Source organism: Salvia splendens, chromosome 4, assembly GCF_004379255.2.
Source record: "Salvia splendens isolate huo1 chromosome 4, SspV2, whole genome shotgun sequence".
NCBI lineage: Eukaryota > Viridiplantae > Streptophyta > Magnoliopsida > Lamiales > Lamiaceae > Salvia > Salvia splendens.
Window position 1 is genome coordinate 34049636 of NC_056035.1, and position 72089 is coordinate 34121724.

Here is a 72089-nt window from a genome sequence, read left to right on the forward strand (position 1 = left end):
GGCTTCATTATCGTCTTTGGCCCAATCCGTCAGTTGTACACCTTCATCTTCGACAATCATGTTGTGCATGATAATACAAGCGTACATTATATCAGCAATGCAGTCGACATGCCACAAACGCGTTGGACCCCTAACCGCCGCCCATCGAGACTGGAGCACACAAAATGCGCGCTCCACGTCCTTGCGCGCCGACTCCTGCCGTGCCGCAAAGTAGGTCTTCCTCTCATCTGATGCGCATCGGATCGTCTTCACAAACACGGCCACCTAGGGTATATCCCATCGGCCAAGTAGTAGCCCATATCATGCCGGTTGCCGTTGGCGACAAAACTGATGGCCGGCCCGACGCCCTGGCACTGCTCGCTGAAAAGGGGCGACGAGTTGAGGACGTTGAGGTCGTTGTTCGACCCGGCTATCCCAAAATATGCATGCCAAATCCACAGCCGGTAATCAGCTACGGCCTCGAGGATCATCGTGGGATTCTTTCCCTTATAGCCGGTCGTGTAGAACCCCTTCCAGGAAGTGGGACAGTTCTTCCACTCTCAATGCATATAATCTATGCTGCCTAACATTCCCGGGAACCCATGCTTCTCCCCGTGCATCTGCATCAGATCCTGACAGTCTTGGGGGGTAGGGCTTCGAAGGTACTGATCACTAAATATTTCAATCACGCCCTCACAGAAATACTTCATACATTCCAGGGAAGTCGTCTCTCCGATGTGGAGGTACTCGTCCCACATGTCTGCCGCGCCTCCATAGGCCAACTGCCGGATTGCCGCAGTGCACTTTTGAATAGGTGTGTGGCCGGGTCTGCCAGCCGCATCGTGCCTGAAGCGGAAATACATATATTGCTGCTCCAAGGCGTTAACAATACGCATAAACAGGGCTCTTTGCATCCTAAAACGTCGCCTGAAAAGGTTGGCGTTGAACCGCGGCTCCTCTGCGAAGTAGTCTTCGTATAGGCGCTGATGTGCAGCTACGTGATCACGATCAATCGCTTGTCGGCGATGGACAACTGGCCGAGGTCGAGGTACCGCCGGCTGCAAGGCTCTTTGCATCCATTGGTCTATCCCGCGGTTGGTATATGCCTCAAACGCTTCGGTCATTCGACGTTCGTACTCCTCAGCGTCCCCCCACTACCTCCACTACTACCACCCGCGTTACTCATTTCTCGGTGTTGATCTTGTACAGAAATTAAGATAGAGAGAGTACTCGTTAATACAAGTGGTGCGAATGAAAATGAAGTGCAAATCGCGTATATATAGTGTTTCGAAAAAAATAAAAACCTTTGGGCGATCCGGGCGCTGCAATGGCGCTGAGCGGATCGCCCAGCGCATAGCCCAGCGGATTTTGACCGCCTAGCGCTAGGCGAAATTCATTTCTGAAAAACCGCTCGGCGGTTTTCGGCTCCTGCAATGGTTCGCCTAGCGACCGCCTAGCGCCGGCGCTCGGCTAGGCGGTGCGCTAGGCGTCATTATGGATGCTCTTAGGGAGAGGCTTAGACCCTTCCCCAATTAATTTTTTTATATAATTTTAGTTATATAATATTATTATTTTGTTGGTATTTTGTGTAAAATGAAGCGCAAAAGCCCCTTTCAAAATAACAAAATATAGGAAAATTATTATGTCATACAAAATTTAGAATATATAGTTCCCAACTATAATAATTTTCTGCCTCCGCCCCTGCTCCCCTACTTATTGAAAATGAATGTACTTGTCTGAACTAACTGCACTTATCTATAATAAAAACATTAATTAATATTTAGATACAAGCTAGGTTACGTATCTCACAAACTAATAAATCTCACAATTAAGAGCATGCGCAAGGCTCGTTACATTCCGGGTGACGAGATAGAAACAGGATGCACCCCGGTTGGTTACTCGGTCAAGTGATGGAGAGGAGATTGTCCCTCCACGCGCGAGCCTTTCCTCGGCCAATCAGCTTTTGCCGTGAGAAGCTCACTAGTTTGCATGCGAGTGAGTTTCATTTTCGACCATTTTATATCTGTATGTTTCTCTTAAAATATCATGAAATATATTATTTTGATTTTTCACTATTCAAAATATATCTATTATACAATGAATTTCCACCTTTTCTTATTATTTCATTTTTTCTACTTTAGTAGTACCATCTATACTTATTTTCCAACGCCTCATTCACAGTAAAAAAAAAATCTCTCATACCCTCAATTTTCTCCCCATTCGGCCAAGTAACTCAGAAAGTAGTAGATGAGTTTTATTTGGCTACTTACAGAAAACCCTAAATATAGAAGTGAATTTGGAAATTTGGAATCACACAGAAAAATGGAATCAAAGTGAATTTCCTCGCGATATGCGTTTACAAGAATCGCTTCCTCACTTTATTATCTTAATAAAATGTAATTTTATGATTTCAGTTATTTTTAATAAAATGTCATTTTGAGATTTTAATGAATTCCATATTTTAAATAGATTACAAATAAAAGAAATGAAAAAAGATAAGATAAGTGGGATCCATGATTGCGGAAAGAAAGAGTGGATTGTGAGTATTGTTTCTTAAAGAAGGAATCAAGTAAAATGTGATGTGGAGCTATAAAGAATACAGTGAAAGAATGAAGAATTAAAAAAATAATCTGTGAATGCTGTAAATAATCTAGACTTGTAGGAGAAATGCCATGATTTTTCTAAAATGAATAGAGTTAATATACATACGATAATGAGTTAAGTTTGTTTGAAAAAATTGAACTGCAATTAGGTGGTCAACTTAAAAAAAAATTCTTTACACAAATCGAACTGAGTTAGTTAAGCTTAAAACCACATAATCATTATTGACTTTATTCTAGAAACGTGTGAGTGGTTCATGTATATCTACAAAATAGGATATGACACCAAGTTTGACCATCCAAAATTACCATAATACCACTGTACGAATCTGCTTGGATCACACTAATCCAGCAAAGCAAAACCATATCCTAATTTTAATTAATGCAGCCATCAATCAAGACACCGACTTTGAACACAGAATATTGCTACATTGCCATTCTTAAATACCTATAAATACTCACCATACAATCCTATTTTACCATCACCACCACCACCACCAAAAAGAACTCTTATGGCTACTTCTGTCAGCTACTCCATTTTGTTCATCCTCGTTCTCATCAGAACTAGCCATGCCCAGACCGGCCTAGTCCTCCCCCTCCGGAGGGATGCCAAGACGTCCCAATTCTACGCAACGTTCCAAATGGGCAGCGAACGCGCCACCATCAACGCGGTCATCCACCTCAGCGGCCAACACCTCTGGATCGCCTGCGACAACTACACTTCCACCACGTACGCCCCCATCCCCTGCGACTCGGCCGAGTGCGAGGCCGCAAAGGGGTCCGGCTGCAGCGGGTGCAACGGCCCGGCCCGGCCCGGCTGCAGCAACAACACGTGCGGCACGGCCTCCTCCAACCCCTTCCTCCCCTACATCACCTCCTACGGCCTGTACGAGGACACCCTCTCCTCCAAGAGCCACGTCCAGCTCCCGGAATTTATCTTCTCCTGCGTCCCCAACGACTTCGTGGAAGGCCTCGCCGCCCCCGCCTCCGGCATGGTCGGCCTCAGCCGCTTCGACATCGCCTTCCATAAAGTGGTCGCCGAGAAGATGAAAGTCCCCGACCGCTTCTCGATCTGCCCGCCGTCGTCCGGGATCGGGAAACTGACCGTCGGAGGCGGAGCGCCGGCGAAATCCGACATCTCCGGTTTTGTCAAAACGACGCCGTTGATCGTGAACAAGCCGGTGAGCAATCAGCCGTTTTTCTCTGACAACGACCTCTCGCGGGAGTATTTCATCGACGTGAGGTCGATCAGGGTGGCCGGAGAGGCGGTGGAGGTGAAGGAGTCGTATTTCCACATCAACGGGGATCGCGTGGGCGGGACGAAGATCAGCAGCTTGCAGAACTACACGGCATTGCACACGTCGATCTACAAGCCGCTGGCCAGGGCGTTCGAGAAGGCGGCGTCGGATATGAGGATCAAGAGCGCGGCGGCGGTGGCGCCGTTCAGGGCGTGCTTCAGATCGGAGACGCTGAAGAGGACGGGTGCGGGGCCGGAGGTGCCGGCGATCGATCTGGTTCTGCCCGGGGAGGATGTGTACTGGAGGATTGCGGGGGCGAATGCGGTGGTGGAGGTTGATCGGAAGACGGTGTGCCTGGCGTTCGTGGATGCGGGGTCGAGGCCGACGACGTCGGTGGTGATCGGAGCGCATCAGTTGGAGGAGAATTACTTGGAATTTGATGTGGCGGCTTCGCAGCTTCGGTTTACTTCTTCGCTTTTGGTTCATAACAAGAGCTGCTCCCGCATTTAGATAACTGCTTCATTTTACTATGTTTTATTTATGTTTGTTTTATGTGTGTATTACACAGTGCCTATGGTGTCAAATTTAATATAAGTATTTCTACATATATAGATATGGGATATGGGAATAAAAGTTTATATAGCCGATGAGTTTGGTTTCATTTTATTTTCAGATTTAAGTAGAGTTTAATTTTACATAATTGTCATTAAAATTGAGCTCTGAATCTGATGCATGACCTCTTTAGCTGCTTTGAAGATGAATGAATGGACACCACGTGCATATTCGACAATTAACTTCATTTCCAAAATAAATAACTAAATGTTAGTTTCAGCCGCATGACTGAGGTGAGAAAATAGGGTGAAATATATTAATTAATTTATTTATTTTGGTAAGTAGTATTTGTTTTTATCTTTGTTTTTGTTCTCAGATTTTCGCCAATGAGATTCCAATTAAATTCAAATGGTAATAAATATTTTAATACAGTATAACATTTAAAAAGACAACAGAAAACAAATGAAAATGCACCAACAAGAAAAAGTAAAAGATAAAACACAAAGATAAATGAAAAAGCATACGCATTATTATAAAAATCATCAAATTTGTAAAAAAATTAAGTCTCGCTAGTTTAACAAATGACACTACTAGAAAATTGGTTTTTTATGGCACTTCAAAATGCCACCAGAATTATGTTAACATTACACTTTATCTATAGTGGCACTTGAAGTAAGTGTCAGCCCCAACACATGTAATAATAGTTCATGTGTAAGTAAAGATCAATCATTGCTACACTCAAAAAATGTAATGAAGAATCACATCTAATGACACTAGAAATTGCCACAACATGTTCTATTAGACTACACCAATATACTTGACGAATATTTAAGGAATACCCCCCATAAATAAATATTATTTCAATTTCATCCTGCATTTTAAATAATTTACAATCTAGTCTACAAATTTCTATAATTTATATTTACATCCTTCAAATACTTCAAATTATATTTGACGTGTATATATATATATATAGTGTATACATAATATTCTAGTTTCACTTCCAACATATATAAAATTCATATTAAACTATAATATCCAACAAAATTTCATAAACAACAAATTCCAATAAAACGCCATATTCAAATAACATAAGGTCAAAGTATGTAATGCCAAAATGTAATATATTTACATACTAAACAATATTAAAAGTGTTCATCATCTACGTAAAATACACAAAAGATACCAGAACTAGTAAAATCCTATCTATCCAGAAGTGTATTGCTTGTTTCTTGAGATATGTTTGCCTCTTAAATCTGTCGAAAGAGCAAACGTTCTCTGCGACACCACCTGAAACATTTGATTTTATAAATCTGGAGTTATACATAAACAACAATTATATATATGTAATATGTACCAGAAGAATTAAAAAGCTGTAAGGAACAAACTGTTAAAGAATGAAATATAACCAAATGGGAAGAAAAACTAGGGGTGTCGAAACGGATACCCGCGGGTACCCGCACCCGATTTCAGCCATATGTGTGGTCCCGATACCCGCCCTACACCTTATCGGGTATCCCGCACCCGACGCCGCGGGTACCCGACCCGCACCTGCAATCCCGATGCACACATATACATATACAAGTACTGCCAGTAGTCAATACATATATGTGTCTGATAATACACGCGTGACAATGTATGCCCTGACAATACATATATAACACTCCTATATTTCACACTCCTTCCCTGACTGTTTATAGATCAATATAAAAAAATTGAAGATACATGATATAATTAATATCTCCATGAAGATTGGTGATGGGGTGCGTACTAAACAAGCCCAACAGCAATGACGGCCCATCAGCCCAAAGCCCAAGGAAGAGTATGAGTTCGGCATTACCAAAGAGTTCGGCCTCAGCCTACAGCTCGGTAAAGCCAACCAATCAAGCTCTACTCTCAGATCGGCAACCAAAGCAGTTCGGTCTCAGTATTCGACCGAACAAAGAGTTCGGCCTCAGCCTACAGCTCGGTAAAAGCCAACCAATCAAGCTCTGCTCTCAGGTCGGCATCAAGCTCTGCTCTCAGATCGGCAACCAAAGCAGTTCGGTCTCAGTATTCGACCGAACAAGGAGTTAGTGGACCCATACAGGATTTCCACAACTTCCAACACACCCACTACCACTCGGTGTCAACTCAGGCCACGATCGTAGGCCATGACCTACGCTACATCCACGATCTTAGGCCATGACCTACACGACATCCACGACTTAGGGTGGTGATGCAAGCCACGATCTTAGTTCAAGATATAAATAGAACTTAGATCAGAGAGAAAAAGGTTAAGCTCTCTAGAGATACGATATCATATAGCAAGTCTGTGTTGTAAGCTGTAAATCCCAGATCAAGCAATACAATCTTGCCCTCCCTTCTTCCCGTGGACGTAGATTTACTTCAGTAAATCGAACCACGTAAATTCTGTGTGTCGTAGTCTTCTTTCTCTACCAGCATTTACTAACATCAGAAATTCGCGGATCCATCACTGGCGCCGTCTGTGGGAAACAGAGAACAAAATTTGTGATAAAGCGAATTTTTGATCCATTTTTTCCACCCAAAAAATGCATACCAGATCGCAGAGTACCCGTATTCCTGCCCGTGAGAACCAGGAGGAAGCCAATCCATCCCATAGGTCTGGAAAACAGCCTAGGGATAAATCCACCACCAGTTCTCATGGCGAAGGAACAGGCCGCTCCAAAAATCGTCCCACTGAGTCTTCCCAGCAGCCTGATTTGAATGAGGCTGTCAAGCTGTTCTTGGCTGAGAAGCAGGATGAGTTCTTAGCCTTCCTGCAAAAGAGCCAAGAGCCGAAGACGAAAACGGAGGATTCTCCTTCCTCATCCAGACATGAAAGTCACTACCGCAGTAGTGCCGTGTCTTCCAGGAAGAAGAATCCTCAACCCCGACATATTCCTGTTCCTCCTCGGTACCGGAATCACAGGAGAACTCAATCTCCTCCATACCGACGAGATATCGGATTCGCCGTGTACGGAGCACTGAAGACTCCGTTCTCGGACGACATCACCCGAACTCCCCTACCACAGAACTACCGAACTCCGTCGATGACTTACGACGGGCTCGTGGACCCTCACGATTTCTTGGGGCGCTATCAATATAACATGGCGAACCAGGGTCTCAACGAGGTCCACATGTGCAAGCTGTTTCCCGAGCTGCTCATCGGGAACGCGAGAAGGTGGTTCGATAGCCTCCCCCAGGGCAGCATCAGATCTTACCGAGATCTAATGGATGCCTTCCACAGGAGGTTCTTTCAGAAAGCGGAAGCCCGAATCACTTCGGCTCAGCTGCTTTCCATTCGTCAAGGTCGCGACGAAAAAATCAGCGACTTTATGACAAGATTCCACAAGGAATGCCTGCAAGTAGACGATCTCAACGATCTGCTTGTCATCTCGGCATTCCAAAATGGAATCCTGCCCGGAGCTCTCTACAGGAAGCTCGTTGAGTGCGGTCCGCAGACAGCTCAGGAAATGTGGGACATTGCGGACCAGTACTCCCGGGCCGATGAGGCAGACCGTCGCAAACGGTCGTTAGACAGCTCATCGTCCCGAGGAGACAGGAGGAAGCCCGATCATAACGATCAGGGACATCCTCGCCGAACTCCTTTTGGCGATCAGGGACATCCTCGCCGAACTCCTTTTGAAAGGATTCAAAGGACTCCGGTGCAAGACAGATTGGGACCCCGTCTCAATCCCGAGAAGCCGCCCGCTCAGTTCGTACCGCTGAACAAGCCGAGAGCGGAAATTTTCGAACTGCACTCTGACCTGTTCGAAAAGCCAAAGCGGATGACGAAATCAGCCGCGCGCCGACCCCAGGATAACTACTGCTCCTACCATCAAGACCACGGTCACGATACCGAGGAGTGCAGAAACTTGGCTGCAGGTATCGATGTTCTTGTGAGGGCAGGGACATTGAAAAAATACCAAAGCAAGCAGTCAAAGAAGAATAAGAAGCAGAGAGGTGCGAACTGCGCTCCTCAGGATCCGAAAAGGCAGCCGGATCCCGAAGACGATGGCGAGCCGCAATATGATGGAGTAATCCTGACTATTGACGCTCTCCCTGCCGGGAAGACCAAGTCGTCCCTGAAGTCAGAGCGCAGGGGCTCCAATCGAGAGGAGCCAACGCATAAAAGGCTGAAGCAGGACGAAGTGATTACGTTCTCGGATGCTGATCCCGTCCCGGCCATCTCTCCTCACCAAGACGCCATTGTCATCCAAGCCGGAGTGGCAAACAAACTGATCCACAGGGTGTTTGTGGATACAGGAGCGTCAGTCAGCATTCTTTTTAAAGAGTGCTTCGACAAACTAGAAGTGGACCCAGCTCGGCTCAGCCCGGCTCCGCTTCCCCTGAAGAGCTTCGCCCAGGAGGACACCCGCCCTGAAGGTATTATCAGCCTTCCGATCACGGTGGGGAAAGCGCCTACTAGCTCCAGTACGATGATTGAGTTTTTCGTGGTGAAAGCTCGGTCCCCGTACAACGTCATCCTGGGAAGAGACTGGCTCAACACAGTTCGGGCCATCTGCTCCACTTATCACCTCACCATCAAGATCCCTACTAAAGGAGGGATAGCGGTCATCCGAGGTGACCAAAAGAGAGCGAAGGAATGTCTGCAAATTGCGCTTAGAAGTGCCGAGCATTCAGATCGGCACCACCAAGCATAGCAATCACAGCAGCCGGAGTCAGAGGCAATGACCGAAGTCATACCGGAGCCGAATTCGATGACAGTTCAGCTGTACGAAGACGATCCATCCAGAACGGTTAAGATCGGCTTCGCGGGAACGCCTCTACTTCGGGAAAAAAACCATCCAGCTCCTCAAGGAGTACAAAGACGTCTTTGCATGGTCTCCGTTGGACATGACCGGAGTGCCCCCCGAGGTAATCACTCATCGTTTAAATATTGATCCTTCGGTCCGGCCGATAAAACAGAAGCAAAGACTCTTTGCGGCAGAACGAAGTCAAGTCATCCATGATGAAGTCCGTCAATTATTGAAGGCGGATGTGTTATTCGAAGTGAAGTATCCTTCGTGGGTGGCCAATCCTGTCATGATCAAGAAAAAGGAAGGAGGATGGCGGATGTGCATAGATTTCACCGATCTAAATAAGCACTGTCCCAAAGATTGCTATCCCCTTCCGAACATAGATAAAAAAGTAGAAGCTCTGATAGGCTTTGAAATTTTTTGTTTTCTTGATCTATACAAAGGATACCATCAGGTTTTAATGGATGAGATTGACGCTTCAAAAACGGCCTTCATTACTGATTTCGGCATTTTCGCTTATAAAAAGATGCCATTCGGTTTAAAGAATGCCGAAGCCACTTATCAAAGGATGGTAGACAAGCTTTTTCGGCACCTGATTGGAAAGGAGGTCGAAGTGTATGTTGACGATATAGTCGTCAAGAGCAAAAGCACCTCGGAGTACGAGCACAACCTCAAGTCCACTCTCAACGTGCTCAAGAAAGCCAACCTCAAACTTAATCCCCAAAAGTGTACCTTTTTGGTAGATTCGGGAAAGTTTCTGGGTTGTTGGGTTTCAAAGGACGGACTCAAGGCAAACCCCTCAAAAGTTCAAGTCGTTCAGAACATGGCAATGCCGAAGTCCATACATGACGTGCAAAGGCTAACCGGATGTCTAGCCGCACTGAATCGATTCCTTTCCCAAGCAGCCGAAAAGCAACTGCCGTTCTTCAAGGTGTTGAAAAAGGCACCAAAGTTCGAGTGGGGAGCCGAGCAGAAAAAGGCCTTTGACGAGCTCAAAAGTTATCTAGCCGAGCTTCCTATTCTCTCTGCTCCAACCGAAGCCGAAGAAATATTCTTATACTTAGCGGCATCGAATCAAACCATCAGCGCGGTGCTTATACGAGAAGAAGGCCTAAAGCAGCTTCCCATCTATTTTACAAGCCGAGCATTAAGAGGTCCAGAAACCAGGTATCAACCTCTGGAAAAGATTGCTCTGGCATTAGTAAATGCAGCAAGGAGACTGCGGCCATACTTCTATGCTCACAAGGTATGCGTCTTAACTGATCTGCCACTTCGGCAAGTGTTGACCAAACCAGAAGCATCAGGCAGAATCGCCAAGTGGGCTATAGAGTTGGGAGAGCACACAATTGAATATCTACCTCGGAAAGCCATCAAGGGACAAGCCTTGGCAGATTTTCTTGCAGAAGCAAAGTTCGATCATGCAATTCCTGTTATTGCCGAACAGAAGAATTCTGCCAATGCCGAACTAGCACAGCCCTTGGAATCCGAAGTAGAACCGCCGGACTGCTGGAGCGGATTCGTAGATGGAGCTTCAAACAAGATGGGAAGTGGAGCTGGTATTCTACTTGTCGCTCCCGACGGACACGAGGTAACCTACTCACTTCGGTTCCTATTCCCCACTACTAATAATGAAGCTGAGTACGAAGCCCTCCTGGCCGGACTCCAGTTAGCGCAAAGTCTGCTCGTCAAATCTCTCAAAGTCCATTGTGATTCACAAGTCATAGTAAATCACATGTTGGGTACAAGTGAAGCTCGTGACGAGAGAATGAAGAAGTATTTGGACAAAGCGCAAAGCATCAGCCGAAGTTTCTCCTATTTTCGGATAATCCGCATTCCCAGAGCGGAAAATAGCCGAGCAGATACCTTAAGTAAGTTGGCCTCAGATCCGAGCTCAAAGGCGGAAGAATTAATGCATCGAAGCATTGATGAAGCCGAGGTACATTCAGTATCCAGCTCGCCGAACTGGATGACGCCGATCTTGCAGTATCTGGATCAAGGACAATTGCCCGAGGATAAGAGAGAAGCTCGGAAGATAACGTGCCGAGCACTTCGGTACGAACTTCATGAAGGAGTCCTCTTTAGAAAGTCTTACCTCCAGCCGTTATTGCGGTGCGTAGGACCAGAAGAGACGGACTACATCCTCAGAGAAGTTCATGAAGGATCGTGCGGTAGCCACATCGGAGCCAGAGCTTTAGCTAAAAAAGTTCTGAGATGGGGATATTATTGGCCAACCATGGTACAAGAGGCAGTGCAGCTCGTCAAGAAGTGTACGAAGTGCCAAATTCATGCAAATGTCCCAAGGATGCCGCAGACCGATCTATACACTATGCAAAGCCCTTGGCCTTTCATGCAATGGGGCATAGACATAGTGGGACCACTTCCTCAAGCTCCTCGGCAAATGAAATTCCTTATCGTTGCCGTGGACTACTTCACGAAGTGGGTGGAGGCTGAACCATTAGCTACGATAACGAGCTCAAAGGCATTGGACTTCGTCTGGAAGAACATAGTGTGCCGATTTGGCATACCCCACATCCTCATCTCGGATAATGGGACTCAGTTCACCGACAAGACGTTCAAGAATTGGTGCCAAGAGCTGAACATTCAACAGCGGTTCACTTCGGTCTCCCATCCCCAAGCAAACGGACAAACGGAAGTAACGAACCGGATTCTGGTGAAAGGGTTAAAAGCTCGGTTAGAACAAGCCAAAGGACAATGGGTAGAAAATCTCCCTCAAGTCCTATGGTCCTACCGAACTACACCCAAAACCTCCAACGGTGAAACTCCGTATAGTCTGGTGTACGGCACTGAAGCCGTAATTCCGGTGGAGATCGGCGTACCCAGTCCCCGAACTCTAAATTTCTCTTCAGAAATGAATGACGACGGACTGAGAGCAGAACTAGATCTCGCCGAAGAAAGAAGAGAATTGGCGTGCATAAAAGCAGCCAAGTATAAGGAGCAAGTAGCCCGGTATTATAACCAAAGGGTGAAAAAGCTTCAATTTCAAGTGGGAGATCTCGTCTTGAGAAACAACGAAGTAAGCCGAGCAGAAAAGCTGGGCAAACTCGAACCCACATGGGAGGGTCCATATCGGGTGTCAGAAGTCCTCGGCAAAGGGTCTTATAAATTGACTCACATGTCAGGAGAACAAGTACCCCGAACATGGCACGTCTCCAACCTCAAGAAGTTCCACTTGTAAGAGACAAAAGTCCGGTCTGTCCGTCTCGTGTCTAGTTCGGTCATAGGGGTATATGTTTTTATTTGTTTGTTTCTTACTTGTACCTTTTACTTGTCGTTTTTTAAAAAAATGTTTAAAGTTTTTTTCTTTCATCTTTTTCATTTTTTCTCTATGTGTTTTGTCTCTATGTGCTTGTCGTCTCTTACAAATGGTACCAAGGTATATCGTTCTTTAAAGACTGATCCCCTTTTTTAGATCGATTATTAAAGACTATTGTGAGTCCAAGCTTCTAAGGAGGATATAAGACCACAATTCAGCTTAACAAGCAGTCCGTCTGAAACGAACTGCAATAAGCCAACGATTGTGAGTCCAAGCTTCCAAGGAGGATACAAGACCGCAATTCAGCTTAACAAGCACTTCGTCTGAAACGAACTGCAATAAGGGAAAGTCCGATCCACGCGATAAACCTCGCCGAATTAGGACGACCAAGTTCGGTCAAAGAAGTTTACCTCATAAGACCGGGGACGACCATGTCTAGTCAAAGAGGTTTACTGCATAAGACCACTTCGGTTAACTGGGAAAGTCCGATCCACGCGATAAAACTCGCCGAATTAGGACAAGGGAAAGTTCGATCCCGGCGACAAAAATCGCCAAATTAGAACACAAACCAAGTCCGGTCAAAGATGTTTATTTCATCAGACCAAAGACGAGTCCGGTCAAAGATGTTTATTTCATCAGACCAAAGACGAGTCCGGTCAAAGATGTTTATTTCATCAGACCAAAGACGAGTCCGGTCAAAGATGTTTATTTCATCAGACCAAAGACGAGTCCGGTCAAAGAAGTTTACTTCATAAGACCAAGGACCAAGTCCGGTCAAAGAAGTTTACTTCATAAGACCGAGGACGAGTACGATGAAATTTTTTCGCTAAGCTGTAAATACAGTGTTAGAAGCGAAAACAAAATTTCATTTTTCAAATCTTGTTCGGCATACAACTCAGCTACCCTACAAAATGGCGTTACGCTATTACAAAGGACTATTCTACTGTCCAGGGTTGCTGAAGTTAAGCCACCTATCTGCAAAATCCTCTGGAAGCCGAGTTCGGTTGTTCCGAGCAGATGAAGAATAAGCAGATCGACGAGATGCTATCCTCGACCCAACACCTCTTCCGCGAGCCCCAGAAGCTCTAACCCCTCGGCGATGAAGAGTCTCTGCAATAAGCATCTGCTGATCTTGCTCGCTCATAGTCACAACTCCTCGGCGAATTTCAGTCCGTCCCTGTCTTGACGATTCCGGTTGCTCCTGAGCCCGTTCTCGTCTTGACGTTTCCGGCTGTTCCGGAGTTCGTTGTTGACTTGGAGTAGGATTTTGAACAAGGGAACCAGAGGCTTGTTCTGGAGTGCGAGCATCTGTTGGCGGGAAATGCCTAAGGAATCTCTCGATTGCGGGACGCCGGGAAAGAATGATGTCGTACCGAGAAGCCCAGCGCCGTAAGGATTTCACAACTTGTTGGCAAGCCGAGCTCTCCAGCGCATTGTTCCTCCGGAGTACATGATACTCCTCCCACAGTTCGTCAACTCGACTCTGAACATCTGATATGGTCACTCCCCCGCGCACACGGATGTAATCCTCGTACGCAGTCCTCTCAGCAATAGTCGTATTCAGCTCGGCCTCCAGATCCTTCTTATCGGACTCTAAGTCCTTATTATCGGCCTCCAGCTTCACTAAACGAGCCAGAAGCTCGTCATTCTTCGTCTGATCGGCTATAGCTCTTTTCTCAGCTTCGTCTAAAGCCGAAGAGTACAGCCGTTTCCAGTGAAGTATCTCCATCTCCTTGAGTACAAAGCAGCTATATTAGTTCGGCAGCTGTACCGAGCAGATAGTAAAATACAACAAGAATAAAGGCGAGTACGAAAAGCTATACGAAGACAAGTGTAGAAAATTTTTCATTCACAAGGAAAATTTTTACACTAGGAGGGCTTCAAGGCCATTTTACAAGGAAGAAACTAGACTAAGAGAAGGGAGACGAAATCATACTCCGCCAGCTTCGTCTCCGGCTCCTTGGTCTGGTTCAGCTTCTTTCTCCTGAGCTACCTCAGCCTCGGCCTCGCATCCTGCCGGCCTCACCTCCGCCTCCTGATCGGCTTCCTTCTCCGGATGCCCGGCCCGCTCGACTTCGGCCTCCAGCTCCAGCGACTCGGCCTCACCCTCTCCGTTGTAAGTCGAAGCGGGTGAAACGGGTTCCACGGAGGCAAAGATAGCCTCCAGGTTCTCGTCCCGATCAGCTCGACAACTCCGGACTCGGTCTGCAGAAAGCAGGACCGAGGATGAAGCGAGCTCCTCAAGGAGCGGCAGATTCTGAAGCCGAGCTGCTATCTCTCGGCTGTACAGAGGCAGCACGACGTCGGCCCCCTGCTCGCCCTTATCGGTAATTAGCCTTACCAGACTACCGACAAAGGCCGAGAACTGGCTGCTCAAAAAGAGTTTCTCCGTGTAAACACGGAGAGCCTCCCCCTGGGCAGCCACGGCGGCAGCCTCCTTCTGAGCTTCCCGGTGCTTCGTCTGCTCTTGCAGGATGATGAGCTGGTTTTTGGCTGACCGGGCTTCATCCTGAGCCGAGATCCTAGCAGCTCGGGCCCTCTCAAATTTGGCCTCAGCCTGTTCGGCCACACTACGAGCAAGATGCAACTCCTTCTGCATCTCCTCGTAGTCGTGGGATGCTTTGGAGAGCTCCACGGAGACGAGCTTAGCTCTCTGAAGATGAACAAGGAAAAAACTCAACAGAATGGCCATCAAAAAATGTGGAAAAGAGGCCAAGTCAGAAAGCTTACCTCCACAAAATTCGTCGGCCATTGAAAGGGCCCAGGGACGTGTTCCGGGATGTCTGCAACCACCTCGGAGATGACCAGGTCTTCCCCCGGCACTCTTGGGGACTCATGAAATTTCCCCTTCCCTTTAGCCGAACACGACTCCGGCACTTTCGGATCCGAAGAAGAGGTTTTTTGCCTCTTCGGATTCTTCTCGGCTTCAGACGCCGAGCGAGGGGCTCTCTGCCTCTCCGGCTCCACAAGCTCGGAGGACTTTCGGATAGCCTTATTCAGCATGTACACTGCCAAAAAGCAAGAAAGCAAGGTTAGTTTTCTTCGTTAAAGCAGTAGAGCATAAAGATAAAGAGAAATCCTCACCCTCGGCCTCTTCGTCCGAAGACGAGATGTCGAACACGACGTCGCCCTTGACGAGCTCAGACTCCGTGTATTGTTTCCTAACTATGGGAATCTTGTTGAGCTCGCCATCGAGCTCGTCCAACGGTTCAGGCCGAGGATGACGGATAACGGACTTCGGCCCTCTCCAGGGAAAACTAGGAGCCGCGGTCCTATCATAGTAGAAGAAGCGGTTTTGCCACTTCGGCCACTTCGTTTTACAAAAGGCCCTAAAGGGCTGTACAGGGATCAAGTAAAACCAAGACCCCTTCCTCTTAAATTGAAAGAATTTAAGGATCGCCTTCAAAGACAAATCCCTTCCTAACCTACGGAGTTCGGCAGCGAAGGCCGACAAGTGCCTCCAAGAGTTCGGAGTCACCTGGCCTAAAGGAAGCTGAAAAAAATCTAGTAAATCTATAAAGGCAGAAGGGAGGGGGAAACGAAGCCCGCATTCTAAGCAGGCCTCGTACACGGTGGCGTAACCCTCCGGCGGGGAGTCAGCCCTATGATCACCGTCAGGTACCACCGCCTTCCCCCCAGGAAAAAAGTATTTTTCGGGTAGGGATATCACAGTATCCTTACTCAAAATACTATGGAAATACTCTACGGTCTTCTCCCCGGACTCTTTCCGGCCAGAAGACCCCTTACCGCCTCTCCTAACGCTACCCGACTCCGAAGAAGAAGAAGAAGACATTTTTCTTACTTTTTGAAGGTGAAGAAAGTCTGAAGAAATTCTTGAAAGCGGAGAGAGAATTTTCGCAAAAAAGAGAGAGTGCAGAAGAAGCAGTCGCAAAAGTGCTTCAATGATGAAGAAAGGAGGTATTTATCAGATTTGGCGAAGATTTCAAAATCGTCGCACCGTTTCGAATCCCACCTTTTCAGGATTCAACGGCCGGATTTTACTGTCGCATTTAATGCAAGGCACGTCCCCTGACATCAGCCTCCCCCTTGCCTTTATCCAGAATGCCGAAGTGACTCACTTCGCCGAAGTGATTCACTTCGCCCTTCGGGGGGGGTAGTGATGGGGTGCGTACTAAACAAGCCCAACAGCAATGACGGCCCATCAGCCCAAAGCCCAAGGAAGAGTATGAGTTCGGCATTACCAAAGAGTTCGGCCTCAGCCTACAGCTCGGTAAAGCCAACCAATCAAGCTCTACTCTCAGATCGGCAACCAAAGCAGTTCGGTCTCAGTATTCGACCGAACAAAGAGTTCGGCCTCAGCCTACAGCTCGGTAAAAGCCAACCAATCAAGCTCTGCTCTCAGGTCGGCATCAAGCTCTGCTCTCAGATCGGCAACCAAAGCAGTTCGGTCTCAGTATTCGACCGAACAAGGAGTTAGTGGACCCATACAGGATTTCCACAACTTCCAACACACCCACTACCACTCGGTGTCAACTCAGGCCACGATCGTAGGCCATGACCTACGCTACATCCACGATCTTAGGCCATGACCTACACGACATCCACGACTTAGGGTGGTGATGCAAGCCACGATCTTAGTTCAAGATATAAATAGAACTTAGATCAGAGAGAAAAAGGTTAAGCTCTCTAGAGATACGATATCATATAGCAAGTCTGTGTTGTAAGCTGTAAATCCCAGATCAAGCAATACAATCTTGCCCTCCCTTCTTCCCGTGGACGTAGATTTACTTCAGTAAATCGAACCACGTAAATTCTGTGTGTCGTAGTCTTCTTTCTCTACCAGCATTTACTAACATCAGAAATTCGCGGATCCATCAATTGGATAGCGGTAAAAAGATATAGTATATGTGTACTGTGCAAACGCCGGCGGGTAGAAGAAGAAATTGGAAAGGAAGAAAAGAGATTAGAGACCTACATTCCTAAAATGCTAAAATTAAAATTCGAAATCCCTAACTTTCAAAATATCGGCTATTGGCGGGTTTATCGGGTATACCCACAACACTATAATTATACTACCAAAACCCGCCCCGTTTCCCGCTTTTGTCGGGTAGCGGGTACCCGATACCCGGCTGGTATCAAGTCGGGACGGGAATCCGTTACCCGCTAGGCCGCTACCCGTTTCGACACCCCTAAGAAAAACACACATATTAGAAAATAGACGACCAAAACTTTGTAACTGGTAACTGTGGTGCCAATTCTAGAATATCCTGTATTTTAGATAATGTCAAAGTATATAAGGCTATGAGCAAGATGCAACAATGTTATAGGAAGATAAAACTTAGCACAATCAACATCCCTCTAAACTATATGATGTATAAAAATGCGTATTAGAGATATATGATAAGAAACTATATCTACTGGGGAATCTAAAATGATTTACAGCCACAAAGCCATACGTATAACATGAGAAGAAAAGCAAAGGTCAAAATAATCCCTAATACAAGTAGCATAATAAAATGCATATACCAAATTAATCATACAAATACTATAATTTATTTAAATTTTCCAAGTATCTGTAGTCCAAGAAGAGAATGTATCAATATTCAATGGTTGTCACTTAATGGGTCCACCTGCATACATAGAGGTGGATATGCACGATGGATCAAACTAAAGTGCATTTGTAATTATATGTAAGTAAATAATTTATAAAATATACCAAAAAACATGGCCAAGCAATCATATGACCAACGGTCTGGGAAAGCTCGTGCAAGTTGTCGTAGGGTCTGATCAATTCCTCCTTAGGTTCAACCACAACTTTAACATTTATTTCACACCAATTCAATCCTAACATTTGTCCGCCAACTTTTGTACTTGGATCTATGCTATGAATACATCCTTTGGCAACAATTTTTTTTGTGAAAATGCTTCTTAGAGACACGTATGTACCAACCTCCAAAACATAAAAATTGATTAATCACCATTTTGAATATGTAATATATTTTAAAATGGTATGAAAATAAAAGCAAAGCTACCTGATCAATATGAGTTGTTGTAGCATTTACTGAGGAAGGCTTAGAGACTATCACATTTGGCCTAGTGTCTGCTTGTGAACCACAAACTCTTTCTTGTGTTGCAAGCCTTGCCTCTAGCCGTTCAATCTTTTCTCGATACTCCACTAGCAAACGGTTCGATGTGCTTTTAGAAGTTTCGTTCCATAAATCTGAAGGACGCACTCCCCTACCCATCATCCTTACATGGCCGGGTCTATCCTTCCCCATAATTTGGGCAAAGATATCATCTGGAGCAATTGCATCGTCCGAACCTTCAAGAGATTGATCATTACAATCTTCCATTGCTGACTGTTTACACAATTTAAAAAATTTAATGCATAAATTTTTAAAAACTAATGCACGAATTAGATTGCATAATACATTGCATATAATGGACAAATATACCGTCACATACAATTTTGCTAGAGACAGCATCACTTGTGCTTCCATTTGAAGAAACAAAACAAGTTTTGAAAAGTTGAACACGAGATGGGCATTGTCCAAGTTCTTTGGTCTAGGAATATGTACACTGTCAAATTACTACTCCCTCCGTTCCGCGGTAGTTGAGTCATTTCATTTTCTGCCCTCTTTTTAGAAAAATGATAATAAATAGTTGAAGTAGAAAAAAAGTAAAGTAAGAGAGAGAATAAGTTAGATATCTCTCTTGCTTTACTTTTCATCCACTTTAACTATTTATTATCATTTTTCTAAAACGATGGCAGAAAATGAAATGACTCAACTACCGCGGAACGGAGGGAGTAATATATTGTAAAAAGAATCAGTAAAACATAGGAAAAAGAAAAAAAGAAAACATTACCATTTTTGCTTTAACTTGGGCAAACGACTTCTTTCCTGTCCTTTGATTCATTAACTTTTTCTCTCGCGCTTTTTTGTTTCTTTTGCTTGCATTCTAATAGCAAGGGAAAAGGGGTAGTGAATGCATAGTTCAAATGAAATGAGCATTCAAATTGTAGATTAAACCTTTGCATGTTCTGTTCTCCAATAGGCAAGGAGATTGATCCATTGAACTTCCAAAACTCTTTCGTCCCTATCATCTATTAAATGCTCGATAGGTACGTCAGCCCAGTATCTCGTTTTCAAGTAATGCTTCCAGTTTCTCCATTTAAGCCCGATAGATTCCAGGATCCACTTCTCAGCAATGATAGGGACATGGAATCGTAACTACGTTAAACATAGTCAGATATTGTTATATATACGGTATATATATGTATATATAATCATCAATCATGTAGTAAATGAGAAAGTTAAAAGATAGTCAAAAAGCATAGAAGGGAACGAAAAGATCTGACAAAGTTAAATAACATTAACTACCTTTACAATGTCAAGCATCTCAGTTTTTCTCTCCTTTGGAATGGCATGCCAACTTTTAATATCTATAGGACAATAATTACCGCTTCTTGCTATCGAACCTAGGAAATGGCAGAGCGTGCTATCCTCACCACCTATAGCTTGACCGAACTCATTATATTCAACATGAATGGGGGGCAAGTTTAGAGGGCGACCCCAAATATTTTTCATATACGTAGGGCCTCTACTTTGCTTTTCAACAATTTCAGCACTAGATGCAATACCTTGAAGAACGACGAGTATAATATGATTAGTCTATTATTTAAAAGGTTACACAACTTGTCACAATGTTTGATTTCCCATTACCTTCATCTTCTTGTTGTTCGACGTCGACACTCAAGCGCTCATTCTCCAATGGTGGCACACTTTCATGGCTGTGGTGCGAAGGTGTGACCATGTCCAAAGTTTTTTGATGTAGATTTCTACTATAAACTCTTCTGCCTATTGCTGTCTTAGTAGTGAAACCTGTGTATCATTATAAAAGAATATATTGAAGTATAGTACACCATTTCGAACAACAAATCCGAGTCCAAGTTAGAATAATCAGTTCAATGTTTGTTACCTTCACTGGTTTTCAACCTTTGTTGTGAAACATTTGGTTCGTCTTGCAAACGAACACTTTTGCTACACTGCCCTCGACGTTTAGAAGTCATAACTGCTACATTAGAATAATAAAGTAAGCATAGACAACATTATTATTGATCATTATAAGAGGATAACATTCACCATTATTCATAACCGGAAAATGTTGTAGGACTTCAATATGCATTCTGTTATAAACCGGGACTCTTATTCACGGATGGATAAAAATGGAGAAACGAGACTTTTATTAGCGGACAGAGGGAGTACCATATTAGTTAATAAACTTGAAAAATTTATTTAGTTTTATGTTGGCAAAATGTTTTCACTCCATTACTACTTGGATGTCGAACCCACAAAAAAGGTAGTAGCTGTTAATTAAACAGAGTTGGCCATGCTGCCACACTTAAACTGGGTTTTGAGAAGAAAATACTTAAATTTCACTAATCAAAGATCAAATGGGAACATCACAAATGCAGAAAAGTTAACTCAACAATTTATCAAACTAGGTAGTCTTAAAACGAAAAAAGATGAAACACATGAGATGATCTTGTTGTAATTGAGGCACACATGACACATGTGAAACAGAATCACATAATATCTCCATATGTTGACACCAAAGATGATTGTAAATTGATGTGGTAGCACATAACTGAATTTAAGACAACATGCAGCAGTGACTGAATAATCTAAAATGAAGGTTCAAACTTAGTTAGGCATCAATATGCATTGTTATAAACTCTCAATATGCATTCTGTTATAAACTCTCAATTGTTAATAATCTGACAGCTTGGCTACTGACACTAGTTTTGCTCATAACGATTTCAATAACTTAATGATTTAGGACTATCCTCTAGAGAAAATAAACCTTAAGTTGTATGCTTTACTAAGGCAGTAGAAAGCTTTCGCATATCAGAGATTTTAACAATGTTGTTAGTAGATCCGATTGCAAAAAACCACTCATTAAATGGATTGAAGGCTAAACATTTAAAATTTTGGCCAATGAAGCTAAAAGAAATATCCATTCCTGTTGATCAAACTAAGTGCAAGTATAAGAGATAATACTATACTTATATTTCAAGGCCGCAGAGGACTGATTCAAGCATGAGAATTATTACAGTCTACAGCAAAGCCTCAAAATAGGAAGAAAAGATAAAAAAGAAAGACAAAAGATGATGTAAATAATAATGAAAGGGAATCCGATCAAGTCTACACACAAAAATAATTGAAGGAAGAAGAAGCAGAAAAATATAATTCAACAGGTAAGAAATAAATATTCTTCAAAAACGTTTTGCAGTGATTATTTTAATTTAATTAGTGATTAGAATCTAAACTATGAACAAAACTTTTAAAATTGTTTACTTTACTATATTATATTAAGTGGCGAATCTAGAATTGGTATACCGGGACGAAAAACAAGATTATCATTGTACGAAGTAATAGCTTACCCCATTTACTTTTTACTTTAAACAACTCCAGTAAAATTTACACGAGTATTGAAAGTTGACGATTAAATTCGACCACTAGAAATATAGAGATTGAAAATAGTTTAAGAACATTTATTAGAATCTACACTCTGAATAAAACTTTTAAAATTGTTTACTTTAATATGTATTATATTAAGTGGCGAATCTAGACCTGATATACATGGACGAAAAACAAGACTATCACAGTACGAACTAATAGTTGGCACCATTTACTTTATACTTTAAACAATTACAATGAAATTCAAGTCAATTTCAAACCCGCGTTTTGAAAGTTGATGATGAAATTCGATCACTAATAAAGATTTAGTAAAAGAGAAGATGGTGGGCTGAAAAGAATGTTTGCACTTGATTTAACCATGAGATATTAAATGGAAAACTTACACCATGACAATAAAAGGGAGAAGGCTCAAGTACTATGTAAGCACTTCTGAGAATGAATTTCAGCTGTGTCTCCACATTTAATAGCTTTCTTTTTCAGGACATCTATTAAATGAGCACGCTCTGATCTGCGCAAGTGCTTCTTTAAGAGCCTGATGGAGGAAAAAGATAACTAGACATGTAAGATTATGAATTTCAGGACATCAAAGTAGTGCACTTATAAGACATATTTATAAAAAATACATAAGCACACACACAAACCACACTAGTAGAAATTAAAAATAGTTTTAAGACATTTAGGAGAAACTACACTCCGAGTAAAACTTCGTAATACGTTAACTAGAGTATTATATTAAGTGGCAAATCTAGAATTGGTATACATAGATGAAAAACAAGATTATCACTGTGCGAGGAGGCAGCCTGACAGACTGGTCAAAGAGTTCGTTGGCGCACCGGGCAGCAGCGGCTGCGGAGACAACGAAGCAGCAGCTCTCGACAGTAGGCTGGAAGTTGGCAGCAGATGACAACCCATGCAGTTCGTGTGGCAACAAAGCTATATATCAGAATCTCATACAAATGCTAAGCTAAACACGTGCATTCCAGCTCCATTTCATGTACCATATCAGAAAATCAATCTTATGAATCATATTGTGATCAAACTAACTAGACAGTGTAGCTCAACAGAATCGTGTAAGACCTCAAGTTAACAATGAAACCCATTCATAGAAAATAGCTACAGACGGAGGGACCTGGACCAAAATCCTGATAGAAAAATTCTGAGTAATAGGATGCAATCTATTAGTCTATCTCTAATCAATAACCAACACTACACCTCTTCACTCTGATTTATAAGATGCCAAAATTTAGATGCTGCAAAACAGAATAAAAACTTGAAAATTAGTTCGATTTTAATAAATGTGCTTATGTGTATACACAATGTATAGACATTCAAGAATCACAAAATCAATGCATATCAATTAATCATGTATCTATTGTCAAAATAAGAAGATATTTCTTTACTCACCATCGTAGTTTCCATACTGAATGTTGTTCAATAACCACCATCTGATAACATATAAGTCATCAAAATCATTCATTTAAGTCAACCTCTATTCCATCGATGTCTTCACGAACCCAACCAAAGTCATCCAACTCTATACTATCAGCAGGAACACAAATATTACTTTGTAAGTAAGTCTCCACATCGATAATAGGTTCCATGCCATAATGAGCTCGTGCTGCAGCAGAGACAACTACGCTCCATTGTGATTCAGTTGGATCCTCTACATAGAAGACTTGCTCAGCTTGAGATGCAAGAATAAATGGTTCATAATGGCGTATCACATTTGAAAAATTAGCTAATGTAAATCCATCAGCATCTGTCTTCAATCGTTTTCCTTTTGACACCCATTCACAATCAAATAACACAACTCTATGTCCACAATTGTAATCCAGCTCAACGACATCGGTTAGAATTCCATAATAGTCCAACTCGCTTAAGATTGGATTTTGATCCCTAGTACTTGAAAAACTTGACGTTGTAGCTTTAACACGCACCCCACTATTTTGTGTTTTCTTTGTACACTCCAAATCTTTCGTGTGGAACCGAAAACCATTTACAATATACTTTTTATATTTCACTCCAATTATATTAGGCCCGCGAGCAAGTAACTTCAGAGCTCTTAATGTTGGATTTTCCTCATAGACAGTTAACCCTTCAACCTATTGAAAGAAATTAAATCACAATAATATATAGCAACAACACTGCATATTAACCATTACAATCATTGTGAAGCATATAACTTACATATTGAGCAAACCAACCAGCAAACCTTTCACTGTGGATACGTTCCAACTGATGACGTGCAACGTGAGGATGAGATTGTTCAACTACTTCCCAATATTGCCTGAAATAGAACAATTCTTAGTTTTAAAAAAAAGTTCAAAAGCTATAATAAATAGGAATTCACAAAATAACTTACTCGATGTATGGTCTGACAGCCTCACAGTTGAACAATACATATTGATGAGCTTTCTTCAATGTTACGTCATCTAATCTCATTGCAGTTCCTTTTCCAAGAGAACGACCGTTAATCGTAAATACATCTAATCCTATTTTTGTATTATCTGTAACAGTTTCATTCCTAGATGCTCGATTAAACTTTGACTCCACATAGTCAGCTAAATACAAAGAGCAAAATCTCAAACATTCTTCTACTAGATATCCTTCAGCAATCGAACCTTCAGGTTTACTTCGATTACGAACATATGATTTCAATGTGCCCAAATATCTTGTTGCAAAAAAATCAAGTATTAGATTTTCAAATATTTTAAATGGTTCATCATTGAAAAAACATCCTTCATTATATACACTATTAAATTTCATAAATATTACTTGCAAATATATATTACCTCTCTATTGGATACATCCAACGGTAGTGAACCGGCCCACATAGCTTCACTTCTGTAGCCAAATGTACACTCAAATGCACCATTACATCGAAGAATGATGGTGGAAATATCTTCTCCAATTGGCAAAGTACCACAACAATATCTTTCTCTAAACGAATGATATCAGCAGGACAAATTACTTTACAACATAGTTCTCGAAAGTACTTACTAAGCTGTATCAAAGGTGAACGTACTGTCCTAGAGAGTGTTTTTCGCAATGCTATAGGTAATAATTGTTGCATCATAATATGATAGTCATGACTTTTCAAGCCTAGCAATTTTGGTGGTTTTAACTGAACACACCTTGAGATGTTTGAGGCATAACCATCAGGAACTTTGAGATTTTTCAAGACCTGACAAAATATTGTTCTCTCCTTCTTGCTCATTGTATAAGCTGCTGCCGGTAAATAAACTTTTCCCCATTCATTAGTAATTGGATGAAGTTCAGGTCTTATTCCCATCTGTTCCAAGTCTTGGCGTGATTTATAATTATCTTTTGATTTACCATCCAAATCCAACAATGTGGCACAGATGCTCTCGCAGGCATTTTTTTCAGTATGCATGACATCGAGATTATGACGAACCATATTATCTTTCCAGTATGGCAACTCAAAAAATATACTCTTTTTTTTCCAACTAAAAAGCTTTGGATTATCTTTAACTAGCTTACCATATTTCATAGTAAAGTCTCTCAAGTCATCCATCACCATATCGCCAGATAGTTGTTGCGGTGCTTCTCCAAACTCAACTGTGCCATCGAAGAGTCGTCTATTCTTCCGAAACTCGTGTTCTTTATGTAGGAATCTTCGATGACCCATGTAACAATACTTTCCACCATGTTTCAGTCTACTAGAATGTGTTTCTTTGTTACATACCGGACATGCATATTCACCTTGGGTACTCCACCCGGATAAATAAGCATATCCAGGAAAATCACTAATTGTCCATAACAATGAAGCACGTAGCTGAAAATTTTGCATTTTAGATGTGTCATACGTTTCAACTCCTACTTCCCACAAATCCTTTAGATCAGCAATAAGTGGTTGCAAATAAATATCAATATTTTTTCCAGGAGCTGATGGACCGGGTATCAATAGAGATAACATAAAAGAAGACTCTTTCATGCACATCCATGGAGGAAGGTTATATGGAAATAATATGACAGGCCACGTGCTGTGTGATACACTCATATTTTTGAAGGGATTAATTCCATCTGACGCTAATCCCAATCGAACATTGCGAGATTCCTCAGCAAAATCAGGATGCAAACTATCAAATGTGCTCCATGCTGGGGAATCGGCGGGATGCCTCATATACCCATCCTTCGTACGACTTTCAGCATGTCATCTCATATGGGATGCCGTTTTTGAAGACATGAACAACCTTTGCAACCTTGGTTTGAGTGGAAAATACCACAACACCTTTTGGGCAACCTTTCTTTTCTCACCCGTGGGATCTTTATCAGTAGTACACCATCTAAGCTTATGGCATGTGTCACATGAAGTTTTGTTTTCATTCACCCCCCAGTACAGAGTGCAATCATTCGGACAAGCATCAATTTTCTCATAACCAAGTCCTAGCTTTTTCATTAATTTATCAGCTTCATAATAAGACTTTGGTAGACCAACCATGGCATAAGGAAAAACATCTCTTAGTAAGTCCAATAGCATATCAAATACCTTATTATTTAATCTCCCAAGACACTTTAAATGCAACAAACGGATTATGAATGATAGTTTTGAGAATTTAGCACATCCTTCATATAAAGGCTGGTTTGAATCATCAATCAATCTATAGAACTCTCTTGCTTGCCCATTAGCAATTTCCGAATCCATATGGGAATTAGTATCGTCCGTATATCCATCTTCATTTGGAACTCCAAAGACATCATGAACTAAACCCTGCATATCATCATCACCTAAAGCCTCTACATTATTATGTTGGTTTTCACGCCTAGAAGCAAGAATACTAGGAAGTTCTCCATGAGCTATCCAATCCGTGTATCCAGGAATAAATCCATCGACTGTCAAATGTTCATACGCTTCGTCTCTACTCGCAAATATTGTCATTTGGCAGCGTTTGCATGGACACAATATCTTATCATTTATGCTTACATTGCGAAAAGCATAATCTAAAAAGTACTGAAGTCCATTTTGGTACTAATCGGTTACTCTTGACTTTGTCATCCAACTCTTATCCATATTAATAAATACCTACCAAACCTATATATATCATAAATTAATGTAGACAACTTAGTCAATAAGAGAATAAATAGTCATATAAAATGTCAAACAACATGAGATAACATATTAACTTTGTAATATTAATTGTGCTAAACTTACTAACAATTCCCAGATTGTATGGCTTTAATTGATTTTAAATTATTGGGCTAAATCTTTATAAAATATTTATATTGGTTTTTAACGTTCAAGTCATCAAGTATTTGTTCAAGTCATATTCAATAGTAAAAAAAAAATGTTCAAATGTAGTTATCTGTATGAGAACAATAAGTGCTTAGCTTAATAATTATGAATTCCATATAAGCAATGTCCAAAAATAAAAATAGCGAGAAACAAGAATATCATAGGTTTAAACAATTTGAACCAACTACTCCTTGTGAAGGGAACTAACAAATGTAGGTACAAAGGCTCCTTCAAGCAAGGTAACTTAACTAGCTAACATTGAGAGTATGGAATATTTTGCATCTACACCCACCGAGTGACACAATATTATTGATCATTGAAGCTTATCTGATATTTTATATAAAAACTAAATCCTCATATCCTGAGTAACCCCACAAGTATAGAATAAAAGAGCATTTTTCACTTATTCAATAATGAAACTTAGATATTACAATCTGGAAAAACATGGTGAACATAAACATAGTAAGCACAAACTGGGACAACAGGGTGAGCAAGCAAAACCTTTAAGCTCAATCTTATTGTTCATATCATGAATTATTAAAACCTTCAAACTCTTTCAGCAGGACAATAGGCATTGACAATGCAAAATAGAAAATCATATAAGCAAAAGTAAGAGAGTCAATAATTACAAATCACTATGGAATTTGGGAGCCAAAAATCGAACTTGCTGTTAAAACAGTAATATGAATGCTCTTCAGTTCAATCCAAAATATCCAATGCAATCTTTAATTATTTCGGAAATTCTTTTAAAAAGGGCTATAAAACCAAAAATTAATTAAGAATGCGAGATGATGACGAGCTAACCTGAGAGAGAAGACAAAGCACGACAGTGGTGTGGTGGCACGACAACCCTTCGTCCGAGATAGAGCACACAAGAAGAGAGAGATTGAATTCTTTCGACTCAAATAGAATTGGCAGATGTGGAGAACGATAGAGCAGTAGGGGAGAGAAAGACAAGAACGGTGGGGTTGATGAAGAGAGCAGATTCTGTTAATTTAGAACGGTGGAGTTGAAGAGAAAGACAAGAACGGTGGAGTTGATTCTGTTAATTTAGCATAAATTTAGGATTCTTTTTTGGGCCTTTTGGCTTAATATAATTTTGCCAATTTGCTATGAAACCTAATATATAATTAAAATAACAAAAGCTGTAAATATTGACAATTTGATTTGCTAATGCGTGTACTTTGTCAATTTGTACTTTGTCAATTTGCTAAAGCGGTACTTTATTTTACTTACATAATTTTTTAATAAGACTAGTTTTTAATAATTACGCATGAAAACTTTTATAATAATAGAATTGAAAGAAACTTGATAGTGTAAATACAGAAGTCTTATTTTGGCATTTATTTAATTATGTAGTATTAGTATTGAATATAAATGCAGCAAAAGTATGGTGTGGTGATAAAATATCTTGGTTGACATCTTTTACAAAGTGCCATAAGATGAATGTAAGGATAGTCCAATTTTCTAGTAGTGTGACTTGTTATATCAATGACATTTTTCTTGAATGTCCCATGCATGATAGAAATTTTTGGGATGCTATATGTGAAAATTAAAGAAACGGGTCATGCATGTGTTGAACAAAATCCACACGTCTGGCAGGCTAGATGTCATAGTTATAAGTGAACATTTTGTCCACATTTTCCGTTGCCACGTCATATACTCTCCCGGTTTCATTAAATGTCTCGTATTTGATCGTTGCTGGTTTTAAGAAATTGTTTTATTTTGTAAGTAAATGTGGGTAAAAAAAGTTAGTGAAATGTGTATCATTTATTTTATATTATTAGTTTTATAATAATTGTGAATAGAATGAGTTAGTGGGATGTATCATTTACCAATAATAGTAAACGTGAAATGAATCATTTATGGAAAATTGTCCAAATAAGGAAATATAGAATATTTAATGGGGATTGAAGGGAGTATAATTTTCCAAATAAAAATCCACTAAAAAAAAGGCATAAAACCAAAAAAATAAAAAGAAAACGCACTAATAAGAATCAAACATTGATATATTATTCACCAAAAAGACCATCATTTTACAACTACACCATCAAGCATTCTAACATTTTAAAAAATTTCAATTGCATTCGCGCTCCCCCTTTCAGTAAGAGATCTCGCATTTATTGAATAGTGGGGAAGGCGCTTCGGCTACCGAACCCGCGGAGTCCAAGGTACTGCCATGTAAGTGTGATAATATAAATCATTCTTTAGATATATTACTGTTTTTTGAAGAAATCAGTTATATATCTAAAGAATGATTTAGATATATAATTGTTAAAGATAAGAGTTTCAATATTATATCTAAAGAATGATTTAGATATATAATTGTTAGAAATAATAGTTTCAATATGATAAAATAATTATGCAAGTTGTTTGTAAGTATTCCTTATTTACGAGTTTACGACCAAGTGATCGAACTTCTTTTCAAAGAGTGAATAGTTTTTTCGTACTCAACACAACACATTCGCTTAATTTCTTTCCCCAAAATGATATGGAGTTGAATAACACTTATACTCCCTCCGTCCCACAACACGAAAGTCCTATTTGATTATAACATGAGTTTTAAGAAATATAAATAAAAGTGAATTGAATTAGTTAGTAGAATATGAGTCTCATTATATATATATTATTCCCTTCGTTTTTGAAATTTTGTCACATTTTTCCATTTTCGTCCGTCCCATAAAATTTGTCACATTTTATTTTTACCATTTTTGTGGTGGGCTCCATATTCCACTAATTCATTCTCACTCACATTTTATTATAAAATTAATACTCCTCCCGTCCCACAAAGATTGTCCCATTTTCCATTTCTGTTCGTCTCACAAAATTTGTTACATTTCAATTTTTTACCATTTTTGGTAGTGTACCTCATATTACACTAACTCATCCATACTCAAATTTTATTATAAAACTAATATATAAAAGTAAGACTCACATTCCAGTAACTTTTTCAACTCACTTTTTATTACATTGATTAAAATTCGTGTCCGGTCAAAGTGAGACAATCTTTGTGGGACGGAGGAAGTATATAAAAGTAGGACTCACATTCCACTAACTTTTTCAACTCACTTTTCATTTATATTTCTTAAAATTCGTAACCGATGGCCATCCGCATCGCGTCTCGATGCGGTCTTGGGGCTAGGGTGTAGTACCAACCAGAAGCTCAACGTTCACTAAGGGCAAGGAGTTAGAGCCGTTCTCATATGGTTCAATTATTTACTGTTTGGTGCAGTAGTAACTGTACATTAATGTGTATGGTTCATACATTACAAGACGACATTAAACTACTTCTTACTTACATTATTATAACGTTTACGTACATAAAAAAACAAACAATAAAAACATAAATTATAGACAAGGGTTGGTAATATGCCTTAGCCCGATGGATTACTAAACCCATAAGGGAAAGGATTTATCTCCCTACCCTTGGTGAATGTATCGTTAGTGAGTCGGTACTACAACCTAGCCTAATGGATTGCTAAACCCAAATGGCTGGATTCAACGTGCTGCAAAACATTGAACTACTTCTTACTTACATTATTATATCATTTTCGTACATTATTATACCGATTATGTACATTATTATACCATATTCGACACAATCAAGCTAATGACGAAAATATGCATAATTTAAACTATATTTGTGTATAAAGATGCTGCAAAATCAATAAGATAATCAACTAAAATATTTAAAATTAAGAAAGGAAAACAAATCAATGCCAAATAACTACCAAATTATGGGAGACGTGAATTATGAAATGAGAATAACTACTCAAAATGTCAACTTACTTTTCTACCATTTTCGCTTTTTTTATTGTTTAAATTAATTCCATGTGGCACAAATATAGACTATTAGATGACAATAATCAATGTAATAGAAGATTTTTCCATTTTAACAGCTTTTTATACATTAATCTGAATACATCCATGTAGAAATAACTATAAATAAAATAACTTACTTTGAAGCGAAGATATAATATTAACTTCATACCTTACCAGGCCCGGTACAATTTACATTATTCAAAGTCACTTTTCTTCCAAAACCTTCCATTTTTTCATGAAAAGTATTCATCTCTGTTGAAAAGTACAATGCGGAAAATAAAAGACTATTGCAGAAAATAAAGACGGGGAGAACTTCAAAGACTACATTGTGAATGACTTGAATTAATTCTCTCAATGGTTACAAAACCTTTTATATGTTCTAATTCTAGCTATACATGGAAAATATGTTCTAATTATACTAATATCCTTTTATTTAATTTTCCATAATCTTTAATTGATTTCCTTCAATATTCTTGCCATAATTTCATCCATTGCCTTCTTGTTCTCCAATCAATTAATTTCCTCATCCCAACACTCCCCCTCAAGTTCAGTATCGAGTTTTTCGACACTTAACTTGCACGATCTTTAGTTTGATAAATAGTTTATACTCGTATTTAAGAGTTCTTCAATTCCCATTGATAGTTTATGCTCGTATCATAGAGCTTCTCCAATTCATCATTGATAATTTATACTTGTATCAAAGAGTTATTGAAAGTTTAGACTCGTTTCAAGGAGCTCTTCATTTATCATTGAAAGTTTAAAATCGTTTCCAGGAGTTCTACAATTTTTCTTCATTGAAAGTTTAGGCTCTTATCAAGGAGCTCTTCATTCATCATTGAAAGTTTAGACTCATTTCATGGAGTTCTTCATTTTTTGTTGACGGTTTTAACTCGTGTCAAGGAGTCAATCTAGACAGTTTTAACTCGTGTCCGAGAGCTTCAATTTTTGGTTGATAGTTTTAACTCGTGTCAAGGAGTCATCTTGGATAGTTTTAGCTCGTATCTAGGAGCCACTTCATTTTTTTTTTCTGACTGGCAGTTTTTACTCGTGTCGAGGAGCTCATTCAGACAGTTTTTACTCGTGTCGAGGAGCTCATTCGGACAGTTTTGACTCGTGTCGAGGAGCTAATTCTGACAGTTTTGACTCTTGCCGAGGAGCTTATCTAGACAGTTTTTGCTCGTATCTAGGAGCCAATTAAGACCATTCTGGGTCCATTCCAAACTCAAACTATGAGTCCATTATTTTCATTTCTTTTCTTTCTTGAGCCTAATAACCCTGGGCCCAAATTTACTTCTCTAAAAATGAAGACGTGAAACCATCAGTCTCCTTTCTCTTTATGGGTTTTTTCTCGGTGACAGACTGTGCCATGCCACCTCCGACGAGTAATCGCCAAACACCGTGGAACCTTCGGCTAGAGTCAGCCTTCTTCTCCAAGCGTGGTTGCTCGGGGTTGGCCACTGGCCTTTCATCTTCTCACCATATTGGCGGATGGCATGCGGCCTCTCTGGCCTTCCCTTACGTGCAGTCTTCTTTCTTGGTTGGAATCATCCGGCTGTGGCAGTTCTCTCCCCCTCGGCTGGATGTTCCCTCACTCTTTCTCAAGGATCAGCGTTGGATTTTCCCGTGGTTGCTCCTCCAACATCATCATTTGTTGACGCTCTTCCCACCAGCTCTTCACAGCGCATGTGGGCTCTCCCCTTCAGCTACACAATCATTAGCTACTCCACCTTCTTGGTTTAAGCTTCTTCTCCCTCTTGGCGGAATTGTTCGGCTCCGCTTCGAAGAGGAATAGTCCAGCATCCTCATTCTCTTCATTCTCTCTTCATCGGCTGAACAATTCGTTGAGACAAGTTTGTCAACCTCCTCGACTTTAGTAGCTTTCTTAACTGCCATATTAGAAATGAGCCACTCACCTCTTGAAAGGTCTTCTTTTGCTCTAGTAATTTCTCGTTTCCTACATTACCCGCAGAAACACCTTGCTCGAAAATGGCATGATCAGCTCCTACGTTCTCTCCAGGCATGACACCAGTACCACCAGCAATACCAGCAGATATATTGGATACCAGGTTCCCATAGAGATTTGGAGTCACCATAACATCAAACTGCGCTGGCTTGGAAACGAGTTGCATGGAGCAGTTATCAACAATCATCTCATTGTAATGGATACTAGGGTACTTGCTAGTGCTAGCTATTTCATGACATGATTCCAAAAATAAACCATCTGCCAGTTTCATAATATTTGCTTTATGCACAGCAGTCACCTTCTTGCGGTTGTTGAGATAGGCATACTCGAAAGCATATTTTACAATTCGTTCAGAACAGAACTTTGTTATCACCTTCAAGCTTTCAACGACCCCAGGAACAACCTCGTGCTTGAGGCCAGCATACTCGCCTTCTGTATTCTCCCTAATGACGACGATATCAATGTTCTGGTGGCGAGTGGGAAGCCCCCTGAAGGTTAAAGCAGTGCACTAGTGAAGCATAGAGATCGAGCTCCTTCCTGAGCAACACGTTCAGCGAGCTAACGCCTCCACCCACCGGCATCTTAAGTCCGTCCTTAAGACATACTTTATTCTTCTTAATCGACTCAATCAGTTCCGACGGCACTGTCTTCATATCGCCATGGATATTGTATTTCTCAAAGTAGACCGGCGCGTGCATAGCCTCCATGACCTGATCGACGGCGCCAGTTACAAGCGGACCGACGCCGTCCCTGGGTATCAGTGTGACGGGGCGCGGGGTTCCAAAGCCGGGTCGAGGCATGTACGTGACGGATTGGGTTGTGCTAGCGGCGGATCCGCCGCCGGAGAGGAGCTTTTTGAAATTGGAAGAGCTCACCTCGATATTTTACTATCAAAAAGTGAAACGAGTTTGTGAAATCTGGTTATTAGGGCGACTATTGGAATTGGGGGCTGGCTGCGGTGACAAAGGCTTGTTAAGTGTATTTTTTTTGGAGACAGTGATTGATCCATATGATCGAACCTGCTCTGATACCATATTGAAAAGTACAATGCGGAAAATAAAAGACTATTGCAGAAAGTAAAAGACGGGGAGAACTTCAAAGACTACATTGTTAATGACTTGAATTAATTCTCTCAATGGTTACACAACCTTTTATAGGTTCTAATTCTGGCTATACATGGAAAATATATTCTAATTATACTAATATCCTGTTATTTGATTTTCCATAATCTTTAATTGATTTCCTTCAATATTCTTGCCATAATTTCATCTCTTGCCTTCTTGTTCTCTAATCAATTAATTTCCTCATTCCAACAATCTCCCCCATCAAATCTTTTGCACCCGGGACCATAATGTCAAGGACATCAATTAAACCTTTCTCCACCTCTGAACTACAAGTAGGACTTTCAGAATCATATTGGAAAGCTGGATTTAATCAAAATGTGGCTGCATGGAGGTTTTCCTCAACATCTTATCTCATCTTGATTCAATAATGTCAACAAACTTTCCATACAATCTCCAATTCTTTCACCCTTTTAATCACTCTCCACGTGCCCTCATATACATAACCTAATGAAGGTTTCTCATAAGAGTTACATATGAACAACAATCTCATAATCAGACTCATAACCTCAGAAATAGTTAAGCAATTAATCCAAAACAGCTCATCCAAAACAATTTGTTTAACTTCTTTTGCTTTAGATACTTTCAGGTATTTTTTGAAATCTGAACTTGTAATCAAAGCTCGGAAGTTTTCATTGTGATCATGAAAGCTCTTCAATTCTATGGAACCAGTACCAAAAACGGGTATCACCTGGGCGAATAATTCTGTTCAACCTGGCCTATTTGTCAACCAATTAAGAGACCACTTATGATTATACACATAAACAGTAAACATAGATGCGAGTGTAATATAATCATGTACCATGGCAATTGTCATATCCTTCATGACTAAATTGATGCAATGAGCTGTGCACGGACACCAAGTTATTGTCGAATATTTTTCACTCAACAAATAACCAACATTTTTTTATAATTATGAGCATTATCAGTGACCATATGCACTATGTTTTCAGCACCAACAATCTCACAATTTCAGCAAACATATTGCACAAATTCTCTGCATTTGCCTCTATGCCAGAAATATCAACCGACTTAATGAATGACATGCCATGATTAAAGTAAACTAATAAGTTTATCTATGTCCAGAACGCTATAGACTCTATGCGAAGTAAATGGGTTGAGTCGGGGTGTACAATAATGAGTGATGGATGTATGGATAACAGAAGCAGAACTTTGATAAACTTTTAGTTTACTCTAATCATTCATTAAGTCGGTTGATATTTCTGGCATAGAGGAAAATGTTGAGAATTTGTGCAATTTGCTTGTTGAAATTCTTGAGATTGTTGGTGCTGTAAATATAGTGCATATGGTTATTGATAATAGCATTGAGAGCTTTTATGATCACAAGGAGTAGTTGTAAGTTTTAGCTACGAGTTCAGATTTCAAAAAATACCTAGAAGTAGCGAAAGCAAAAGAAGTTAAACAAATTGTTTTGGATGAGCGGTTTTGAAATAATTGCTTAATTATTTCCAAGGTTATGGGTCCGATTATGAGATTGTTGCTCATATGTGACTCTGATCTGAAAGCTTCATTAGGTTATGTGTTAAGGACGAAGTTCCTCAACCGGACGATTTCGCAAGAACTAGAGTTTGGAGGAAGATTTGGACGAGAGAGAAAGAAGAATAGAGAGATTGAGAGGAAGTAGTTTATTTCTTGATGATTAAAGTGAATAACAACTCCCCTGTTTATAACCAATTAACCCTAACTAAACATCCTCAAAAGATGGAAAACCTATTCCTACTGGGAATTGGATAACTAACTAATCCTAGGTAAATTAACATAAATAAAAGACTCTACTAAATAAGGAATAAAAGACTCTACAAAATAAGGAACGTCCCTTAACGAGAGACAATGTCTAGCCTTCGTATCGGGCCGGCCTTCGTGCCACACGTCGCGAGGACCTTTCTCGTCGGACCGGTTCAGCGTGCTGCCTTGTCGCCGGCAACCTAGTGTCGGCGTTGAGCTCATCTTCTTGAGGCAATTGTCGCTCCTTAAGCCGTGCCGAAGGAGGGCCCGTATCATTATGTATAGAAGAAGGGCATGTGGAGAGTAATTAAAGGGATGAAAGAGTTGTTCAAAAATAATGAGATATTGTATGGGAAGTTTGTTGACATTATTGAATCAAGATGGAATAAGATGTTGAGGAAAAACCTCCATGCAACTGCATTTTGGTTAAAACCAACATTCCAGTATGATCCTGAAATCCCTACTGATAGTTCAGAGAGAATGAGGTTTAATCGATGTGTAACACCGCAAATATTCCTAAATTAAAAATAATCAAAACTAAGGGTGGAAAAATTTTAATATTAGAATAAGAAATAGAATAATTGGCATTGTAAGTACAGTTAATTTTCCTTAGAATAATAGAACAAGGTGATAAATTAGTATAACATAATTTAATTATAAAGTGATAGAAAATTTGAGAAGATATTTAGATAACTAAAGAGTGTAGAAATATAAATAAAATAATAACAAGGAAATCTATCCTAATTAGAAACTCCTCACGTGAGGTATTTAAGTAAAATGGGAGTTAATAAAATCTTACCCCAATTTATCTCCTCAAAAGAAAATATCGGTACCTTCCAGAAGCACCTCCTTTCCTCTACAACTTTCACTGTCAGTAGAAATTAGGGGGAGACCGGAAACGACCTCATCCATCCCTAACTTCTCAACGGTGAAGGAGCAACTGATCCGAGTCAGTTGAACAACGGCGAGGAGAAAGTTCAGTGATACTTAAGTTTGGTCAGCTCACTCAAGGTTAGGATGATCGAGGACTTTTGTTGACACTTCTTTTGTTTCCTCATCAACACTGCATTATGTCGAGTAGTTGTTTTTGCTTTTGGGATACTCATGAATATGCTTTTGTGCTACTTATACTTTTGTATATATAGACTGCAGAATATTAGGTTGAAGCATGTTATATGTGACTTCTACTATGGTTGTAAATGATGTAGAAACTTCTTGCACATGTTAATCTACCTATCTATCTATATATATATATATATATATATATATATATATATATATATATATATATATCAATATAAATATGATACTTATTTAGGAATTGCGGTCAAAAATATATTTTTACCATAAATTATGGTGGGTGTTACAAGTTTTGGTATCAGAGCCTAGGTTTAGGCGGTCCTAGGCTTTTGATCGAGTTAAGATTTATTAGAAGCATACCTGAAAGAGCAGGTTTGTGTCAGGTGTCGTGTCGAGCACAGGATGTATCCTACTGATCAGGATGGAACCCCAGCTATGCCTGAACCTGGTATCAATAATTCCTCAATCCACTTCTACTGACTAGTATAGTGGACGTATGGGTCGAATCCCACAGAGATGAATGCGCTTTGGGAATTGTGGTGAAATTCTGGAAATGTTTGGTTAGCTACCACGCTTTGGGTTGAGACTTTATCTAGGCTGGAATTTAAGATGTTACTCTACTGGCTAGGAGGCGGGGAGAAAGATGATTGACATGTAGCTGTGTACGTGGAAAGTGGGGAGCATAGGGTTCAGGAAATATATGGAAAGTATGAGTTTACTATAAAAGGCTAAACGGAATATCAGAGGAAAAGAGGTAGTCAGGTGACTAGGCCTACAGATCTGAAGAAGTGATTTATCAAGATATGATGATGGAGGCTACTATGGATTTAATGACTTGAGCATTAACACTCTAGCTGAGAATTGAGAATGAGAGTGATATATGTGATTATTGATTACTTTTGTTATGTTCTTTTGGCATTTTTTGATAAAAACTTTTGTTATGTTAGTTTGCTTGTGAACTTATTTGTGATCTTGTAGGATTATCTGTATTTTATGTTATGAATGCTCAAAATGTCTGCATTAAAATGTCTTTTTTGTCTATTATTCATAGGATTTTAATATTTTCTATAATATGGATTTAATTACATACTCTCCGTCCCATAAGAATGTGAATTATTTCCTTTTTAGTCCGTCCCACAAGAATATGAACTTTCTAATTTTGAAATGTATTTTCTCTCTAATAAGGTGGGATTCATTTTTCACTAACAATACTTTAATTACTTTTTCTCTCTAACTCTCTCTTACTTTACCAATTTTACATTAATACATGTGTTGAACCCAAAGTGCATATTCTTTAGGGACAGAGGGAGTATATTTATATATTTTGCTACAGTATTTTGGTTCGGCCAGTGGTTTGTCCTGTCAGACCATTCGAACCGTGAATGAGTAGCCTTGTCGGTTCATCCACCGGTCCGGTTTTTATAACATTGGAGAATCCTAACTTCTACATTCTTAGGCCATCCGCATCGCGAAGAGACGAGACCGCATTGAGATAGCGATGCAATCCTCCATCTCGTCCCGGTCTCGTCCCTTGTCCCGTCCCGGAGGGAGAGCTGGCGCTAGGTGTGATGCCCACTCGCCGGAGCGCGAGTGGGCGTCGTCATGCTGATGCAATAAATAATTTTTTTTAAATAAATTCGATTTTCAGGATAAAAAAGCGGTAATATTACCGTTGAACGGTAAAAAAAAAATTTTATTTTTTTTCTTTTTTTATTCTATAAATACTCCTCTTTCATTCTCATTCTACACACAAACACACATCTATTCTTCTCAAATCATCTCTCTTTCCTCTCCAATTTCTGTTAAAATGTCCGGCGACGGAAACTCTGCCGGCTCCGGCGGCTATGACTTGAACACGTTTGGCGACTGGGGAGCATGTACAATGTCTTGGTTGCTTCCGGTTCCGGTTCGTCGACCCCGGGCACCTAAGGCTCGTCGACGCCGGCGGCGTACCAAATACCATATTTTGATGTGGATGCATACTCTCGTCCATCCGCCCCGAGGTATGGGCAATCGCAGGGATTTTGCGAATTACCAAAGCGGAGCCAGTGGAGGCGACATTCTGAGAGCGGCTTTGCGAGTCTTTAAAGACGACAGCAATAAAGAATTTAAACATGTCGATGTTTGAGAGTCGGTCAAAGACGTTGAAAGGTGGGCTGGCGGTGTCCAGTCCAGCACGGGCTCGAGCTCGAAACGCACGAAGCACACGTCGAGTGGCCAATACTCGTCTAGTAAGGGCGGGTCAGGCAACGCCTCACAAGAGGTTGAGGGCATGGCCACCGATGCAGGGGGCTCCTCCCGTTCACGCTGTCGGCCGCAAGGGACCAAGATAGGCGGGCTCCGGGCTCGGGCTCGAACACCCTAATGTCCATGTACTTAGTCGCCACGATGGCTGACATTTCCCGCATGACGCCTCCCTAATATCAAGCCCATCTTGCCGGAATTGAGTATATTGCAAGACAAATTGGTATTCCGCCTCCAATTAGCTTGAGTGCACTGCCACCGCCTTCAGGGGATGATTCACGGGCGGATTAAGAGACGGGGATGTGGATGGCCTAAAGTGTGACAAAATTTAAAGAACGAATGAAGTAGTTACTAGTTTAGTTTTACCATTTATAGTAAGACCAAAATGCAAAATATGACTCTCAAGCCCAAGCACAGACATTTATTTCGAATTCAACCCAACAACACAACAGTAATCAACACAACGAAATGATGATTCAAATCTTAGAACAGGTGGTGTTCATCAGCAAAAGATTTTCACTGAAACGAAGGCGCGACGAAACCAGATCAAACTCCAGCAAATTCTTCTCCAACTGATGCGCTCCGATAACCACCGCCGTCCTCGGGCTCGATCCCCCGTCCACGAATCCAAGGCACGTCGTCTCCCGATCAATCTCCACCCTCACATTCGCCCCCCTCATCCTCCACGTCGTCGTATCCTTCCCCCCCAAAACCAGTTCAATCTCCGGCACTGCTGGCCCCGCCGCCATCCTCGCTATCGAGTCTGATCTGAAGCACGCCCTGAACGGCGCCACCGCCGCCGCGCTCTTGATCCTCATATCCGACGCCGCCTTCGCAAACGCCCTCGTCAGCGGCTTGTAGATCGAGTTATGCACAGCCTGTTGGTTATTTTAGTGTAATTGGATTAACTTGATTGATCAATATTATCATAATGAGACATCATATAAATTTGAAAGTGCGGAGTGCACGCTTGTTTGAATTCATTATGATTAGACGGGGGTTCGGGGGGTGGCGCCCCCGAGTTGCGGGGTCCAAGGGGCAGAGCCCCTGGCTGGGGTCGAGTTGTGTAGAAAATTCATCCGGAAATATAATTTCTGATAGTCGAAGGATTGATTTGCAATTTTCGAAACTCCTTAATAACTGTTAAAATTAGTTAAGAAATGGAAGAGACACAATGCTTCGTGAAGAGACGCGATGTTTCGTTTCAGGCCTCTTCTTATTGATCTTTTTCGGTTCAAAGTGCAATTGCAGAATCAATATACGAAACTTCTAAAACATGAATTGTATCCGATCAAATATTGGTAGAACCACCAAATTGATTTGATCTGAAAGTGTTGTTCACACACAGGTCACACAGGTCACCCCAGGTCTTGGTCGAGCTTACACACCACATCAGAGAACTTGCAAGCGCAACCCACTGAACCCCGAGCCACACATGCCCAGCCCCTGAACCAGGGCTCTGATACCACTGTTGGGTATCGTGGTGCACACCCGAACTCCACATTAGTAAGATATTGTCCGATTTGGGCAAAGCTCTAACGGTTTTGCTCTTGGGGTACTTCCCAAAAGGCCTCATACTAATGGAGTTGGGATAGCCCATTTATATGCTTGCAACTCTTGTCCATTCTCTGATGTGGGATATGATTTGCTTCACCATAATTCACCACAATCCTTCCCTCAAACCAAGACCACAATACCACAAGACCAAGACCACATGTCTGTGCACCATGTTACAGGTCACCAGATCACCACAGGTCTTGGTCGAGCTCACGCAGAGACATCGGAGAACTTGCAAGCGCAACCCACTGAACCCCGAGCCACACAGGTCCAGCCCCTGAACCAGGGCTCTGATACCACTGTTGGGTCCCCATTAATATGATATTGTCCACTTTGGGCAGAGCCCTCACGATTTTGCTCTTATGGTTGGACAGAGCCCTCACGATTTTGCTCTTATGGTACTCTCCAAAGGGTCTCATATTAATAGAGTTGGAGTAACTCATTTATATGCTTGCAACTGTTGTCCTTTCAGTATATAAATATCATAACACCGCCGTGAAATTCTGCAACGTGCTGATTTTCGTGCCGCCGACTCCGTTTTTGTCAATGGAGAAGTATGAGTCCTTCAAATTGAGACGAACTCGGGCGACGGCGATTGCTTTCACCTCTATGAAATACTCGTCCGACGCGTCCCCTTCCGTGTGGATCGGATAAGTACTGACGGGATTGACAATCAATTGCGTCGATTTAACCGATTTAGGTTTAATTCCGATTGCCAATTTCCCGGCGCCGGAGGCAGGGAGGCAGAGAGAGAAAGTGTCCGCTAGTTTAAGCTTCGTCGAAGCTTGTTTATGGAGAGAGATTTGATTTTTAGTTAGGCCTAGCATTCCGGTGGCGCCGGCGGCGAGGCCGGTGAGGTATTCGTTATCCATACAGGAGAAGGAAAAATCCGGCAGAGCGGCGCCGGTTTTGGGGTAGAAAGTGTCCTCGGCGTAGCCCTGGGTGACGAGAGCGTCTAAGAAGGGGTTGTAAGGGGAAGCTCCGCAGGTGTCGTTGGTGCAGCCGGGGCGAGGGGGGGAGGTTGCAGCCGATGCCCTTGGCGGCTTCGCATTTGGCGGAGCCGCAGGGGATGGGGGCGTAGGTGGCGGAGGCGTAGTCGTTGCAGGAGAACCAGAGGAAGTGGCCGACGACGGCGTTGATGGCGGCGCGGTTGCTCCACATTCGGAATGTGGCGATGTTTTGGGAGGTTTTGGGGTGTTTGCGGATGGGGAGGGTTAGGCTGTTGGTGGAGATGATGAGTGAGACTAGGAAGAGAGTGGTGTAACAAAGGAAAGAGGGCATGGTTTGAAGAAAGGGACATTAGATCGTGAAGAAGACGCATTGAATAAAATATGGCGATCTGTTTATCTGTTTTTAATATGTTAAAGTTTATATGTTTAGAGTTTTATTTTATAGATTTCTTCATGGAAAAAGCTAAAGGGAATGGAAGGAATTATTAACTTTCGATCTATATATCGAATAAACTATGTTGAAAAAGATTGGTGCATGATATTTTATTTTCGTTCATCGTGTGAACTGATGCTCATAATTTTGGGCGGCAATTCATTTTTGTAAGTTGGATCTCTGAATTCAACGTTTCTAACAACTCTAGTCTCTGCCCCACATCTTTATAATTTTAAATAATACTCATAAATTGTGGTAATACGAATGTAAGTAACCACAATCCACATTCCTACATTATACATTCACTAAACATTGATACTTTGTGTTATCTATCAAAGATGGATTTTAAGATAGAAGATGGGCTTTAAATATTTATCATGAGTCTCGTGTTATCTATCAAACATTCAAATAAACTTATATAACTATCTCTTGGGGCTACCAAACAAATATACTAATGTCGAAGACTTGTGAATTTGGAATGTTATTATTGATCAAATGCATTTGCTACAGAGGGTTGAGATATTTTCCTGTACAGATGGATGAACTTAGATGTAGCTGTGCAAATATTTTCCACATCATCTGCTTGAAGTTTGAAACGGGAGGACAAAAGGAGAGCACAATCGTGTAATGGGTATGTAGAAAGATTTTTTATTGAGAGAACCAAACATTAGTAGGATAAAGCATTGTTTTAAAATAATACTTCAGGCACACTAAGAACAATCATTCTAAAATAGCAGGACTTAAGGCATTGTTTGATAGCTATGTCATGTTTCGACTAGACATGATACAATTTGTGATAGTTATCATAGTTTCAATTAATTAATTTATCTTGATTGGGTGTTTGATAGCTTAAGATAATTATGAGTTATCTTATTTAAGTGTTGGGTACAACAAGTTACAAATAGGGATAAAATTATAATTGTCAAAATTATGCTCATTAATTTAAGTTAATGACTAAACTATCCTTGAAGAATAATTGCTCTCTTCTATGGCACACTCTCTCCAATGACAGATCCAAAAAGCCAACTCGTGGGGTTGAAAATATAATTTAAAATATTATAGTGTAATATAAATAATTATTATATATATTACAATTTAATATTATATTATCTTTTTTAAGGCAAGGTAAAAAAACATGTCACACAACTTTATATAATATATTGTTTAGACTAATATAGAAATTTTAATATTTTAAAATATTTTATTTTAAAATTTGTGATATGTTATGTAAATTGTTTTAATCATTTTTATTATTTTAAGTACGCTTTTGTTAACTTCTAACTATACCAATAATTTATTTGTAATTTTATAAATATTAGTATTATTTTTAACTAAAAATAGATGGGTAAAAATGTATCTTACTAAAGCTAACTAGGTATATTAGATATGTAACATAGGTAAATGTGTAGTTACAAATGTGATTGAAACATAGGCTTTTCAGTGGGCTTTGTGCGGGTCGGATACCAAACACGGGCTATGTAGATTGTTAACATAGCTACCAAATGCACAAATAAACCCAGATTACTCCTCTTATCTAGACGTAACATAGCTACCAAACTGCTGAAACGAGGATTTTTTAACACGTGTGCACAGAAATAGATCACTGCAAGCGCTTGGTCAAGACACCACGCTCCTTAAATCCACTAGAGCACAAGGTCTAGGAACTTAAGAGAACATAAAGTGCTTGGTCGTTGGACACACATCGACTCCCCTTCAAAAAAATATAAATCCCTCAACCCGAATACTATGAATTAGTATAGGGAAGTGGGGTCGATCCCACAGAGATGGACTCGCAAAGTAGTGCTCAGAGACTTTGGACAGACAAATGGCTGCTGCCACGCAACAAAAGGGTTGAGAATTTTAAACTAACTCTAGACCTAGGCAGAAAATGTAAATGCTAGACCTAGGACATGTTAAACTTGTAAATTCAGACTTCGACAACAAGAAACATAACCACTTCCTAGACAGTGTAAACAACTACCTAATCTAGCTAAACAGAATATGACTGAAAGTGGGGACCATAATTCCAAAAATGGCAAGTACGGAAAGAACTGCAGATTAACAAACTCTGACGCTAGCTCGCAGCAAAATGCATCCTCTCAACCGAATTAAACTTGCAGATGAACAAAACAGAGCAAAAAGCGAGATTCGAACAGAATATAGAGATTTGGTCGTCGTTATCTTGCTGCAACTCGGAAACACATCAGATCTGCGTACACTAGACGGAATGAAAGAAAAACACGTAAACTAAGCATGAAAATCAGATCGAAACTACTCAGATTCACGTCAGAATACTTGATCCACTCCGGATCCAAGACATCCGAACCCAACAACCAACAAATCCAGCAAATCCAACCAAAATTCTTCCACAATCCAACTCCAATCTCCCAGATCTGACCATTAACCTACAATAACTCAGTAAACAGCTGCGAAACGCATCCAACTCAGACAATTTAAAACTCCAAAATCTCAATAAGCGAAACGATCAAACCAGAAATCAACACAATCGCCATAACGGAAAATCAAACTTGCATTTAAACCAGAAACTATTCGGTGAAAACAGCGAACCGAGCTTCGAACAACGAAGCTCGGCAGAGTAAGTAAAATACGGAAAGCGGAAAATAAATTGTTTCTTCGCTCCTAACAAGAGCGGTGTTACACCATATCGAAGCTAAGATGAAACCCGAACGTGCGAACTGAGATCTCCTCAAACTAGTATCAAGTGTGTGTGTGGGAAAGTGAACTAAGCAACAGGCTGTGGTGAGGTCTCCCCCGAGAAGAAGATCCCTCCAGCTTGCATGCTTCTGCCTTTTATAGATGCGGACATAGCCCTTGAGTCTTCGTAGAAATCCCTATTCTACCCTTCAACTCTGGAGCTTCCTCCGTCGAGCAATTCTCTTCATAATCGTTCACTAAATCGCCAGTTCCTCGACCTTGTGATTTTTTGGTCTTCTTTCCTGGACCTGGCGAATTCCTTCACACACCTGGCTTAAAACGTGCGTTAGTCCTAGTAAAATCACGAATTAAATCCCTAGACCCATGCATGAAATTAGCCTTATCAAACTGCTCACACTTAAACCATGCTTGTCCTCAAGTATGAAAGACAAGAAAAAGAAATAAGGCGAATTTCAATGCACGCCCCCCCCAAGTACTATTCTACAAACAAAACAGACTCCTAGACCTAGACAACTACAACACGAAACACATAAAAATCACAAAAGAAAAGAAAACACATAAGCGCATAAACTGGTATTTTCCTAGCAGCCATCCCCACAAGTTTAAGGTCAATCCAAGCGTTTACAGCCTCAGATTCCTCCCCTTCCCTTCTTCTATCTAGTCGAGTTGTCAGTTCGTCAAGATAGCCTTCTGACTTCCCAATTGTTAGATTCACTCGATCACTCATTCCTCACCAGGGATGTTAGGATCGGATCGCTCTTAAGTTAAAGTTACTCCACTGATGCATCGGGTTATGAGAGTTTCTCCTTCCTACCGTCTCCTTTTTATTCCTGGGTCTGGTTACTACTGCTTCCTGCCCTTAAATTTTTTTTTTTTTTTTTTTTTCCCTGGACTTCGTCCAGCTTATACCTCCGGTTTTATTATTTTAACTCCTCCCCTGGACTTCGTCCAGCTTATACCTCCGGTTTTATTATTTTAACTCCTCCCCTGGACTTCGTCCAGCTTATACCTCCGGTTCCTGGACTTCGTCCAGCTTATACCTCCTTTTCCTGGACTTCGTCCAGCTTATACCTCCTTTTCCTGGACTTCGTCCAGCTTATACCTCCTTTATTCTCTACTCCCTAAGCATCAAGTGGTAGCCCATTCTTTTTACAAGTTAGCTCAAAGTGTATAGGCTTATAACTCGCTCTTATAGTAGGGCTGCACAACTGGGTTATCTAAGGCATCCTCTATCGTTCTTACTTCATCCAACTGACTTTGATTTATTAAGAGAAAAGGATTCACAATTTAGCATGTATTTTCTCTTCAATTACTCTCCCTAAGGGGCTTTTTGCTATTTATTTTACCAGTTATGCAAACACGAAACCTAAAAAAAACTTCTACAAACTCCTAGACCTAACAGAATATGTACAAGACACTAACTGCACTAACTGCGTCCCCCCTCCCACTTCATTTATGCTTGTCCCCAAGCAATCCGTATGAAGTGGAAAGCAGGCCAGTTAGTGGCGACATGAAACGAACTCAACAAAACACAAACTTCTCACACTTAGACCAAGCATTGGGCTAAGTGGGAGAAGGAACAACATACAACACAAAACATGTTATGACATATAACCCCTTCTCACACTTAGACCAATGCTTGGTCTAAGTGGAAGGGTTCAACACATATATACAGAACCTAGCATGCTGGCAGGTAAAACAGAAATAAAACGAAAGAACTGTTAAATAAAAGAAAGAAAAAGTTACTTGGGTTTGAGGGGAAATTTAATTCGGTGTCTGGCCCCCGTGGGAGCCAAACTTTGGTGGCACCGTCGGCTGGGTCACCTTTGCTTTCTTCCTGGCCGGCATCTCCGGCTTCTCTGGTCTGTCATCAGTAGGTCGGGGTATGGCTGTCCTCAGGATCACGGGTCTAGCGGAAGAGGGGGTGATGTGAGGCCTCGGGCCTTGTGATGGCTTCTGCGCGGATACACTTCCTGGACTTAGCGTTGTAATGTTGCCGCTAGACCCAGGAATAGTTTCTGATGCATCCGGGAACTTTTTGTGCAGCCATTTCAGCATGGTCGTCATCAAAGCAACACCCTCCGCCATCCTGTTGGTTTGCTCACTTGACGAAGCCACCCAATCGGTGATACGTCCCCTCAGGACTGCGGCCTCTTCCCTGCTTTTTCCGAATTCCCTTCGGATCTCAGTCATTTCCTTGCGTACCCCGTCGATTCCTTTCCTTACCTCCTCAACTTCTTTCTGAACTCCCTGAACCATCAGCCTGACTTCGTCCTCAGTGGCTTGATCCTTTACCTCCACACCATCGGGTTCCTGCTTGACTTGTGCCTCTGACTTACCGACCTCATAAAAACACACCTCCTTCCCTCGGGCGATCAGCAACCCCTTGTAGAAAAAAAAGTCGAAATTGAAGACTTCCGGGGCTGAGCACATCTTTACTACACGGCAGGCCTTGCTGATTTTAATTACAATGTTGCGCTGCAAATAGGCCCCGAGAAGATGGCACGTGTACAGATGCCTGGACGGGTTGGAGGTGACTTGATGGCAGGCTTGGGCTAACCAATAACCCAAATGAACTCGTACTCCTGTGGCCATGCACCACGTAAAGTATAGGTCGGCGGTCGTCAGGGCGTTGTTGGCAGTGCCCATCAAGTTGTAGCTAACAAAAGTTTGGGCGAATCGCAGGACCCGATTTTCTATATGGTGTGCCTTCGAAAAACTTGTTTTAAATTGACCCACTCTTGAGTGAGTCAAGAACTCCCACGCACCTTGTGCCTGAAATCCTGGCGTCAACTTCGGCGGACCAACCATTCTGTCGTTCCACAGGCCCTCATCATCTTCTGTTCTCGTTAGCAAGCCCATCCGCAGCGTCCACTCCCGGATACTCATCCTATGTTCTTCATTAAAAAGCCTGAAAGCTATGGAATCCGTATCCAAATCGGCGGTGGATTTGAACCGGAAGGTGGAAAAGAATTCACGGGCCGCGTCGACTGGAACTTCGAAAGTGCTGTGCTTTAGTAACCAATCAAAACCGATTGCATCTATATACCCCCTGAACTCATCGTTAGAGCTAATATGTTTGAATTCCGCCGGGTGGTACATTTTTCCGGACTTCGCCACCCTTCCCTCAGCACTCTTTTCCTTGTATATGGCCACACGTTTTGGATCGTCAAATCTTCTCATATCGTCTAGCAGCTCTTTTGTAATCCAAATCTCCGTCGGCTCAAAGTTCAGTACATCCTCGTCTTGCTCCTCCTCTGAATCACTGGACCTGGCAGGATTCTCGGGCTCTGTGGCGTATGGTACCTTGGCGGGTGGAGGAAGTGGGGATTCAGTAGATTTCCCCCTCTCCTTCTCGGTCGAGGAGGAAGCAATTTGTTTCCCTTTCCTCTTCTTAGCCCTCGCGCGGCGCCCCTCTTCGTCACTCTCCCTTCCACTCGGCCTGGGGGAGTCTTCCTGCGCAGACACGGCTGTCGCTAGGTCCAGCGTATCCTTTTCCTTTTGTTGGGCAGATACGTCAATGTCATCAAGAATACTCCGACGTGTCCGTCTCCTTGTTTCCCTTAGATTAAGCTGCGAATCGGCCTCCTCAGAGACCTCAGTTAAATCCACTATCATGTTGAGTCCTGCATCGACAGTTTCTTGAGCACCCTCAGAATCGAGTGCTCCACTTTCCTCTGCTAACAATGGGGTTGCCCCCGTGATATAAACAGGGGTTTCTAACCCCGTAAGATTTCCTTCAGGTTGGGCTTCAGTGCCCACAGATTTTTCGGGAGTCCTTCCCGCATCAACATCTTCCTCAGTAAATTGGGCTTCATCGCCCCCAACTACGTCTAGGGTTTCCTTTTCTACATCCTTCTCAGAATTTAGGGCTTCTCCGCCCACTTGAACATCATCATCATCAACAACGGCATCCCTCTCAACAGACGCCTCCAGAACAGGGGTTTCCCCATCAACCCTACTAACAGTAATAGCGGTGTCCTCAACTACCGCAACAAGAGCATCTACCCCCCCAACAACACTCTCCACCGAATTCACAGCAGAAATATCAAGGTTTACTCCCTCTGAAACACCATCACCTCCAAACTTTAAAACAGGGGTTTCCTTCTGAGAATCAGAACCTAACCTGGGTTCACTTACGGCCAATAACGTCAGTCCCGCGGCCAGATCTGTCTCTACTTCGCGAATCTCCGCAATGGGTGATCCTGGAACGGCGGGCACTGCATCGTCCTCCGGACTGGTGGCGGTTTCTGGGACTGTGTCCTGGGCAGAGGTGGTTTCTTCTGGAATAATGGTAGCAGCCTCCGGTGCGGTTTCTTGTACAGCAGTGGGTGGTGTCTCGACAACCTCCGGTTGTGTCACGGTGGTTGTTGGAACGGCTGGCATGGGTTGTCCCATTGCAAACATCGCGAACGCTTGCATCGCTTTATCGGCCCCTCCGAACTTCTGAAATAGTTCATTCATGAACTCCGCCGCACTCTTCTCGGCGGATCCAGAAGCGCTGCTGGTTCCTTGTTGGTTATCCATGGTATTCTGCAGAAAATTTTGAAAAGAACTTGGGCGAAATTTTCAGATTAGGGTTAGAGAGAGATTGAAATTTGGGGTTTTTGATTTGGGAGAGAGAATATTTGGAGAGAGAATGAGTAATGAGAAAATAAGAAGGCCAAAACCGATCATAGTGTAGGCATTGGAGAGGACAGTTTCCTTTTGCAGGCGGGTGCAGGTGGTGACGCTAGCGACCGTACGCCTCCCCATAAAGTGCTCTTTGAAATCCGGACCGGTGCCAACTCCCTCCAAAACTCTTTTACCCCACAATTCCTTGCTCAAGTAAATTCCTTCTGCCAAAACACACTAAAAGAAAACATCAAACTAAAAAAACAAATATGAAACGCCAAACTCCCCGGGTCTAGGATATGACAGCATCAAAAATATTCCCGATGGGTCTGGTGTTTCGAAAATATTTTTGGAAGAATAAAATTTTTTATTTGTTTGGATTTTTCTTGATTTAAAGAAAGCAATTAAATATTTACAAAATTGTTGTCAAGTGTTCTCAAAATTTCCTGGATCAGGGTATGGTCAAACTTTTAATTACTAGACCGAGGAGATATTTTAAAAACACTTCCTTCCTAGACTGGTTAGGTGATATCAAAGAGTGCGCGTAGTGGCACTTCGTCCACTACACACAACTCTGAGCTATCCCTAAAACCTTTATCCTATGTCCATTGACAAGAAAAGGTATGGAATTTGGTGCACTTCCCTGGATTTCAACTGCTCCGTTTGCTCGATGTCCCATGATGATGTAAGGCCCAATCCATTTAGACTTTAACTTTCCAGGCATCAACTTGAGCTTGGATTGAAACAAAAGGACTTTCTGTCCTACCCTGAGTTCCTTGACCCGGAGATTTTTATCATGCCAAAGCTTAGTTTTTTCCTTATACCACATGGCAGATTCATAAGACTCAAGCCGTAACTCTTCCAGTTCCTGGAGCTGCATCTTCCTCTCTTCTTCACAAGCCTGCGGATTCATGTTGATCTCTTTGACCGCCCAGTATGCTCTGTGTTCGATTCCCACGGGTAAGTGGCACATTTTTCCGAATACCAACCTATATGGTGACATACCAATAGGTGTCTTATAAGCTGTCCTATAAGCCCATAATGCATCATCCAGTCTCTTACTCCAATCCTTCCTAGACGGGTTCACCGTTTTTTCGAGAATGGCCTTTATCTCCCTATTTGATATTTCTGCCTGGCCGTTGGACTGAGGATGATAAGGTGTAGACAACCTATGGTGGACTCCGTATTTCTTCATGAGAGCCTCTATTGTACGGTTCTTAAAATGGGTTCCTTGGTCTGAGATGACAGCCCTAGGGATCCCGTACCTGTTGAAAATGTTAGACCGCAGAAATTTGGCTACTTCCACAGCTTCGCAGGAGGTCGTAGCTTTTGCCTCTATCCATTTCGAAACGTAGTCCACCGCCACAAGTATGTATGTATTCCCATATGAAGATGGAAATTGACCCATAAAGTCCATACCCCAAACATCGAAAATCTCACAAACAATCACCGGAACTTGTGGCATTTCGTCCCTTCTAGAAATTCCTCCAATCTGCTGACACCTTTCGCAATTCTGGCAGAATTCGAATGCATCCTTATGTAATGTAGGCCAGTAGAAACCACTGTCTAGAACCTTCCTTGCAGTCTTCCTAGGTCCAAAGTGACCCCCACAAGCTAAAGCATGGCAATGATTCAGCACATCCCTTTGCTCCCACTCCGGAATGCATCTCCTAATTACCTGGTCAACTCCCATTTTCCACAAATACGGATCGTCCCAAAAGTAGTATTTGGCTTCACTTTTAATTTCATCTTCTGGGCCCGGGAATTTCGTCGGAACTGGGCACTTCTCTAGTGACCAAGTAATTTGCTAGATCAGCGAACCATGGCTCTGCATTCGCCTGGCATTTCCTTTTTTCAGCATCTCCTGGACCTGTTGCTGCCATTACTTCTTCCCAATTGATAGGTCTAGGAGAATCGTTAAAATAATAAAGATGTTCTTCCGGGAACGCATCAGGTATTGCTTCATCCGTCTCACCTTGGTAAATGCGACTCAGGTGATCAGCCACCTTGTTCTCCGTCCCCTTCTTGTCTCTGACTTCCCAGTTAAACTCCTGTAACAGTAACACCCATCGGATCAACCTTGGCTTAGACTCCTTCTTTGCCAGTAAGTACTTTATCGCAGCGTGATCTGTGAAGACTATCACCCTCGACCCGAGCAGATATGGTCGGAATTTTTCAAAAGAGTACACAACTGCCAACATTTCCTTCTCCGTGGTGTCGTAATTTTTCTGGGCTTGATTTAGCGTTTTTGACGCATAGAAAATCACGTAACTTTTTCCGTCAACTCTTTGACCTAGCACCGCCCCTACTGCATAGTCACTCGCATCGCACATGATTTCAAACGGCAAACCTCAATCAGGTGCTCTGATGATGGGGGCAGATACTAATCTGTCCTTCAGCAGCTGAAAAGCCTTAATGCACCCCTCATTAAAAACAAACTCAACATCGTTATGCAACAGATGAGTGAGTGGCTGAGCAATTTTGGCAAAATCCTTTATAAATCTCCTGTAGAATCCTGCGTGACCTAGGAATCCCCTCACTTCCTTTTGATTTGTCGGGTGGGGCAGTTTTGATATCACGTCCACTTTTGCTTGGTCCACCTGTATGCCACTTTCCGATACTACATGCCCCAGGACAATTCCTTCAGGGACCATGAAGTGGCATTTCTCGAAATTCAAAACCAAGTGCTTCTCTTGACATCTTCTCAGCACTACATCCAAGCTCGCCAGACATGAATCAAATGAATCCCCGTATACAGTGAAGTCGTCCATAAAGATCTCGATGCAATCTTCCAGCAGGTCTGAGAAAATACTCATCATACATCGTTGAAAAGTGCCTGGTGCATTGCAAAGGCCAAACGGCATTCTCCGATATGCATACGTTCCGAACGGACACGTGAAAGTTGTCTTCTCCTGGTCCTCGGGGTCCACGTAAATTTGGAAATACCCACTATATCCGTCCAAGAAAACAGAAATATTGCTTGCCTGCTAATCTCTCCAGCATCTGGTCAATGAACGGAAGGGGAAAATGATCTTTCTTGGTTGCCTCATTCAATTTTCTGTAGTCAATGCACATCCTCCAACCGGTGACTAGCCTGGTCGGTACCAACTCATTCTTGTCGTTCTTGACAACCTGGATTCCCGACTTTTTGGGTACCATGTGTACTGGGCTAACCCATTCACTGTCTGGTATGGAATAAATGATTCCTAGGGATAACAACTTCAATACCTCCTTCAATACCTCTTCCCTCATATTGGGATTCAATTTGCGTTGAGGGTCTTTGCAGGGTTTCGCTCCTTCATTTAATCGAATGTGATGCATGCACAGATCAGGGCTAATCCCTACCAAGTCAGAAAGTGTCCAACCAATAGCGTTCTTGTTCCTTCGGATGACTTTCAGCAGCTCCTCTTCCTGTTCCTTGATCAAGTTGCTGTTGATAATCACCGGAAAAGTCTCATTCGCCTCAAGGTAAGCATACTTTAGGCCTGGCGGAAGTGTTTTCAACTCCTTCTTGGGAACATCTTTTTCCTGGGGCAGGGGGTTCTTTTCTGCTGCTCCAGTCGTCATCCCCTTAGTCGATCCAGGAAGATCTTCCTTGCTTGCCCCATAAAGTGTCTCCCTCGATCTGGCTAGCTCGGGCTTGGTGCAAAATTCCAGAATTGCTTCTGCTAGCTCTTCATCTGACAACTTGCTCGTATTCATTGCTTGGCACCAACTGGCCACCTCCCTATCAACAGCATGACTCATCTCTGAGTTCTCAATCTGTCCCTGCATTAATTCAGTCTCGAGGTATTCCTGGACCAAGGGGTTAATGATATCTACAGAATGCAAATTTTCAACATCAAGTGGCTTCTTCATTGCCTCATCTATGCTGAATGTATATTTATCCCCATTGTAATCGAGACAGATAGTACCATCAAAGACATCAATGATAGTCTTAGCAGTTCGCAGGAAAGGTCTCCCCAATAATACTCCGCCAGACTCTACAGACTCATTATCGCTCATCTTAATCACATGGAAGTCAGCCGGGTACAGGAAGTCGTGTACCTTGACTATTACGTTCTCGAGCACTCCTTCAGGGCAGATGCATGACCTGTCCGCCAATTGGATCACAACCTTCGTATCCACCATACCTACTCCCACTAACCTTTTGTATATGGACAGGGGTAACACATTTATGGATGCTCCCAAGTCACACATAGCATGCTCAATTTTTACATCGCCGATGGAAATAGGCAAGGTGAACATACCTGGGTCATTGCATTTCGAAGGCATCCTCCGCTTCTGAATTACCGCGGACACATTCTCGCCTATCAAGATTTTTCCACTAGGTCTAGCCTTCCCAGCTATAAACTCTTTGATGAACTTGCTGAAAACTGGCATTTTCAAAGCCTGTAAGAAGGGTAGATTTATCTCCAGTTTCCCGAAAATATCCATAAGATCCACTGGCTCATCCTTCTTTTTCTTTGCCTCTCCTCGGTTTGGGAAAGGTTTTGGTCGTTTCCCGGTTCCGGAACATTCACCTGCTGAAGATTCATTGACTCCTTTTTTCTCTACCAATTCCGGTTCTGGATCTAGGAAAAATGGTTCGATTGTCCTGGGCAGCCGTTTCTCTAAATCTCCTGCCTGAAGTTCATCTCTAACTGCAGGGTTGCTTTCAACCGAGTTTCTTGATTCAGTGGTTTTTTCCTCTGTTTCCTTATCCTTAATGGGGGTCGTGACCTCTCTGTACCTCATGACCGGCCCTTCGTACTCCTTCCCAGATCTCAGCGTGATCTGGCTAATATTGGCTTTGTCAGGTGGTCTTACCGATGCAGGAATCTTGCCCTCGTTTTCCCGCATATCACTCAAGGAAGTAGCTATTTGAGACAACTGTTTGGCCAACATATCCATTGCCGCCTTCTGTTCTTGCTGCGCATCCTGAAGCTTGTGGACCACATCATTGTTCGACTGTAAATTGTTCTGAATGTGCTGCTGGGAACTAACGAGGTCGTGAACCATCTCATCAAGGTTCCTTGGTCTAGAGCTTGGCTGACTAGGGCATGGCCCTATATTTTGGTTTGTTCCACTTCCTTGGCCTGGGCGAATGTGCCCTTGACCTCCTGGATTGTTGTTGAAATTACTTCCTTGACCTGGGTAAGGTGCTTGGAAATTCCTTTGATGTGGTGGTACATAAGAATTCCCTTGATAATTTTGATTCTTGTTTCCCCAGGTCGAGTGATCTCCTTGATTACGGTTGTTCCAATTTCCTTGCCCCTCATGATTTCTCCAGTTACCCTGCCTCTCGGGCTGTGGTGCGGACTGTATACTCAGTTGGGGTGCTGGCTGGCTTTGCTCGTTTTCAGACCATCTAAAGTTCGGGTGATTCCTCCAGGGTGCATCTCTTTGTCTTCCTTGGTTCCAACTTCCATCAGGATTCCAACTTCCCATCGCGTTCGCCTGGGCCTGGTAATCACCTTCCTGAGGTCCGTAATATTGCTGGAGTTGATTATCTACTGGACCTAACAACTTAGCCGTTTCCTTTGGTGCGGCTGTATTAGTTTTTTCGATAGCATTCAGCAAGGCTTTCTCCAGCCTATCAATCCTTGCTTCAACTTTGTCATCCTCCTGCTCCCTCAATGCATTCACAGAGCCTCTTCTCACAGCATTCCTCGTACTGTCATACGCCTTCTTGGCGTCGATTAATCTTCCCAAAATCTCTCTTGCCTCACTTCCTCTCTTTCTTGTAAAATTCCCCCCGCTCGAGGAGTTCATCAAATCCTTAGACTCGGGAGTTGCCCCTTCATAAAACAGAGAGTAGGTCTCTGCCTCTATCATCCGATGATTCGGGCATGCGTCCAGCAATCCCTTGAACCTTGACCAGTATTGGCTCAATGACTCATCGTAATCCTGCTTGCATTCCACTATCTCCTTCTTCAGAGCGTTCGTCTTGTTGGATGGAAAGAAGTAATCTAGGAACTCCAATTTAAAGTCCCTCCAGGTGCGGATAGAATCCGGGGGTAATCTCAACAACCATGTATTTGCCTCCCCCTTTAGAGTGAAAGGAATCGCGCGCAAGCGATAGTCCTCCTCTGTCGCATCATTAGGCCTCTTTTGAATGCCACATAACTTGCTAACTCGTTCAAAAACTCGTACGGGCATTCACTCCTTCGCCCAGAAAATGTTGGCAAGACACCTAACACATTCGTTTTGATCTCAATAGATCTCTGACGTGGGTTCATCACTATTGCGTGTGCTGGCTCTCCATCGAGATGAGCCGTTAGTGACCCTATTTCTGGATCTGGGTCCGCTACGTGTGCCATCTCAACTTCCTCTTCCTCCCCTGTTTTCTGACTCTGTTTCCGATTCTGGTGGGGACTCCGGATCTGTTCGTCCTGAAGATTCCCAGGATTCGTCACTCAAAAACTCAGTCGGGAACGGATTCTCCCGTCGTGAACCCTGATCTGGTAGTCACGGTGGAGGCTATATCCTTGATCTTCCAAACGAACTGACCGTATTTCCAACCAGACGAGTTACTCCGGTGGAAGCTCCTGCTCATGTACTACAAAGAAAACGGAAAGAAAAAGTAAATTAAAATTATTCACACCAAAAACTCTAGGCACTAACACAAAGTACGCCATCCATCACCCGGCAGCGGCGCCATTTGAAACGAGGATTTTTTAACACGTGTGCACAGAAATAGATCACTGCAAGCGCTTGGTCAAGACACCACGCTCCTTAAATCCACTAGAGCACAAGGTCTAGGAACTTAAGAGAACATAAAGTGCTTGGTCGTTGGACACACATCGACTCCCCTTCAAAAAATATAATCCCTCAACCCGAATACTATGAATTAGTATAGGGAAAGTGGGGTCGATCCCACAGAGATGGACTCGCAAAGTAGTGCTCAGAGACTTTGGACAGACAAATGGCTGCTGCCACGCAACAAAAGGGTTGAGAATTTTTAAACTAACTCTAGACCTAGGCAGAAAATGTAAATGCTAGACCTAGGACATGTTAAACTTGTAAATTCAGACTTCGACAACAAGGAAACATAACCACTTCCTAGACAGTGTAAACAACTACCTAATCTAGCTAAACAGAATATGACTGAAAGTGGGGACCATAATTCCAAAAATGGCAAGTACGGAAAGAACTGCAGATTAACAAACTCTGACGCTAGCTCGCAGCAAAATGCATCCTCTCAACCGAATTAAACTTGCAGATGAACAAAACAGAGCAAAAAGCGAGATTCGAACAGAATATAGAGATTTGGTCGTCGTTATCTTGCTGCAACTCGGAAACACATCAGATCTGCGTACACTAGACGGAATGAAAGAAAAACACGTAAACTAAGCATGAAAATCAGATCGAAACTACTCAGATTCACGTCAGAATACTTGATCCACTCCGGATCCAAGACATCCGAACCCAACAACCAACAAATCCAGCAAATCCAACCAAAATTCTTCCACAATCCACTCCAATCTCCCAGATCTGACCATTAACCTACAATAACTCAGTAAACAGCTGCGAAACGCATCCAACTCAAACAATTTAAAACTCCAAAATCTCAATAAGCGAAACGATCAAACCAGAAATCAACACAATCGCCATAACGGAAAATCAAACTTGCATTTAAACCAGAAACTATTCGGTGAAAACAGCGAACCGAGCTTCGAACAACGAAGCTCGGCAGAGTAAGCAAAATAGCGGAAAGCGGAAAATAGATTGTTTCTTCGCTCCTAACAAGAGCGGTGTTACACCATATCGAAGCTAAGATGAAAACCCGAACGTGCGAACTGAGATCTCCTCAAACTAGTATCAAGTGTGTGTGGGGGAAAGTGAACTAAGCAACAGGCTGTGGTGAGGTCTCCCCCGGAGAAGATCCCTCCAGCTTGCATGCTTCTGCCTTTTATAGATGCGGACATAGCCCTTGAGTCTTCGTAGAAATCCCTATTCTACCCTTCAACTCTGGAGCTTCCTCCGTCGAGCAATTCTCTTCATAATCGTTCACTAAATCGCCAGTTCCTCGACCTTGTGATTTTTTGGTCTTCTTTCCTGGACCTGGCGAATTCCTTCACACACCTGGCTTAAAACGTGCGTTAGTCCTAGTAAAATCACGAATTAAATCCCTAGACCCATGCATGAAATTAGCCTTATCAAACTGCTCACACTTAAACCATGCTTGTCCTCAAGTATGAAAGACAAGAAAAAGAAATAAGGCGAATTTCAATGCACGCCCCCCCCCCCAAGTAATTATTCTACAAACAAAACAGACTCCTAGACCTAGACAACTACAACACGAAACACATAAAAATCACAAAAGAAAAGAAAACACATAAGCGCATAAACTGGTATTTTCCTAGCAGCCATCCCCACAAGTTTAAGGTCAATCCAAGCGTTTACAGCCTCAGATTCCTCCCCTTCCCTTCTTCTATCTAGTCGAGTTGTCAGTTCGTCAAGATAGCCTTTTGACTTCCCAATTGTTAGATTCACTCGATCACTCATTCCTCACCAGGGATGTTAGGATCGGATCGCTCTTAAGTTAAAGTTACTCCACTGATGCATCGGGTTATGAGAGTTTCTCCTTCCTACCGTCTCCTTTTTATTCCTGGGTCTGGTTACTACTGCTTCCTGCCCTTAAATTTTTTTTTTTTTTTTTTTTCCTGGACTTCGTCCAGCTTTATACCTCCGGTTTTATTATTTTAACTCCTCCCCTGGACTTCGTCCAGCTTATACCTCCGGTTCCTGGACTTCGTCCAGCTTATACCTCCTTTTCCTGGACTTCGTCCAGCTTATACCTCCAGAACCCTATTTTTTTTCTCCGTCAGACTCTTCTCCCTAAGCATTCAAGTGGTAGCCCATTCTTTTTACAAGTTAGCTCAAGTGTATAGGCTTATAACTCGCTCTTATAGTAGGGCTGCACAACTGGGTTATCTAAGGCATCCTCTATCGTTCTTACTTCATCCAACTGACTTTGATTTATTAAGAGAAAAGGATTCACAAATTAGCATGTATTTTCTCTTCAATTACTCTCCCTAAGGCTTTTTGCTATTTATTTATACCAGTTATGCCAACACGAACCTAAAAAAAAACTTCTACAAACTCCATAGACCTAACAGAATATGTACAAGACACTAACTGCACTAACTGCGTCCCCCCTCCCACTTCATTTATGCTTGTCCCCAAGCAATCCGTATGAAGTGGAAAGCAGGCCAGTTAGTGGCGACATGAAACGAACTCAACAAAACACAAACTTCTCACACTTAGACAAGCATTGGGCTAAGTGGGAGAAGGAACAACATACAAACACAAAACATGTTATGACATATAACCCCTTCTCACACTTAGACCAATGCTTGGTCTAAGTGGAAGGGTTCAACACATATATACAGAACCTAGCATGCTGGCAGGTAAAACAGAAATAAAACGAAAGAACTGTTAAATAAAAGAAAGAAAAAGTTACTTGGGTTTTGAGGGGAAATTCAATTCGGTGTCTGGCCCCCGTGGGAGCCCAAACTTTGGTGGCACCGTCGGCTGGGTCACCTTTGCTTTCTTCCTGGCCGGCATCTCCGGCTTCTCTGGTCTGTCAGCAGTAGGTCGGGGTATGGCTGTCCTCAGGACCACGGGTCTAGCGGAAGAGGGGGGGTGATGTGAGGCCTCGGCCTTGTGATGGCTTCTGCGCGATACACTTCCTGGACTTAGCGTTGTAATGTTGCCGCTAGACCCAGGAATAGTTTCTGATGCATCCGGGAACTTTTTGTGCAGCCATTTCAGCATGGTCGTCATCAAAGCAACACCCTCCGCCATCCTGTGGTTTGCTCACTTGACGAAAACCACCCAATCGGTGATACGTCCCCTCAGGACTGCGGCCTCTTCCCTGCTTTCCGAATTCCCTTCGGATCTCAGTCATTTCCTTGCGTACCCCGTCGATTCCTTTCCTTACCTCCTCAACTTCTCTCTGAACTCCCTGAACCATCAGCCTGACTTCGTCCTCAGTGGCCTGATCCTTTACCTCCACACCATCGGGTTCCTGCTTGACTTGTGCCTCTGACTTACCGACCTCATAAAAACACACCTCCTTCCCTCGGCGATCAGCAACCCCTTGTTGAAAAAAAAGTCGAAATTGAAGACTTCCGGGGCTGAGCACATCTTTACTACACGGCAGGCCTTGCTGATTTTAATTACAATGTTGCGCTGCAAATAGGCCCCGAGAAGATGGCACGTGTACAGATGCCTGGACGGGTTGGAGGTGACTTGATGGCAGGCTTGGGCTAACCAATAACCCAAATGAACTCGTACTCCTGTGGCCATGCACCACATAAAGTATAGGTCGGCGGTCGTCAGGGCGTTGTTGGCAGTGCCCATCAAGTTGTAGCTAACAAAAGTTTGGGCGAATCGGAGGACCCGATTTTCTATATGGTGTGCCTTCGAAAAACTTGTTTTAAATTGACCCACTCTTGAGTGAGTCAAGAACTCCCACGCACCTTGTGCCTGAAATCCTGGCGTCAACTTCGGCGGACCAACCATTCTGTCGTTCCACAGGCCCTCATCATCTTCTGTTCTCGTTAGCAAGCCCATCCGCAGCGTCCACTCCCGGATACTCATCCTATGTTCTTCATTAAAAAGCCTGAAAGCTATGGAATCCGTATCCAAATCGGCGGTGGATTTGAACCGGAAGGTGGAAAAGAATTCACGGGCCGCGTCGACTGGAACTTCGAAAGTGCTGTGCTTTAGTACCAATCAAAACCGATTGCATCTATATACCCCCTGAACTCATCGTTAGAGCTAATATGTTTGAGTTCCGCCGGGTGGTACATTTTTCCGGACTTCGCCGCCTTTCCCTCAGCACTCTTTTCCTTGTATATGGCCACACGTTTTGGATCGTCAAATCTTCTCATATCGTCTAGCAGCTCGTTTGTAATCCAAATCTCCGTCGGCTCAAAGTTCAGTACATCCTCGTCTTGCTCCTCCTCTGAATCACTGGACCTGGCAGGATTCTCGGGCTCTGTGGCGTATGGTACCTTGGCGGGTGGAGGAAGTGGAGATTCAGTAGATTTCCCCCTCTCCTTCTCGGTCGAGGAGGAAGCAATTTGTTTCCCATTCCTCTTCTTAGCCTTCGCGCGGCGCCCCTCTTCATCACTCTCCCTTCCACTCGGCCTGGGGGAGTCTTCCTGCGCAGACACGGCTGTCGCTAGGTCCAGCGTATCCTTTTCCTTTTGTTGGGCAGATACGTCAATGTCATCAAGAATACTCCGACGTGTCCGTCTCCTTGTTTCCCTTAGATTAAGCTGCGAATCGGCCTCCTCAGAGACCTCAGTTAAATCCACTATCATGTGGAGTCCTGCATCGACAGTTTCTTGAGCACCCTCAGAATCGAGTGCTCCACTTTCCTCTGCTAACAATGGGGTTGCCCCCGTGATATAAACAGGGGTTTCTAACCCCGTAAGATTTCCTTCAGGTTGGGCTTCAGTGCCCACAGATTTTTCGGGAGTCCTTCCCGCATCAACATCTTCCTCAGTAAATTGGGCTTCATCGCCCCCAACTACGTCTAGGGTTTCCTTTTCTACATCATTCTCAGAATTTAGGGCTTCTCCGCCCACTTGAACATCATCATCATCAACAACGGCATCCCTCTCAACAGACGCCTCCAGAACAGGGGTTTCCCCCTCAACCCTACTAACAGTAATAGCGGCTGGTACTAAGCTTCCTGCCCTTAACAAAATTTTTTTTTTTTTTTTTTTCCCTGGACTCGTCCAGCTTATACCTCCGTTTTATTATTTTAACTCCTCCCCGGACTTCGTCCAGCTTATACCTCCGGTTTTATTATTTTAACTCTCCCTGGACTTCGTCCAGCTTATACCTCCGGTTCCGGACTTCGTCCAGCTTATACCTCCTTTCCTGGACTTCGTCCAGCTTATACCTCCTTTCCTGGACTTCGTCCAGTTATACCTCCTTTTTCTCTACTCCCTAAGCATCAAGTGGTAGCCCATTCTTTTTACAAGTTAGCTCAAAGTGTATAGGCTTATAACTCGCTCTTATAGTAGGGCTGCACAACTGGGTTATCTAAGGCATCCTCTATCGTTCTTACTTCATCCAACTGACTTTGATTTATTAAGAGAAAAGGATTCACAATTTAGCATGTATTTTCTCTTCAATTACTCTCCCTAAGGGGCTTTTTGCTATTTATTTTACCAGTTATGCAAACACGAAACCTAAAAAAAACTTCTACAAACTCCTAGACCTAACAGAATATGTACAAGACACTAACTGCACTAACTGCGTCCCCCCTCCCACTTCATTTATGCTTGTCCCCAAGCAATCCGTATGAAGTGGAAAGCAGGCCAGTTAGTGGCGACATGAAACGAACTCAACAAAACACAAACTTCTCACACTTAGACCAAGCATTGGGCTAAGTGGGAGAAGGAACAACATACAACACAAAACATGCTATGACATATAACCCCTTCTCACACTTAGACCAATGCTTGGTCTAAGTGGAAGGGTTCAACACATATATACAGAACCTAGCATGCTGGCAGGTAAAACAGAAATAAACGAAAGAACTGTTAAATAAAAGAAAGAAAAAGTTACTTGGGTTTGAGGGGAAATTCAATTCGGTGTCTGGCCCCCGTGGGAGCCAAACTTTGGTGGCACCGTCGGCTGGGTCACCTTTGCTTTCTTCCTGGCCGGCATCTCCGGCTTCTCTGGTCTGTCATCAGTAGGTCGGGGTATGGCTGTCCTCAGGATCACGGGTCTAGCGGAAGAGGGGTGATGTGAGGCCTCGGGCCTTGTGATGGCTTCTGCGCGGATACACTTCCTGGACTTAGCGTTGTAATGTTGCCGCTAGACCCAGGAATAGTTTCTGATGCATCCGGGAACTTTTTGTGCAGCCATTTCAGCATGGTCGTCATCAAAGCAACACCCTCCGCCATCCTGTTGGTTTGCTCACTTGACGAAGCCACCCAATCGGTGATACGTCCCCTCAGGACTGCGGCCTCTTCCCTGCTTTTTCCGAATTCCCTTCGGATCTCAGTCATTTCCTTGCGTACCCCGTCGATTCCTTTCCTTACCTCCTCAACTTCTTTCTGAACTCCCTGAACCATCAGCCTGACTTCGTCCTCAGTGGCTTGATCCTTTACCTCCACACCATCGGGTTCCTGCTTGACTTGTGCCTCTGACTTACCGACCTCATAAAAACACACCTCCTTCCCTCGGGCGATCAGCAACCCCTTGTTGAAAAAAAAGTCGAAATTGAAGACTTCCGGGGCTGAGCACATCTTTACTACACGGCAGGCCTTGCTGATTTTAATTACAATGTTGCGCTGCAAATAGGCCCCGAGAAGATGGCACGTGTACAGATGCCTGGACGGGTTGGAGGTGACTTGATGGCAGGCTTGGGCTAACCAATAACCCAAATGAACTCGTACTCCTGTGGCCATGCACCACGTAAAGTATAGGTCGGCGGTCGTCAGGGCGTTGTTGGCAGTGCCCATCAAGTTGTAGCTAACAAAAGTTTGGGCGAATCGCAGGACCCGATTTTCTATATGGTGTGCCTTCGAAAAACTTGTTTTAAATTGACCCACTCTTGAGTGAGTCAAGAACTCCCACGCACCTTGTGCCTGAAATCCTGGCGTCAACTTCGGCGGACCAACCATTCTGTCGTTCCACAGGCCCTCATCATCTTCTGTTCTCGTTAGCAAGCCCATCCGCAGCGTCCACTCCCGGATACTCATCCTATGTTCTTCATTAAAAAGCCTGAAAGCTATGGAATCCGCATCCAAATCGGCGGTGGATTTGAACCGGAAGGTGGAAAAGAATTCACGGGCCGCGTCGACTGGAACTTCGAAAGTGCTGTGCTTTAGTAACCAATCAAAACCGATTGCATCTATATACCCCCTGAACTCATCGTTAGAGCTAATATGTTTGAGTTCCGCCGGGTGGTACATTTTTCCGGACTTCGCCACCTTTCCCTCAGCACTCTTTTCCTTGTATATGGCCACACGTTTTTGGATCGTCAAATCTTCTCATATCGTCTAGCAGCTCGTTTGTAATCCAAATCTCCGTCGGCTCAAAGTTCAGTACATCCTCGTCTTGCTCCTCCTCTGAATCACTGGACCTGGCAGGATTCTCGGGCTCTGTGGCGTATGGTACCTTGGCGGGTGGAGGAAGTGGAGATTCAGTAGATTTCCCCCTCTCCTTCTCGGTCGAGGAGGAAGCAATTTGTTTCCCTTTCCTCTTCTTAGCCTCGCGCGCGCCCCTCTTCGTCACTCTCCCTTCCACTCGGCCTGGGGGAGTCTTCCTGCGCAGACACGGCTGTCGCTAGGTCCAGCGTATCCTTTTCCTTTTGTTGGGCAGATACGTCAATGTCAGCAAGAATACTCCGACGTGTCCGTCTCCTTGTTTCCCTTAGATTAAGCTGCGAATCGGCCTCCTCAGAGACCTCAGTTAAATCCACTATCATGTTGAGTCCTGCATCGACAGTTTCTTGAGCACCCTCAGAATCGAGTGCTCCACTTTCCTCTGCTAACAATGGGGTTGCCCCGTGATATAAACAGGGGTTTCTAACCCCGTAAGATTTCCTTCAGGTTGGGCTTCAGTGCCCACAGATTTTTCGGGAGTCCTTCCCGCCATCACATCTTCCTCGAGTAAATTGGGCCTTCATCGCCCCCAACTACGGTCTAGGGTTTCCTTTCTACATCCTTCTCAGAATTTAGGGCTTCTCCGCCCACTTGAACATCATCATCATCAACAACGGCATCCCTCTCAACAGACGCCTCCAGAACAGGGTTTCCCCATCAACCCTACTAACAGTAATAGCGGGTGTCCTCAACTACCGCAACAAGAGCATCTACCCCCCCAACAACACTCTCCACCGAATTCACAGCAGAAATATCAAGGTTTACTCCCTCTGAAACACCATCACCTCCAAACTTAAAACAGGGGTTTCCTTCTGAGAATCAGAACCTAACCCTGGGTTCACTTACGGCCAATAACGTCAGTCCCGCGGCCAGATCGTCTCTACTTCGCGAATCTCCGCAATGGGTGATCCTGGAACGGCGGGCACTGCATTCGTCCTCCGGACTGGTGGCGGTTTCTGGGACTGTGTCCTGGGCAGAGGTGGTTTCTTCTGGAATAATGTAGCAGCCTCCGGTGCGGTTTCTTGTACAGCAGTGGGTGGTGTCTCGACAACCTCCGGTTGTGTCACGGTGGTTGTTGGAACGGCTGGCATGGGTTGTCCCATTGCAAACATCGCGAACGCTTGCATCGCTTTATCGGCCCCTCCGAACTTCTGAAATAGTTCATTCATGAACTCCGCCGCACTCTTCTCGGCGGATCCAGAAGCGCTGCTGGTTCCTTGTTGGTTATCCATGGTATCTGCAGAAAATTTTGAAAAGAACTTGGGCGAAATTTTCAGATTAGGGTTAGAGAGAGATTGAAATTTGGGGTTTTTGATTGGGAGAGAGAATATTTGGAGAGAGAAGTAATGAGAAAATAAGAAGGCCAAAACCGATCATAGTGTAGGCATTGGAGAGGACAGTTTCCTTTTGCAGGCGGGTGCAGGTGGTGACGCTAGCGACCGTACGCCTCCCCATAAAGTGCTCTTTGAAATCCGGACCGGTGCCAACTCCCTCCAAAACTCTTTTACCCCACAATTCCTTGCTCAAGTAAATTCCTTCTGCCAAAACACACTAAAAGAAAACATCAAACTAAAAAAAACAAATATGAAACGCCAAACTCCCCGGGTCTAGGATATGACAGCATCAAAAATATTCCCGATGGGTCTGGGTGTTCGAAAATATTTTTGGAAGAATAAAATTTTTTATTTGTTTGGATTTTTCTTGATTTAAAGAAAGCAATTAAATATTTACAAAATTGTTGTCAAGTGTTCTCAAAATTTCCTGGATCAGGGTATGGTCAAACTTTTAATTACTAGACCGAGGAGATATTTTAAAAACACTTCCTTCCTAGACTGGTTAGGTGATATCAAAGAGTGCGCGTAGTGGCACTTCGTCCACTACACACAACTCTGAGCTATCCCTAAAACCTTTATCCTATGTCCATTGACAAGAAAAGGTATGGAATTTGGTGCACTTCCCTGGATTTCAACTGCTCCGTTTGCTCGATGTCCCCTGATGATGTAAGGCCCAATCCATTTAGACTTTAACTTTCCAGGCATCAACTTGAGCTTGGATTGAAACAAAAGGACTTTCTGTCCTACCCTGAGTTCCTTGACCCGGAGATTTTTATCATGCCAAAGCTTAGTTTTTTCCTTATACCACATGGCAGATTCATAAGACTCAAGCCGTAACTCTTCCAGTTCCTGGAGCTGCATCTTCCTCTCTTCTTCACAAGCCTGCGGATTCATGTTGATCTCTTTGACCGCCCAGTATGCTCTGTGTTCGATTCCCACGGGTAAGTGGCACATTTTTCCGAATACCAACCTATATGGTGACATACCAATAGGTGTCTTATAAGCTGTCCTATAAGCCCATAATGCATCATCCAGTCTCTTACTCCAATCCTTCCTAGACGGGTTCACCGTTTTTTCGAGAATGGCCTTTATCTCCCTATTTGATATTTCTGCCTGGCCGTTGGACTGAGGATGATAAGGTGTAGACAACCTATGGTGGACTCCGTATTTCTTCATGAGAGCCTCTATTGTACGGTTCTTAAAATGGGTTCCTTGGTCTGAGATGACAGCCCTAGGGATCCCGTACCTGTTGAAAATGTTAGACCGCAGAAATTTGGCTACTTCCACAGCTTCGCAGGAGGTCGTAGCTTTTGCCTCTATCCATTTCGAACGTAGTCCACCGCCACAAGTATGTATGTATTCCCATATGAAGATGGAAATTGACCCATAAAGTCCATACCCCAAACATCGAAAATCTCACAAACAATCACCGGAACTTGTGGCATTTCGTCCCTTCTAGAAATTCCTCCAATCTGCTGACACCTTTCGCAATTCTGGCAGAATTCGAATGCATCCTTATGTAATGTAGGCCAGTAGAAACCACTGTCTAGAACCTTCCTTGCAGTCTTCCTAGGTCCAAAGTGACCCCCACAAGCTAAAGCATGGCAATGATTCAGCACATCCCTTTGCTCCCACTCCGGAATGCATCTCCTAATTACCTGGTCAACTCCCATTTTCCACAAATACGGATCGTCCCAAAAGTAGTATTTGGCTTCACTTTTTAATTTCATCTTCTGGGCCCGGGAAATTTCGTCGGAACTGGGCACTTCTCTAGTGACCAAGTAATTTGCTAGATCAGCGAACCATGGCTCTGCATTCGCCTGGCATTTCCTTTTTTCAGCATCTCCTGGACCTGTTGCTGCCATTACTTCTTCCCAATTGATAGGTCTAGGAGAATCGTTAAAATAATAAAGATGTTCTTCCGGGAACGCATCAGGTATTGCTTCATCCGTCTCACCTTGGTAAATGCGACTCAGGTGATCAGCCACCTTGTTCTCCGTCCCCTTCTTGTCTCTGACTTCCCAGTTAAACTCCTGTAACAGTAACACCCATCGGATCAACCTTGGCTTAGACTCCTTCTTTGCCAGTAAGTACTTTATCGCAGCGTGATCTGTGAAGACTATCACCCTCGACCCGAGCAGATATGGTCGGAATTTTTCAAAAGAGTACACAACTGCCAACATTTCCTTCTCCGTGGTGTCGTAATTTTTCTGGGCTTGATTTAGCGTTTTTGACGCATAGAAAATCACGTAACTTTTTCCGTCAACTCTTTGACCTAGCACCGCCCCTACTGCATAGTCACTCGCATCGCACATGATTTCAAACGGCAAACCTCAATCAGGTGCTCTGATGATGGGGGCAGATACTAATCTGTCCTTCAGCAGCTGAAAAGCCTTAATGCACCCCTCATTAAAAACAAACTCAACATCGTTATGCAACAGATGAGTGAGTGGCTGAGCAATTTTGGCAAAATCCTTTATAAATCTCCTGTAGAATCCTGCGTGACCTAGGAATCCCCTCACTTCCTTTTGATTTGTCGGGTGGGGCAAGTTTTGATATCACGTCCACTTTTGCTTGGTCCACCTGTATGCCACTTTCCGATACTACATGCCCCAGGACAATTCCTTCAGGGACCATGAAGTGGCATTTCTCGAAATTCAAAACCAAGTGCTTCTCTTGACATCTTCTCAGCACTACATCCAAGCTCGCCAGACATGAATCAAATGAATCCCCGTATACAGTGAAGTCGTCCATAAAGATCTCGATGCAATCTTCCAGCAGGTCTGAGAAAATACTCATCATACATCGTTGAAAAGTGCCTGGTGCATTGCAAAGGCCAAACGGCATTCTCCGATATGCATACGTTCCGAACGGACACGTGAAAGTTGTCTTCTCCTGGTCCTCGGGGTCCACGTAAATTTGGAAATACCCACTATATCCGTCCAAGAAACAGAAATATTGCTTGCCTGCTAATCTCTCCAGCATCTGGTCAATGAACGGAAGGGGAAAATGATCTTTCTTGGTTGCCTCATTCAATTTTCTGTAGTCAATGCACATCCTCCAACCGGTGACTAGCCTGGTCGGTACCAACTCATTCTTGTCGTTCTTGACAACCTGGATTCCCGACTTTTTGGGTACCATGTGTACTGGGCTAACCCATTCACTGTCTGGTATGGAATAAATGATTCCTAGGGATAACAACTTCAATACCTCCTTCAATACCTCTTCCCTCATATTGGGATTCAATTTGCGTTGAGGGTCTTTGCAGGGTTTCGCTCCTTCATTTAATCGAATGTGATGCATGCACAGATCAGGGCTAATCCCTACCAAGTCAGAAAGTGTCCAACCAATAGCGTTCTTGTTCCTTCGGATGACTTTCAGCAGCTCCTCTTCCTGTTCCTTGATCAAGTTGCTGTTGATAATCACCGGAAAAGTCTCATTCGCCTCAAGGTAAGCATACTTTAGGCCTGGCGGAAGTGTTTTCAACTCCTTCTTGGGAACATCTTTTTCCTGGGGCAGGGGGGTTCTTTTCTGCTGCTCCAGTCGTCATCCCCTTAGTCGATCCAGGAAGATCTTCCTTGCTTGCCCCATAAAGTGTCTCCCTCGATCTGGCTAGCTCGGGCTTGGTGCAAAATTCCAGAATTGCTTCTGCTAGCTCTTCATCTGACAACTTGCTCGTATTCATTGCTTGGCACCAACTGGCCACCTCCCTATCAACAGCATGACTCATCTCTGAGTTCTCAATCTGTCCCTGCATTAATTCAGTCTCGAGGTATTCCTGGACCAAGGGGTTAATGATATCTACAGAATGCAAATTTTCAACATCAAGTGGCTTCTTCATTGCCTCATCTATGCTGAATGTATATTTATCCCCATTGTAATCGAGACAGATAGTACCATCAAAGACATCAATGATAGTCTTAGCAGTTCGCAGGAAAGGTCTCCCCAATAATACTCCGCCAGACTCTACAGACTCATTATCGCTCATCTTAATCACATGGAAGTCAGCCGGGTACAGGAAGTCGTGTACCTTGACTATTACGTTCTCGAGCACTCCTTCAGGGCAGATGCATGACCTGTCCGCCAATTGGATCACAACCTTCGTATCCACCATACCTACTCCCACTAACCTTTTGTATATGGACAGGGGTAACACATTTATGGATGCTCCCAAGTCACACATAGCATGCTCAATTTTTACATCGCCGATGGAAATAGGCAAGGTGAACATACCTGGGTCATTGCATTTCGAAGGCATCCTCCGCTTCTGAATTACCGCGGACACATTCTCGCCTATCAAGATTTTTCCACTAGGTCTAGCCTTCCCAGCTATAAACTCTTTGATGAACTTGCTGAAAACTGGCATTTTCAAAGCCTGTAAGAAGGGTAGATTTATCTCCAGTTTCCCGAAAATATCCATAAGATCCACTGGCTCATCCTTCTTTTTCTTTGCCTCTCCTCGGTTTGGGAAAGGTTTTGGTCGTTTCCCGGTTCCGGAACATTCACCTGCTGAAGATTCATTGACTCCTTTTTTCTCTACCAATTCCGGTTCTGGATCTAGGAAAAATGGTTCGATTGTCCTGGGCAGCCGTTTCTCTAAATCTCCTGCCTGAAGTTCATCTCTAACTGCAGGGTTGCTTTCAACCGAGTTTCTTGATTCAGTGGTTTTTTCCTCTGTTTCCTTATCCTTAATGGGGGTCGTGACCTCTCTGTACCTCATGACCGGCCCTTCGTACTCCTTCCCAGATCTCAGCGTGATCTGGCTAATATTGGCTTTGTCAGGTGGTCTTACCGATGCAGGAATCTTGCCCTCGTTTTCCCGCATATCACTCAAGGAAGTAGCTATTTGAGACAACTGTTTGGCCAACATATCCATTGCCGCCTTCTGTTCTTGCTGCGCATCCTGAAGCTTGTGGACCACATCATTGTTCGACTGTAAATTGTTCTGAATGTGCTGCTGGGAACTAACGAGGTCGTGAACCATCTCATCAAGGTTCCTTGGTCTAGAGCTTGGCTGACTAGGGCATGGCCCTATATTTTGGTTTGTTCCACTTCCTTGGCCTGGGCGAATGTGCCCTTGACCTCCTGGATTGTTGTTGAAATTACTTCCTTGACCTGGGTAAGGTGCTTGGAAATTCCTTTGATGTGGTGGTACATAAGAATTCCCTTGATAATTTTGATTCTTGTTTCCCCAGGTCGAGTGATCTCCTTGATTACGGTTGTTCCAATTTCCTTGCCCCTCATGATTTCTCCAGTTACCCTGCCTCTCGGGCTGTGGTGCGGACTGTATACTCAGTTGGGGTGCTGGCTGGCTTTGCTCGTTTTCAGACCATCTAAAGTTCGGGTGATTCCTCCAGGGTGCATCTCTTTGTCTTCCTTGGTTCCAACTTCCATCAGGATTCCAACTTCCCATCGCGTTCGCCTGGGCCTGGTAATCACCTTCCTGAGGTCCGTAATATTGCTGGAGTTGATTATCTACTGGACCTAACAACTTAGCCGTTTCCTTTGGTGCGGCTGTATTAGTTTTTTCGATAGCATTCAGCAAGGCTTTCTCCAGCCTATCAATCCTTGCTTCAACTTTGTCATCCTCCTGCTCCCTCAATGCATTCACAGAGCCTCTTCTCACAGCATTCCTCGTACTGTCATACGCCTTCTTGGCGTCGATTAATCTTCCCAAAATCTCTCTTGCCTCACTTCCTCTCTTTCTTGTAAAATTCCCCCCGCTCGAGGAGTTCATCAAATCCTTAGACTCGGGAGTTGCCCCTTCATAAAACAGAGAGTAGGTCTCTGCCTCTATCATCCGATGATTCGGGCATGCGTCCAGCAATCCCTTGAACCTTGACCAGTATTGGCTCAATGACTCATCGTAATCCTGCTTGCATTCCACTATCTCCTTCTTCAGAGCGTTCGTCTTGTTGGATGGAAAGAAGTAATCTAGGAACTCCAATTTAAAGTCCCTCCAGGTGCGGATAGAATCCGGGGGTAATCTCAACAACCATGTATTTGCCTCCCCCTTTAGAGTGAAAGGAATCGCGCGCAAGCGATAGTCCTCCTCTGTCGCATCATTAGGCCTCTTTTGAATGCCACATAACTTGCTAAACTCGTTCAAAAACTCGTACGGGCATTCACTCCTTCGCCCAGAAAATGTTGGCAAGACACCTAACACATTCGTTTTGATCTCAATAGATCTCTGACGTGGGTTCATCACTATTGCGTGTGCTGGCTCTCCATCGAGATGAGCCGTTAGTGACCCTATTTCTGGATCTGGGTCCGCTACGTGTGCCATCTCAACTTCCTCTTCCTCCCCTGTTTCTGACTCTGTTTCCGATTCTGGTGGGGACTCCGGATCTGTTCGTCCTGAAGATTCCCAGGATTCGTCACTCAAAAACTCAGTCGGGAACGGATCTCCCGTCGTGAACCCTGATCTGGTAGTCACGGTGGAGGCTATATCCTTGATCTTCCAAACGAACTGACCGTATTTCCAACCAGACGAGTTACTCCGGTGGAAGCTCCTGCTCATGTACTACAAAGAAAACGGAAAGAAAAAGTAAATTAAAATTATTCACACCAAAAACTCTAGGCACTAACACAAAGTACGCCATCCATCCCCGGCAGCGGCGCCATTTGAAACGAGGATTTTTTAACACGTGTGCACAGAAATAGATCACTGCAAGCGCTTGGTCAAGACACCACGCTCCTTAAATCCACTAGAGCACAAGGTCTAGGAACTTAAGAGAACATAAAGTGCTTGGTCGTTGGACACACATCGACTCCCCTTCAAAAAAATATAAATCCCTCAACCCGAATACTATGAATTAGTATAGGGAAGTGGGGTCGATCCCACAGAGATGGACTCGCAAAGTAGTGCTCAGAGACTTTGGACAGACAAATGGCTGCTGCCACGCAACAAAAGGGTTGAGAATTTTAAACTAACTCTAGACCTAGGCAGAAAATGTAAATGCTAGACCTAGGACATGTTAAACTTGTAAATTCAGACTTCGACAACAAGAAACATAACCACTTCCTAGACAGTGTAAACAACTACCTAATCTAGCTAAACAGAATATGACTGAAAGTGGGGACCATAATTCCAAAAATGGCAAGTACGGAAAGAACTGCAGATTAACAAACTCTGACGCTAGCTCGCAGCAAAATGCATCCTCTCAACCGAATTAAACTTGCAGATGAACAAAACAGAGCAAAAAGCGAGATTCGAACAGAATATAGAGATTTGGTCGTCGTTATCTTGCTGCAACTCGGAAACACATCAGATCTGCGTACACTAGACGGAATGAAAGAAAAACACGTAAACTAAGCATGAAA

General features: G+C 42.9%; 3 protein-coding genes and 2 pseudogenes across 3 annotated transcripts; 1 reads left to right on the forward strand and 4 right to left on the reverse strand.

Annotated features, from left to right (window-relative positions):
* The first annotated feature begins 3071 nt into the window (after positions 1-3071).
* LOC121799118 (probable aspartic proteinase GIP2) lies at positions 3072-4489 on the forward strand. The gene has a single exon (XM_042198459.1). It carries the CDS (start codon positions 3092-3094, stop codon positions 4325-4327), a length of 1236 nt encoding a protein of 411 aa, XP_042054393.1. The 5' UTR covers positions 3072-3091; the 3' UTR covers positions 4328-4489.
* A 13459-nt stretch (positions 4490-17948) lies between these two features.
* Positions 17949-22975, reverse strand: LOC121798826. Its single transcript, XM_042198035.1, has 10 exons — positions 22233-22975; positions 20348-20440; positions 20092-20250; positions 19750-20009; positions 19399-19599; positions 19235-19327; positions 18833-18931; positions 18400-18726; positions 18084-18317; positions 17949-17997 (listed from the first exon to the last, which is right to left on the reverse strand). The coding sequence occupies exons 2-10, from the start codon at positions 20436-20438 to the stop codon at positions 17971-17973; spliced, it is 1491 nt and encodes a 496-aa protein (XP_042053969.1). The 5' UTR covers positions 20439-20440; positions 22233-22975; the 3' UTR covers positions 17949-17970.
* A 343-nt stretch (positions 22976-23318) lies between these two features.
* LOC121801023 lies at positions 23319-25993 on the reverse strand. The gene is made up of 4 exons (XM_042200498.1): positions 24642-25993; positions 24212-24520; positions 24037-24136; positions 23319-23951 (listed from the first exon to the last, which is right to left on the reverse strand). The coding sequence occupies exons 1-4, from the start codon at positions 25991-25993 to the stop codon at positions 23319-23321; spliced, it is 2394 nt and encodes a 797-aa protein (XP_042056432.1).
* Positions 25994-32736: 6743 nt separating this feature from the next.
* Positions 32737-33922, reverse strand: LOC121801024 (annotated as a pseudogene).
* Positions 33923-39555: 5633 nt separating this feature from the next.
* Positions 39556-41917, reverse strand: LOC121800507 (annotated as a pseudogene).
* Between the last annotated feature and the right edge of the window lie 30172 nt (positions 41918-72089).

What these genes read in the sequence shown, in the direction of transcription:
- LOC121799118 (XM_042198459.1), top strand. Translation starts at nt 3,092, where the DNA reads ATGGCTACTTCTGTCAGCTACTCCATTTTGTTCATCCTCGTTCTCATC.
- LOC121798826 (XM_042198035.1), bottom strand. Translation starts at nt 20,438, where the DNA reads ATGACTTCTAAACGTCGAGGGCAGTGTAGCAAAAGTGTTCGTTTGCAA. An exon ending in CCCAAGTTAAAGCAAAAATG is followed by an intron (nt 18,932 to 19,234) that starts GTAATGTTTTCT and finishes ACATATTCCTAG; the next exon opens with ACCAAAGAACTTGGACAATG. An exon ending in ATGCTGTCTCTAGCAAAATT is followed by an intron (nt 18,727 to 18,832) that starts GTATGTGACGGT and finishes TTGTGTAAACAG; the next exon opens with TCAGCAATGGAAGATTGTAA.
- LOC121801023 (XM_042200498.1), bottom strand. Translation starts at nt 25,993, where the DNA reads ATGAGGCATCCCGCCGATTCCCCAGCATGGAGCACATTTGATAGTTTG. An exon ending in TGGATGTATCCAATAGAGAG is followed by an intron (nt 24,521 to 24,641) that starts GTAATATATATT and finishes TTTTGCAACAAG; the next exon opens with ATATTTGGGCACATTGAAAT. An exon ending in CTGGTTGGTTTGCTCAATAT is followed by an intron (nt 23,952 to 24,036) that starts GTAAGTTATATG and finishes TTCTTTCAATAG; the next exon opens with GTTGAAGGGTTAACTGTCTA.